At 37.3% G+C, this 72089-nt stretch overlaps 1 protein-coding gene and 1 long non-coding RNA gene across 2 annotated transcripts; both read right to left on the reverse strand.

Moving 5' to 3' along the window:
• Positions 1-10547: 10547 nt before the first annotated feature.
• On the reverse strand, positions 10548-14413 carry cnga1a (cyclic nucleotide gated channel subunit alpha 1a). The gene is made up of 6 exons (XM_066652443.1): positions 14262-14413; positions 13577-13630; positions 13290-13484; positions 13096-13200; positions 12583-12689; positions 10548-12094 (listed from the first exon to the last, which is right to left on the reverse strand). Exons 1-6 carry the CDS (start codon positions 14411-14413, stop codon positions 10548-10550), a joined length of 2160 nt encoding a protein of 719 aa, XP_066508540.1.
• Positions 14414-23232: 8819 nt separating this feature from the next.
• On the reverse strand, positions 23233-26606 carry LOC136673238 (uncharacterized). Its single transcript, XR_010795912.1, has 8 exons — positions 26316-26606; positions 26089-26157; positions 25601-25624; positions 24845-24895; positions 24707-24760; positions 24480-24551; positions 24104-24130; positions 23233-23524 (listed from the first exon to the last, which is right to left on the reverse strand). It is a non-coding gene; the product is annotated as an uncharacterized lncRNA (long non-coding RNA).
• Between the last annotated feature and the right edge of the window lie 45483 nt (positions 26607-72089).

The raw sequence follows: 72089 nt of genomic DNA on the forward strand, positions 1-72089 counted from the left end.
TAATTGATAAAGAACTTGGATCTCAAGGTTATGAGTGTAAAAGAATGTGGGGCGAAGAAGTTTAAAAAACAAAAAGATGAAGGAAAAAAACTTTCCTAATTATTTTCAGTATCACTATCAGTCTGTACTCATCTGTTCCCTGCTATTGTAGTCATTATTATGACTCAGGCCAGAAGAGAGAAAGAGAGATACTTGACTGTGGTGGTTGCTGAATGTAACAGATGTTGTGTGCTACAATCAGTGGGCATTGAGCAGATCTCACTGAACTACTTGCCGTGAAATAGAGTGTTACTCTACTTCAGTAGCTGATGACAAGATGGAATGTTAAATTGCATGATTGGCCACTGCCTCACGCTGAGAGGTGCAAGGAGGCTGTAATTGGTATTTCTGAGACAAAAGCTATCCAGATAGATGTCAATGTCAACTTGATGCTTTGTTCTTCTGCCACCAGGATCAGCATTAATCGGCCAAGCTAAATTATACATTTTATCTTTTTTCATATCTCTCTCTCTCTCTCTCTCTCTCTCTCACACACACACACACACACACACACTCAAATTTCAAACACACCTGTTTAAATAAAATATTAATTGGTCTGTTTTCTATTCTCTATTGAAAAAAATCAGATTACCAACAGCCATAAAGCCATTGTAATATTAACTGATAATAAACAGAGAGGTGACTTGTACAGGAAGACTGCAAAAATAATAAATTAACGAAAGTATTTTGAAGGTGACAATGTAAGGGTCTGCAAAAGCTTTGGCATATGGTATACAAAAAGCAAATGTCAAATTAAGCTAGGCCCCTTACTGAGAAGGTCCCAGGAGTGCTTTAATTTAATGACTGCATGTAGAACTATATCTGCTAAGCAGAGTGTTTGCAGCTATTAGACTCTAACACTTACAAATTGTGCTAGCTATAGTCATTACCATGCAGCCATCAAAATGTCATTCATAAGACACTTCCAAGACTGCCACTTACACCACAAACTGTGGCATAGTCTGTATATTTTAGTTTTCTTGGCACTAGACTTAGACACAGAGGCTAACTATACTAATGCTAACTTGTGTAAGCTCCCAGCTCATTGTAAACAGCTGTTTCTGTAGCTCAACAGTTGCACTAAATATAGCTAATGTACCCAATGAATTTTCTCTTACACCCACCTAAAAATAGCGGCAGATTTACTAAAAGAAGACCTACATGTACCTTAAATAACTTCTGCATAGTAGGGTTTACTGCACGTTTTGGTAATAACATTACACATTGTTTTACTACCTCATACAGTACCTCATTTCTTTCAGGATCAGTAAACTTTTATCTTACCTTAAATACTGATGGGCTGCAAAAAATTCATCATGGAAGGTAAAATTCTTACCAAGTTACCAAGAAATAATTACCAACTTATATATTAAATATTTACACTAGAAATCAAAATGTATCCAGACAACCTACTTTTACTTGTACACATTATTTCTAATTACTGATATCAGCTAGGCGGCACAGTGGCACAGCAGGTAGTGTCGCAGTCACACAGCTCCTGGAGGTTGTGGGTTTGATTCCTGCTCTCTCTCTCTCTCTCTCTCTCTCTCTCTCTCTCTCTCTCTGTGTTTGTGTGTGTGTTGCCCTGTGAAGGACTGGCGCCCCCTCCAGGGTGTATTCCTGCCTTGCGCCCAATGATTCCAGGTAGGCTCTGGACCCACTGTGACCCTGAACTAGATAAGCGGTTACAGATAATGAATGATATCAGCTATTTTACAGTGCTCCCATTGCTTACACAATAAATCACAGTACTGTAGGTAGAAATATGAGTGTAATGCTGGAGGTATGGTGGCAGAATACATTTGCTGATAACATATATGTGCTTGCTAACAAGCAATGATAAAACAGGATTGTTTTGAAACAGGCAAGCAATAAAAAGAATAGATGCTATGACACAGTCACAGGTGAGTTTTAAGTAAACAGGGCGGATACCAAGCCCTGGCTAGAGGGGTTTTTAATACAGGCTGTGAAGGTAAAACCATGTTACTGGCAGGACTAAGACAAGTTTCTGAAAAGTGTAATCAATAAGTCAAATATATATATATATATATATATATATATATATATATATATATATATATATATATATATATATATATATATATATATATATATATATATATATATATATGATACAATAATTGTATATACAAGTTTTCCTGTCTGAAGGGAAACCTCTACATTGTAGTAGAGTAGAGTTGTGGGAAAATACAGGTTGTAAGTCTGAATGTGGCAGGATGATCCACATCTCAGAGGCACTGGGAATAAACGATCAATCTAAGCAACTGTGTGTGGAGAATAAAAAGTAGACATCTTACTGCAGGTCTGAAGGGGTGTGACGTTTGTATAGATGGTGTGCAGAAACTATAGACAGGCCCATTTATGTTTACTAGTAGGATCTATATCAAATGTGAGCAATTCAGTGATACCTGCTGGTGTAATTCTTGGGGTTGAATGTTTGGATTTCCGAGTGAAGGTTACTAGGGTGCTATAGAGTTTTGAAGAGAAGAATAACACAGAATTAACTTTAATAATCTATTACTACAACAAAACGATTACAGAGGCTATTTTAATGACAAAAAATTAGACAAGCTGAATCTAAGGAACCACTTACACTAAAATACCACACACCAGGGTTCCTACATCAGGAAGGAATATCACAGAGAAAGAAATGATTACAGTGTTTTTTTAAAGCCAGTTGGAGATGACCCCTAAAACTATTAAAATGTCATATGGTGGGGGAGGAGGGGGGGCTTCTGATGAGACAGTCATTTTGAGCCAAGGTCTAAGAAACATGGGCTTCATTTCATTGAGCTTCATTTTGCAGGAGAATGGTTGGCTACAGGTTGAGGAGCAATACTGGAACATTATATTCAAGAAACACTTTTATATTTCAACCACCTCATTGTAGCCACCATTATAAAAGTGAAATGTTACAAACAGCAATGATTGCTGACCTCATATTTGTCTTCATAGCATAACACCACACAACATAACCAATTATTCCTGGGGCAAACAGTTGAATATTACAGTTTTTTTTTTTCAAAATTCATTTTGTAAGTATTGACTTTCCCCGCCTTAGCTATATTCCCCCAGTCTATTTTATTGCATAACTGGTGTATAACAACCACAGTGTCTGACCAGTGACTGTAGGCTGCTGTGTAATGTTGCCATGGTGATAGCAGTCAGAAACTCAGTGCTTTTGGGTTACACTGGAAGCAGTCAGAAATTAGAGGAGAGCTTGGCTTCTAAGTGGCATAGGCAATCTTATAAACATAAATGCTTCTTTAGCAGAAAGGATTTATACTATTTGGACACCATTGCCAAACCCTACTCTTTTGGATTCTAGCCAGTAAAATAGCAAATGTGTTATTTATTAAATGAATGTATGTAACAGCCTCTGTACATTCATAGTCTAATTCAGACTTTCTCTTTTACAGTGTTTTCTGGGTATAGTACTGAGTTTAGATGGCAACAACGGTGCATTTCCTGTATGTACCTTTTTCCAGTGTTAGATTCAAGTCTGTCTGCTTTTGCCTTTGTGTGGAATAAATACTTGCCAATGACATCCAGTCTCTTCACTTGGTCATTACACTCTCCTCTCTCCCTCCTGCTGCTTTACCATTTCCCTGCTTTTCACCATTGAGTGAAAACAATTGCAGGTAATACGTGACATTGGGTTCCAATGAGACCAACACTGGATAGACAAAAAAGACAATATTAAAATGCCATTGATAGACTGGAAATAGATGATGGGCAACTTACAATAAAATAGGTCTCCTGCATGAAAATACTGCTTGCAAAATTGACCTAAAAAGCTAAAAAAAACAAAAAAACAAAAACTTTATTTTTTATTTTTTATTGCGTTTATTATGTAGAAAAACACTCGCTATCTTGTTGGAGTGTTGTTGGAGTATTTAAAATAATTATTTTTAAAAAGATTAATTATATGTAGTTAAATAAATACAAAGGTATAAATAAGTAAAAGTAAAATAACTTTTCCATAAAATAGTAGATGTGATATAAGGAAGTGTGAAGAAGGTTTGTTTTCAGATTTTCTGCTGGATCTTATAGATTTGTTAAATCAACAGCACAACTGATTTAACATAATGTGGAGTGTTGATTAACTTCTAAATCTAGGTATTGGATGGTAACCTCATATAATACTGAACTGCCACGAGGAGACATTTAAAAAGATTAAACCAACACATTCGCACAGAAAATCAACATACTGTACATACATATATCTATATCTTATCCTTACATATCTACTACATAATACTACTTACTGTATAAATCTGATTTGTTTTTGTTCTAATAAATATTACAATTATGTTATGTTTGCACTGTAATACATACATACATACAATACATACATCCATACATATATTTCAGAATTCAGCAGCTGCCTATTGGCTTTTATCAGTTTGCATTTCCTATCAGGCTTTTATCAGTTTGAGTTTTTTGTTATTGAAACTGGTAATAATAAATAGATGACAGGTACAGAGATAAAACATATATTGCAAACCAGAAATCTTTCATTTTAATGTTAGTGGTTCAGAATGAGTTAGACAAAATAATACAAATATTGTTGCAAATATACACCACTGGTATAATCACTATAGGGATGTAAGAGTTTTATGAGAGTATAATGTTACTACTCTGTGATAGTGCTGGGAGAATACATGGTGGGTGCCTTTTAATCTTGACTTTTTTCTGCATGAACTATGCACGGTTGTGTTTTTAACTAGAGGTGACAGGAAAGTTGCGTCATTTGTCAGAGTGTAAAAAAAAATCCATTGGTGCACTGTGATGCATTAAAGGGGGAAATTAATTCATTTCTCCATCTTCTGTAACCACTTCCCTATCAGGATCATGGTGTGTCCAGAACTTATCTTTGGGAGCAAGCCAGGTACACATCTTAGAAGGGGTGCCAAGACATCACACATAGACACATTCACTAATAGGCAAATAGGGGCAAATTCATACCACCTGTTGCACCACAGCGCCCCCCACCTCACATAACTCAACAAGAATAAATTGGTGAAGTTGCACATTTATATGAACATGTTCATTCAGTCACATTACATTTGGAAATCTAGAACTAATAAATTGGAGAGTAGGATTTCACATATTTTTCTTTACACTAAGTAAGGTTAAGTATTGGCTTGACATTTCTGCATCTCTACTCTCAATTATACAAAGACCTTAGCAACTAAATATAATATAAAATGTTTCATTATTAAAGGAACGCTAGGTAAGCTGAGTGGCTAGTGTGTGTGTGTGTGTGTGTGTGTGTGTGTGTGTGTGTGTGTGTGTGTGTGTGTGTGTGGATTCTTGACAGTTACAACTCCTTCCAGACTCATGTTGAGTTGTCTTCATAATAGACGCAATAGGCGCAAGCACCTGTGTAATTTTTCAGTTGATTGTTTTTTTCATTATACTTTAATTACTGTTAGTAATGATGGGGAGAGTTGTACCAGACCTTGCATGGTTGTTTTGAGTCCCACATTCTCTCTATCCTTCTGGAAAAGCTCTTCAGTAAACAAAAACACTCTAAATGTGTGGTAGTTCCCTGTGGACTTCAGGCAAAGCAAGAATAAAAGGAACAGACATATTCTGTTTATAGCTCTGCAGGCAATGCTCCACGTCAAGCGCAGGTGATCAGAAAATGCTGGAGGGGAGTTCTCTCAAATGTCAAAAGGTGTGTCTCCTCAAATCTTCACATAACCACTTGGCAGGATGAATGCCCTTTTCCATACGTGGAGCTTCGCTGATGGAACAAACATCTTTCCAGGTATAGACTGAACTCTAGACTGAATGGTAAATCTGTAAAGGCACTTCAGATTGCTCAGAACGGATGCAGCCTTAAATGCAGGGATTGCTGGATGGCTGGAGCTGGCTGAAGCACTCCAGCCTTTGAATTAGATGGTCCTATTTTCCTGGAAATTGGATTAAACCGACCCCATCTATTATGTAGAACTTCAGACATAAATGTTCAGTAGAGAGTGTTCCACACCGATACAGGAATAAGGCCTAATAGAAATGACAGCAGAGGACGAGATAGAGAGGAACTTTAATCCTCCTGTCTTGACATCTTAATTGAAATGCTGTAGCCACTAATCAGGCCCAGTGTGCGTGAAATCATTTCATTCCTCATTTAATGGCATAAAACAGCCCTAAATTAATGCGCAGTATATAATCTTTATAGACTTGAATATGTGCATAGGTAAGTGTTGTACACGCATTAAAAAATTCGCCGTAGTTCTGGATGTGGATGCAAGGTTCTGGGAAAATGTCTAGAGTGGTTTGGAGTGGAGTTGAATGGATGGGTCCTTTTTGGCCTCTCTCTAGCGATGATGTTTTTGTACACTGTGTTCGTACATTTGAAGATCTGCCTTAAAGTAAGAATTCAGCTACTTTAGAGTGCACCCTTTCATTTGTGCCTTAAATACTTGGAATGAGTTCAAGTGGCAATTATCACGCAGAACAGTTCCTCCAATATCCATACCTAACTACAGCATTATAGGGTAAATGGGGCTGAATACCCTAACGTCATCGCAGAACTCCGCAAACACTTAGTGTAAAGCCCTTTTAGAAGAGTAGAAGGAAGCACAGCAGCAAAAGGGGAACAAACTACACTTGGATACCCTTGATTTTAGAAAAAAACAGTTTATAAGTGTGTGTCCCCATACTTTTGACCTGGCCATGAACGTCTTCCTGTCACACAGTGCGATCAAATGATTCTTATGAAATACCACCACCATATGCTTTTTAAACTGCAGCCAATGCTGTGTCCCATGGCAGTTCATCACAGTTCATTCACAGGAGAACACCATCTGGAACATTATAATCTCTTAGATCTAAGGTCTTCAAATCCAGACCTGGGTCCCAGGTTCCAGGCTGGGATTTTAAAATGAACACTCAGGTGCAATAGCAGTGGGAGCTAAAGTGCCATACTGACTGGCCATTTCAGAATTCCAGCCTGGAACGTGGATCCAAGGTCTGGATTTTTAAGACCTCTGTGGCGTCACTCTCCATCTCAATCTCTGAACCCCAGGGTCAGCACTTAGACTAATACGTTCCTCAGGAGTGCACTGGCAATTTGTTTTTATGTAATGTCCAATGTTTACAGGACATGATTTGGTCCCATATTATCAGTTTGTTTGTGTTATTTTGATGTCTGATCTTATTTCACTGAGTTCATGCCTTCCATTTATATTAGTTCTCTTCAAAGCAAATTGTTGAAACAGGGAATTTGGGGCTGTTAATCATGTATTCTATTTTGTGTAAAGACTCAAAACACAGAATGAATTAATATTCTGTTGGTGTTTTCAGCATCAGAAACTTTAATTTTGCTCTCAGCAATTTCACGGAGGCACACAGTGAGGAACACTGTAAAATGAAATGGCATCACTTTGCTGACGCTAAATGCAGCCTGTAGTCCGCATTTTTTATTAGAGCCATAATCAAGTTGGCTTTAGAATCCAACTGGAAATTGATCAAGCCTATTCACAAACCATCAAAAAAAAAATCATTAAACCTTGAAACATGTAATCAAGCTGCATCAGTAAAAGAAAAAAGCACACGTAGCATATAGTGTATGACTGATAAATAAAAATGTGCACATAACCAAAGCAAAAAACCAGAATTTCCCCAACAGCATCAGCTTCATTATCCTACCTTCTTTGAGAAGTGTGGAAAGCATGCACAGTAAGCTAGAGAACTTTACTCAGACTTTATTCATTAGTGAGATGAATATCCTAATCAGGCCTGTAAATTAATTATGAATAGTGCATCCAAAAACAAACACAGCTAAAGGACCATCCACACATTCAGGAGAAAATCAGCAGGAGAGTCACATTAACACAGCAAATCACCAAAGGTCTACACATTAAGGAAATGTGTTTGCTAATTATACTCACACAGCGCACCCCTGAAATTCAACCAATTGAAAGTGTGGCATATAAATCTCCGCAATTAATCACAGCCTTTTATACTAAGTGCACAATATTTCGTTGATATTGTGAGTAATTTGCCACTTGCTGTTATAGAAACATGTACAAAACTTTTTGTTGTCTCATCTACTCATTTGTAACTCAAGCTGGTTGTTTTGTAGCACCCTCTGTATGCATTTACATTAATGCAGTTATCAGTCTGCCAAATTTGCAGCCAGTTCAACCTTAATTAATGTAATTTGATACATATTTAATGTGGAACAGTATTTTGAGAAAAAAATGACTGTAGCTTGTTCCAGGCTGAAATATCATTTGCCTATGTTTTTAATTCACTTTTGAATTTCCACAGAAACTCATTTGCAACTCAAGTTGTTTAGGCTTGTTATGTTTACTTTCATGCAGTTAGCACTGTTCCAAATTTGCAATCAGTTCCTCTTTAAGTAATTTAATTTTAACAGTAATTTAAGTGTATTAAATTAAAATTGTTAACATTGCATTTCAATGACCCATTCCTCTCATTCAAATATACACATTTGTCATTGTTTATGCAATTGAAAGATTGAATGCAAGATAGTTACACTCATGTCATGTATTACATTTATGTGGGGACATTAGGGAGATGCCTCGCCCATTGCAAATATCCAGCACCCACCACGATAATGCAACGGCAGACTGTCCACACCAGAATACACACACATTTGTGTTATTTACTGGAGATAAGGAAAGGGGTTTTGTTTGAGCCAGTTTTTGGAGATCAGGCTGATTAGGAGGACATTTGTGTAAAACCCCTACTCTTTTGCTGGAAACACCCAGTGGTATTTTATAACCAAAGAGTCAGGACCTAGGTTTTTGGACCCAACAACACCTCTTCCTGCATCCAAACAAACTTTCACAGGAAGTCTCCCACCCAGTCAGAGAACTGGCCAGGCCCATATCTGCTTAGCTTTGGTGCTATGGCTGTTGACAGTGTAATAACTACTACAGTAACTCACCGCTAATATATTAGTTAATACAGTAATTAATACAGTCATTTTTACAGAAAGCGATTATAAGGTTGAAATCATTTTTTTATCTGTTGGATTTCCCAAAGCTTCCTAAAACACCTGGTCTCCGTGGCTTTAAACCAATGTATGCAAATGTATGACTACAGTTATATAAAATGAACACAATGCTGAGAAAAAGCCTGTATTAAATTTGAAACACATTAAGGCTCTTGGATGTGCCTCCAAAATGACCTCATTAGCATTCAAGTACTTCTTACTTCTTTTCTTTTCTTTTCTTTTCTTTTCTTTTCTTTTCTTTCTTTACTTTTCTGGAAAACAAACATTATTCCCGAAATCTTAATGAGGTTGTTTACAAAGCATAAAATAAATCTAAATGAATTGGTTTTCTTCCTACAGTTCCAGTCATCTGGAGCCTGAGCCTTCATAAAGATTCAAAATGCAAAGTTCGAGTGAAACTATTTTGCATTTAGATGATTCATATGTTTTCTACAGCAGTGTTCAGACAACAGACTGTCAGGAATAAAACGTCCCTCATATATTTCAATAAACCTTCATATTCTGTAATGGGACACTGCATATATAACTAAAGTAACACAAGTCAATCAGCACCTATTAACAATTACCAATTCTTAAGATTGTAATAGAACTTTTATTAACATGTCTAAAAAAACCAATAAGCTAAATATAAAAATAAATAAATAAATCATATATTACATTTCCAATTTACCAAGTAACCATTTATAGTGAATAATTAAACCATGTGTGAGCAGCAGAAAACTCTTGGATTGATCTTATTTAACTATACACACTAATACATATCATTTACTTGGTGAGTGAAGGGCATCACAAGAAATACAGTAATACAGTATACTGTATAATCAATAATGATAGATGTGTAACATATTCATATAGAGGTTAAAGAGCAAGGAGTGCATTCAAAACAGGGTCCTTACAGAACATGGCAGTCTGCTTTCAGTTTCTAAATACTGTAGAAATGAATTGAGCAAGTGTGTGAGTGAATGTGTGTGTTGCCCTGTGAAGGACTGGCGTCCCCTCCAGGGTGTATTCCCGCCTTGCGCCCGATGATTCCAGGTAGGCTCTGGACCCCCCGCGACCCTAAATTGGATAAGCGGTTACAGATAATGGATGGATGGATGGATGAATTGAGCACGGCTCCGCTTATATTTAAAGACATCTCCTCACACTGATTAGACGTTCCTAACTGCCCATTAAAGACTCTCTGCTGCAGTCTTGTGGCCTTTTGCATGTACTACTCAAAATATTAGCATGGAGGGGAACTGAGGACTAGATTCCAGCAGATATTGGCCATTTTCTTGCTCTAACTGACCTGACAGTTAATTTCTTATTTAAGTCAATTGTGCTTGAGGGAGATCACAAAACTGTGGATGAATTTTTGGATGAATGAACATTTTTCCCAGTTTCTATGACTGTCCTTTTCTGTATTGGGTTCCAACATGTAAACATGATCATATTTTGTAAGAACCACTCTATTGCACAGTTTCTCCTTCATCATAACATATTCCTTCTAATCCTCAGCATCCTTCTCCTCTTCAAATTTGTCCTTGCTCTCTGGCTTCTCCTCGCCATCTGGCTTCTCCTCACCCTCTGGCTTCTCCTCACCCTCTGGCTTCTCCTCACCCTCTGGTTTTTCCTCCCCTTCTGGCTTTTCTGTCCCTTCTGGCATCTCCTCTTCTTTTGCAGCTTCCTCCTCTTCCTCATCCTCCTCCACTTCCTCCCCAGCATACCGCTCTATTTGAGCAATGCGTTGTTTGAGGTCTGTCTCTGTTTTGTCATAGTCCGCAAGCAGCTTTCTCAGTTTGGTCTGCATTAGCATCATGGTGGAATAGATCCTGTTTACTCTCTCTTCCAGGTCCTTCTGGTCTGGCTTTAGATTGGCTGGGTCCAGGTCAATCAGACCATCCTTCATAAGGATCTGCCGACCTTTGTCTTCCAGCATGGTTTTGGCTTCAGGATACTCAGTCAAGGCTTCCATTAAATCATCTTTGGTCAAACAGAAGAGGTCGGAATACCCAATACTGCGAATGTTGGCTGTCCTGCGGTTTCCAGCTTTGCTGCCCTTGATGTTCAGGATACTGATCTCACCAAAGTAGCTGCCATCTCCTAGAACACAGAACTGTGTAACTCCATCATCAGCGACCACTGCCAACTTTCCTTCCTTGATGATGTACATCTCTCGTCCAATGTCACCTTTACGGCAGATGTAGTCACCGGGACTGAAGACTTGAGGACGCAACTTGAGAATCAACTGAATCAGCAAACCAGCCTCACAATCCGCAAAGATTCGCACCTTCTTCAGGGTGTCCAGATGCACGTTCATGCCGATTTCTGCTCGCAACTTGTCTGGAAGGTAGCGCAGAACTTCCCTCTCATCTTGTGCTTTCTTGTTGGTCCATAAGTAGTCGAACCACTTGATGACACGCTTCTCCAAGTCTTTGCTGACGTGGCGTACATGCATGTACTGCTTGATGTTATCAATGCGAGCCTGGAACTGGGCTTGTGCTGCATTCATGTTGGAGATCATGGTGGCGATGTTACCCACAATGGTGGCAAATATCAATACACCAACCAAAAAGTCAATCACATGGAAGAAAAACTCTGAATCCAGTTCAGGAGAGGGCGTCTCCCCAATGGTGGTAAGAGTTAGGGTGGACCAGTAAAGACTAAAAGAATACTTTCTCAAGAGGTCTCCAAACTCAGGCTCGTCAAGTGAGGGGTACACCCAGGGATCTGAGCCAAACCCAATGGATTTGGAGAAGGAGAAGTAGAGACATGCATTCCAGTGGATGATGATAATGATGTACATGACTAAGGTGCAGATTCGGAAGATGTTGGGGTAGTTGGTCATGGTTTGTGAAAGGTCAAAAAACTCAAACATGCGGTTAAGGCGAAGCAGCTTGTTGATGCGGATCTCAGGGTAGTCCAGTCCCAGGACAAAGTAGAGGACATCAGTGGGTAGCATGGAGATGACATCTAATCGGAACTGAAGGCTGTCTGTGTAGTGCTTCAGAAGGCGCTTCTCATCTTTCACGAGCAAGCCTTGCTCTAGGTATCCTGTTGGAAAGACATAAAAGTTATAAAACTAGAGAGTTTAATTACCAATGTTTTGAGAAACAGATGAAAAAGATTTGATATATGCTATTAATGTGTAGTAACTTCTTTGAAGCTAATATGAACTAATATGAATTATGTAGGTCTGAGAAAAATTGCTGAACTAATCTTTAAAACTTTTACCCACTGCAGTTATTGCCAGCATAAACAAAAGCATAATATATTTTATATTTATATTCTCTTAGTCACGCAGAGGAACCAGAGAAATTCCAATATAAGTGAAGGTCATAAAACATTGTAAACTTTCAATGTTTGTTCCATTCCTCTCTGTAGACACAAGGGAGTACTATGTAACTTTTGGATGAGTGTACGTAAACACTGGATTCAATAGAATTATTAAATCACAGGATCTTGTTTTGTATTTTTAGAAATTATCCCAACTATTCTGGAAATGGGGTTTATACATAAGGCAATCAGAGGTCAGTCCTTACCTGTCCTTGTCCTGAAGGCCATGTCAGCTACATAAAGCAAATCACAGAGATAGTCGAGGAAGAACCATGTCATCAGGTAGTTATGCTGCAATTCTTCAAAACAGGCTCTACATACAAAAAAAAAAAAACTTGTCCCATGTTTTGCTCCACATTACAACTGTTCTGGATTGTATAGTATAATATGTACACTTGTGTTCAGAGGTCTGGAATCCCTATTCATATTAACTTTTTTAGTGTATTCCCAGTACTCCACTGCTAAGAAAAATCTATGCTCAAAACTTTAATCACCAAACACTTTGTTTTGAAATGAAGGCATCAACCAGGAGTTTGCCCCCTTTAGTTCAATAAAAATATTTACTCCTTCTTAATACTAAAACAAATGTTAGGAGTATATAAGGACTCGTATTAATGCAGCATGGTGTTCCTTCCTAAGCAGGGAGTTGATTCCTATTCTGCCGTTTGTAAGGACAATTTTTTTTTCCACTGCAGTGGCCCACCCCATGAAAACCTTACCTTGCGATGATCATTGTCCAATTGTACATGACAGGAAGAGTGATGAGAAGCACCCACTGGTAATACAGGTTGCTCGCTGGGTTAATCACGAACACTTCCTTTGGCCTTGAGTCAAGAAAACAAATCTTTGATAGTGATGTCTCTTTCAGAAGTGAGAAAACCATTGGTTGAAATTTGCAAAGGCTGACACCTACCCTTCCTTTTTGTCTTTGTCCTTGTTTTTTTCTTTCTCCTTCTCTTTCTCTTTCTCCTTTTCCTTCTCCTTCTCCTTCTCCTTTTCCTTTTCTTTCTCCTTCTCTTTCTCCCTTTCCTTTTCTTTCTCCTTCTCTTTTTCATTCTCCTGTTCCTTTTCTTCCTTTTTCTTCTTCTTCTCTTTCTTTTCCTTTTTTCTGATGGGCAGCGAAGGAATCATTAAAATTGAATATATGCGTTCATCTAAATGCCTCAAAGGTATATATGCAGTAAACTGATATATTCTCACTCCTTTTTCTCCTTCTTCTCGCTCTTCTCCTCTGTTTCTTTCTTCTTTTCCTCCCTTAAATGTTCAATACACAGTAAATATGTTTATATATTAATAATTATGTAATATTTAGGGATTTGGGCATAAGGCTACATGACACCCATATAAGCCATTCACTGACACAGACTTACAGAAACATGTATAAACTACTAAATGTTAGGACCCCAATGGTTTTAATTTGCCATCAAAGTTGAATTCTCCAACTTTGGCGTCAAGTTAACATAACATCTTGGACAAGTGATATCACATCGTATTGCAGTAGCTTTCTTCCGGGTGGCTGGAAGTGGCCTAGCAAATTAACCAACACCAGTCTGGGCTGTTACAGCTTTGCCATTTTAAAGATTTAAGCTGTGACATAAAGCTAGCATTATGCCACTGTGATATAAAATAAGCAAAAATAAGCCATGGGTCAGCTATAATAATGTACTATGACACTTTATCAAAAAAGTAATAATAATAATAATGTCCATCTGACTTAAAAAAACCCATTGGAATAACCTTTAAAAATATTAATTTAAGTTTGACAATTGGTCAGTAATGACTGACTTATGTAGGGGTCAGTAAGTCATAAATTCTGCCATACAATAAAGTGTTAACATAAAAAATGTACGGGTTACAAAACTCAGTGTAGGATATATGTGCTTACTCTTCATTATTGTTGTTGTTGTTTACGTTGAAAAGGCGTCTTGGACTTGGAGGTGGACGATGGTCTTCATTTTCATCATCTCCTGAGTGTCCTCCTAATTCTGGATCCATTTGTGGAGGCACAGTAAGTGTTGAACCATTGACAATCATCATAGTTCCCTATCTGTTTTAGGAAATGACAAACTTCAGTCCCAAAAAACCTGAGACAGCATTTGAAATGCTCATATTATCACATTATCTGCTGTTACAGGGAAAGATAAAACATGCTCTTGTCAAAAACATTTGCAGGCCCAAATTTGAAAATAGTTTGAGAATATATATATATTCATTCATTCATTATCTGTAACCGCTTATCCAGTTCAGGGTCGCAGTGGATCCAGAGCCTCCCTGGAATCATTGGGCGCAAGGCGGGAATACGCCCTGGATATATATATATACATAAAATGTACTGATCACTGCTGTTTTATCTGCATATTTTCTATCTGTTTTGGAACTGAGGTTTGCATTCATGGGGAAAAAAAACATTAAATATTAGACATAGTTTTTAGACAACTGACTAGGCTAATTAAACTTACCAAATCTTGTTATTTTAGAAATAAATTCTTCAAACACCCAGAAGCATCAGGATTCATGTGTTCATTGTAGTCCACTCTGATTGAAGGTGGTATAATAAAGTAGGTGGAAAATGTGGAAAAAGCAGAGAATGTTAATAATGTTACTCCATTCCAGTGTTCCCTGGCACTGACTCTGAAAAGGATTGGTGACTAATAAGAGGATGAAATGGTAGCAGCAATGTCAGTTAACCCCTCCCTCCTAACACAGTGTGGGGGCTAAACATGTTAGCATATTCTATTAAGGATGGAACTAATGTTTTTAGAATTTCTTTAGTAAATCGTGAGATTATATTCCATCAATTATTTTTATATAAAAAAAGAATATTACCTAGTTTTTAATTCAGTCTTGATTTTTATGTCAAAAAAGCATGCTCTTTACAAAACTAAATATTTAATAATATTATACTTGATATAAATTAATTTATATTCTGTAACCACTTCATACAATTCGATATAATATAATAAAATATATGTTATATAGTGCTAAGCATTTTAGCATTGTCTTTACAGTGATTATGTAAATAGATTGTTTGAAAGTAGCATTTCATGATTTTACTTTCCTTATTCAACTTTTTTCATGGTATATTAATCTTTAAATCTAATTTATCCATAGGCAACTAACTTGAAAATGTACCATCCCTAGATATTTTGAGTTGCTAAATTTGTTAGCATGCTCTGAATATAATTTAACAGAGAACTTTCATGACTTCATTAATTCAGTCCCAGTAATAAACATTCATATTTAATCCATATTATCCATTAAAGGATACGGTTCCATTAGCAAATGCATCTCTTTTCTGCATTTGTGGGCAGCTAATCATTATAGCATACTCTTCCCAAAAATATAATATACAAGCAGATATTTGAAGAATAGTGCAAATGTCATAATTTTCCTCTGATGTGTATAGGTTCATTATCCAATTAACAACTTTATTTACTGACATCTTTGATAGCATAGTCCCTTCAGAAATGAATATAAATGGATATAAGGTATTTTAGACTGAATATAATTTTTTGTGTTACAGTTAATATATGTTAAATCATAAACATATTGTAGAGTTTTAGGGGATCAAGAACACTAGCATCATTGTGATAAATCATTAGTGGCACAAGCTTTGCTAACAGTTTTTCTTTCCATGATTTGTCAGTAATGTTCTACTGAATTTGTTCTCTCTATCAGAGTAGTTGAGGATGTACTCCAACAGAGAGGCAGTTGTTGTGTCAGCACTCTGCTCCAGATCTCTCTCTGATCCTATTATAGCAAGCCGTCTCACTCGCTAACAGCTACAGCTACTCTACAGCTTCTGTGAAAGTCAATCAGAAGGTTAATGTAGTTGTGAGGCCTGTGTTGTTTTGTTCAAATTAGTGATTGTATTTTGTTCAAATTTGTGATTGACTGTAGCCAGTAGCTACATTAACATCAGCGAGGTCAGATATGGATTGTAGATTACTTTAGATTTTAACTTCTGGCTCACAAACAGCACTCCAACTTACTACAAAAGTACTTGGTGGTGTTTAACACAACAGACATGCTCCACACTCCAATGCTGATTGGATTTTTACCCATCTGACCAATGCTTATCATTGAGCATAATGAATATGGTTGTGTGCAGCTGCTCCAGAAAATTCCACTTATTTTATGTTTTCTATGGCAAATATAATGTAAAGTGTAGGCAAAGGCAGTGACATGGTTAATAGCGGCTAAAGGGTTTCCTTTAGATCAAATGTGTTTAGATAAGATAATAATACGTTTAGACAAGATAATAATAGAACTCTGAGTTTGGTCACTAAACATGATCACCACAATCTAAAAAGCACTGGTTGTAATTAAGGAGGCCACTAATTGCAGGATGAAGACAGATATTTTATTCAAGAAAAACAAGGGAGGAAAATCATACATAGAAATTACTGAATAACCAATCTTGAGGCTACTGCGCAGACGCAGAGGTTCAGTTCTCACATTGAAGCTCACACAAATGAACCTTCGGCCAAGAAACTATTTTCTTCAACCCCACCATACCAGTGTACTCAGAGGTGCAAATTTGTTCTGACAAGTGGGGGGCAACAATATTGAGAGGCTACAGCCTTACAGTGCTATCATCACATAAAAGCTGTAGATCTTTATGTGAACTTATGTAAACAAAGTATGCAGAGGTAATATATTCTCATGACGTATGAATGTTGTCAGAGATGTAATGGTAGATATAATGTGCGATCCATCCATAGACAAACTTGTAAAACATCAACATTAGTTTGCAAGAAGGAGTATATTCAAGTTCTAGCCAATCACATAAGTACTTTCAAAAGACTAACCCTGCCCCCTGTGCAATTATGTTAAGGTTTGGCAGCAGTGGTGTGGCAGATTGGTTGAATATGCTGAGGGAGGGGGTGGAGCCAAGGTCTCTTGACCTATAGCAGAGTTGAGACTGTAGAGTCTAACACTACATTTGCATCCGGTTCTACTAGGTTGTTGTCAAGCTCCACGGCAACTTCTGCCACCTGGGGGACGATGGAAGGGTCAGCAGCAGAAACAGGAACCTCAGTGCCTGCCTCTACAGCTACTGAGGGGTCAACAGTGACTGGAGGGTCAACCGTGACAGCGTCAACCTCGGGGGTAGGGTCAGCAGTAGGGGTTTCAGGCCCTGCCTCAGCAGTTGGTTCCGGTTCCTCTGCCTCTGCTCCTTCAGCTGCTTCGGCTCCTTCTTCTTCTTCAGCTTCTTCTGCTTCTTCCTCTGCCTCGTCTGAGTTTAGGGGGGCTGCGCGGGCCAGAGGTACAGCGGGGGCTCCAGGTGCAAATTGGTGACCAACATATGGGTAGAAAGGAGCCAATTGGGGCTGGGATACAATAACAAGGTGTAAGAGAATTTTACTCAAAATTAAAAATTCATTCAAAAGACAGTGTCAGCTGGTTCTACAATCTTTATTTGAAGGTAGCGGATTCATAATAAAGGCATAAGGGTTTATTAACAGCTTATGTCATTATTCACAAGGCAACATTACTTTCTAATATGGTGGAAATGAGTTGCTCTGTGGTTTCCTTGGAGATCTGTTATTCTGTATGTTTACCCTTGAACCAAAGTTGCATGCTATTGAAGAGGATGAAAATCATATGTTGTATATAATGCTTGAAACCAAACTCCAAGACGGTAGAGTTCCAAGAAGAAAGTTGATGACCATTGGTCACGGTGAAGCTCTCACCTGCTCTTCCTCATCAGAACCATCTTCTTTAGGGGGCACCACTGGGTAGTTGATCAAGAAACCCTGGAAGTCATTAATATATAGGTCAATAAGGATTACCGTTCTATTTGATTATATAAACATATGTGAATACCCATTTTTTGGTACTTTTTGTAGTCTTACAGTTTGTGTGGACATGCATTTGACACTCTCACAACTGAGCTATGTTCAAATAAAAAAAAGGAAATGTTAAGAGTCTCATACTGGTAAGGCATGGTGTTTTTTTATCCTGCCAGTAAATGGGATCAAACAGGCAACATGTCTGTCCTAAACACACTTCACTAATATTTAGGCTATGACTGCCCCCATTTGACCAGGAGCTCAATTACAAAACTATATTACACATCGTATTGATCTGTATATTCACTATGATCACTGATTGTTGGACATGACTTCACATTTCATGTCTTGATTCATTTTTACAGTGGTTTGTTCTTATGTAACATAGAGTAAATCTTGCCCATCCATTGCATTAGGTTACCTGGTGTGGAGCTTGTGCTTGCTGTGGTTGGGTCTGGGCCTGAGCTTGGTTCTGGAAGAAAGACAAGAAATGTTTTTTTAGATCTTTTAGTGGTCCTTTCAGGCCTTTCTCACTGATCCCACAATGTGTAGATACTTTATGAGAAATCTGTTTGAGCCTCACCGCCCCTCATACTTCAAACAGCCGTGATGGCATCTTTGATCTCTTTGGTTCCTTAGTTCTTTAAGAGTAGGAGGACATTTTAGAGGGCCTGCACAAGGTAGACCCATTTAACTGTTAAGCCTACCTTATGTACACTGATGCTGGTCATAAGATCAAATCTTTAATAATAATATAATAATACAAATAATAATAATAACACAGCCTTAAAATGTTTTCATTGTTTTTATGAAAAGATGTTATACTGTGTCATTAAAACTGATTTTATAAAGCAGTCTACATGTAACTGTAACTACTTATAAGAAACTATACAGTCGTATAGTAATTATTATAAGGTTCCATCTATTATAAAAGATTATGAATGCAGGATTCATAGGAAGTAACACCATGATAACAACAATTACATATAATATACACCTAGTAGCCATAACATAAAAAATAATCTCCATTGTTGTATAAACAGTGTCCATTTTATCAGCTTTATTACAGACTGTAGTCCATCTGCTGCCCTACATACTTTATCCTCATTTACTCTGTTCTTCAAGGGACAATTTGACAACCACAGAGCAGGTATGATTTAGGGTGGTGGACCAGTGCTGCAGTGACACTAACTTTTACCACATACTAACACAGTACCAACATGTCAGTGTCAATGCAGCACTAAGAATGATCCACCACCCATATCATACCTGCTCTTTGATGGTATTGTAGTGCTGCTGACCAAGAACAAGGTGAAAGTGTGCTGACTAAATATACAGAGCAACAGATTGACGACAATCTGTAATTCTAGAATTACAAAGAGCACCTTCATGGTCAGTGGAGCAAATTTACATGAAAAAGTTTACAAAACTGAGAACAGTTTAAATGTTATGGCTGATTGTTGTATATTGACAGAATAAAAAAAAAAATAGAAGGCACCTGGACTGGAGCAGGGGCTGCAAGGCCCTGTAAAAAAAGGTGGGGGTTGGGGAGAGGTGTTGGGATAGAAATGGATTATTAAATCTGCTTTAGTATTTTTGTGGACAACAATCAGTAATGAAGCTATTAGACTGAACATTCTACCAGCCAAAATACTGGCAGTTCTACTGACCAGGTGGCCATACATTCGGTACAGCTCCATCAGCTGCAGGGCAGTGTGAGCATGGGCCGCTCTCTGCTGCCACACCAGCGAAACCCAGGACATAAACAGTTAAAACAGAATTAATGGTAATGTACAGTAGGCTATATGTCTAATTTTGACATGAGAATGGGATCAGATTTACCTCCTGGCTGCCACTTTCAGGTACCTAAAAAAGAGAATGAAATATGTGATGAGGCAAAATTTAAAAGAAAATGTATATATATACTTATGTAGAGCCATCTGCACATTCTTTTTTATTTGAGATAATGAATATATAATGAATGACTTACTGGGGCGGCTAGGGTGTAGCCCACCAAACACATCAAGAACACCACAGCTTGCATTTTGAGCCTTGAAAATGATGCAGAAATGCCCACTCAACATGATGACAATGTAAGACAATGTTCATAAAGCTATAAATAATCTAGTTATGACAGTTTGTTTAATTTTTTTTTTTCATTTTTGTAACATACACACACACACACACACACACACACATATATATATATATATATATATATATATATATATATATTTTTCCCCTTTATTAAATTAAGGGCAGATTTGCATATTTAGAATACTTTCATAACAAATGGCATAAATCAGTTATTAAGTTCTGACAGAGTTTGTAATGCATTACGAGACCCTATAAAAAATTTACATAGCCATATGAGCATTGCACTAAAACAAAATCCTACCATTTCAATTCAATTCATTTGCAACAACATGTACTGTGAAAAACATTCTTTAATTCATGTTAGGACAACACTTTGACTACTTTAAGCCTCTCAGTTAACAGTATAGTCTCACTAACCTATTTTAGCATATTCCCAGCTAGCCACTAGAGGTTTGCACCCATTAGCAGCAGTGATTTCAGCTTCTAAGTTTCTGGCTAAATACAAATATATTGGTCACAAACTGGTAAAACCAACAATGATAGGAGCTTGTACTTACATTTGTAGAGTCTCTTGGAGAAAGAGTTTAGCACTGCTCGTCACAGATGGAATATATAGTCTAGAAGCACTGGAAAGAGCCAATCAGAGGATAGTGCACTTCAAAAAGAGTCAGAATTGATAATGGCCTATTATGTATAATTATACACTTTGAAATTGTGCTTTGTGTGCAGTTCTTAAAATAAGACGAAGGGGTAAAATACGGAACGCTGTGTCTAACCACTTGAGATGAATCTGGAGACTGGAGACGAGGGGAAATTTGTCTGTGCTTGATATGTCTTTTGGAAAATGCAGCCTCTTTGCTTGAAAGTGGTTTTGGGGATTGCCTTTTACATTACAAGGGAAAACTGCTTAAAACTGATTATAACAAAGATTTCAATAGAGGTGTCAAGGCTCAAACTTCAAGAACCAGATGACTGTAATCTCTTGACTTGTAGATTTGTCGGGAGCTAGACATTGTGATAAATCATTGGTTTTCCACTGTTGTGGTTACACTGACAAGTTAAAGGGTTTAATTTCTGCTCCTCAGGGCTTGGCTCCTTTTGGGGATCGATCAGTCTGAAGCTGTAGGGCATGTTTAATTTTCATTCTGAGACACTGCTGCTTTGTCTGCTGATCTACTGTCTGATAAAATGGGTCTTTTTACAGTAACATATGTCACCAAGCCTCATTGCACATATTAAAGATTATGAAGTCAAGAAAAATGGATGAGTATATTTTAATATCCTTGAACAAAGCTGCAAATAAGGCCACAGAAATGTGGAAGCCTTATATAGACCATTATTTTATAGAACTATGTTTGTAAATCTCCATGTTCCTACATTCATTGTCCACTGGCTGTATATGTGCATAGTTTTATAGTTAGTTATCCCTCTGCTCCACCCCTGTTCTTCAAAGGCATGGAAGTCCACGGGACCACCACAAAGCAGGTATTATTTGTGGTTTATAGTGGTATATTATAGTTGTTATTTTGATTGGTGGACTATTCTCAGGGCAACAGTGACACTGGAGGGTTTTAAAACTTCAGAAACACTGCTGTGTCTGATCCACTTGCACCAGCAAAACACACACAAACACACTATGACTGTGTCCGTGACAATGCAGCACTGTGAATGATACACCAACCAAATCATACCTGCTTTGTGGTGGTCTGTGGTGTTCCTCACAATTTGAAGAACAGGGTGTAAGTGGGTTAAAACATAATGTAGAGTACAATATGGACTACAGTCTTCAGTATAATTAGTGCTTCTGTATGTTTAATGGATCTGGGAGAATGGAGAGTAAGTGTATAAACAAGGAGGTGGTTGTGATCTTATGGCAGACAAATGTACTACCTTAATAATGTACCATTTGCCGTTAAAGCTTTATTTCATCCAAACAAGCAATGGGAGTAGATTGGAGACTAAAATGAAAAGGCATGGACTCCTGATGGGCCTGCACTCTATGTAAGAAGCAGTACAAAATTAGACAGACTTGTTTTATGACATGTTCTCCATATGTCCCCTTTAAGGTCTTCTCAAGGCTATAGTTACAATCTCCACAATTTTCCCAAAGTTAATCTCAACACAGGATTAAACTGTGGTGATTGGAGACCCTCTTTGAAGCAGAGTTATTAGCACTAATCTTTAATTCTATAATCAGAATCTTTTGATACGATGGTGGCAGATTGTAAGTGTCTATTCATCAAAGGCTAAGGATTGACCAACCGTATGGCTAAATACAAAATTTCTGGAGTGTGTCTGCAATAGGCATAATTTTTAAGAGAAACAGTGGGTAGAACTGCTTTTTTACATATTATTTCAAGTCCAACTCAGAAGTTATAAAGAATCAAACTGCTTTGTAGTCGCTGAATTAACCAGCTCTCTTAAGAGCAGGTCCCCAACATAGAGTAGCCATTTAAAAAAGAGGTTTAGTAAAGAATCATTTTCACATCCAGGACAGTAGATGTCAGTATAATGGTAGTGTCATAATAAATACTGAATACTGCATTTTTATATTATAGCCTTTGAAGTTAACTACATATATTGAAGAATATATATATATTCTTGTTAATTTCTGCTAAAAAGGTAATGAGTAATACTTAACAGCTGTTTTAACTATAAGTTATATAAGTTGTATACAAATAAAGATTGGTCTCTCATTTTTGGACAGTATAGTAGATACTCATATGGAAGACAATAAAATAATGAATTGGAATACACTATTTTCTCTTCCTGTATTTGCACCTAGAACCAAACCCTTTTCTTTACCCAAAATGTACAACTGTAATTTCAACATAAAGTATAATATCCCAACACAATGTTTTCATTGTTCAGTGCAGTAATTATAAGGAGAAGACAAAACCAAGATAGTAAGCTTCTAGTTAAATTTATTTTAGTCAAACAATATTCACATTGAACTTTTGAGGAGTACTGCCATTCATATTCAACATCCAGATTCCACTGTAAATAAAATAACTGTGTACTTTAATCACTTTTGGTGTGCCTTTTCTCTTTTCAGACTACGAGAGAGTGGGCAATTTGAATTCAGACCCATAAGAAAACAAGCCACTCTACAGAACTAGCATTATTTAAACAGCTTCCTTCATTTAAGGCAGCATACTAAGTCTAACTGTCATTGGATATTAAGGAAAACAGATCCATGCACTGTTTGATGACATCAATGACCCTTGGACCTTCAGTGAGAAGATGGGAATAATTTCTGAAAAAAAGAAAAAAATATATATTATATCAAAATGTATAACATGAATATATATAAATAACAGGGTAAGATTTTACTGTATGTCATTGTTCACAAAGCTACATGGGAGCAACCAGTCATTTCTCCAATGATTTTTCTTCACATAATAAAACAGCCATTATACTGACAGCTATAGGCCTTGAGATGTCAGAGGTTGAGTAGTAAACCTGTTTTACATCTGTGGACCATAAGCTGGCTCATTCAGGGACTACATTTCAGCCTGAAACCTGGTTTGAGAGATTGTTTTGGTTGTAAAATAAAAATAACTGATTTCTCCATGAAGTGTCAGTTGTCATAATAGTTGCTGTGGTTGATTTCAAGACTAGAAACTGTTAAAGATGTTGCAAAAAAAGGCCCTTGCAGATGGCTTTATAGCTTTATGTCACTTATTATGAAAGGCTTATGCAGGTGTCCCCTAGCCTAATGAATGATGACCCGTGAGGTCATTTATCACATCATTTTAAATGTTCTAATCTTATAATTAAATGTATCACACATTGACAGTAATCAATTGAAAATGTATAAAAAACAGAAACTTACCTTCAGTCATTATGCGTGTGTAGGGGTCTAAATGAAGACAAATATCAGATATAAATTTTTCATATTTTTGGATTTGAATGACATATGAATTTGAACTCTTTATTTAGCCCTACGCTTTAAAATGCATTTATCATATATCTCCAATACCAAAATACAAATGTAATTCTACATGTGAATGCAAAATATGATTAAATTTATACTTTCTTTGTGGAATTTTAAAAGAGCAAGGGAAGGGAATGCTAATGAGTATGAATGTTTTTGATGTTCTTTTGGAATTTGGGTGACAGCCAATACTGACAATATTGACTGACAACATTCTACCTCCATCTAAGAGTCCACAAAACAACTTACTTTTATCAGAGCAACATTCACATACCTGGCCTGTCTGGAGTGGCTGGTCATGCATAATTTGTGGATGAGCCTCATTAGGATTCATAGGATTCATAGCCTGGTAGAGAGAGAGAGAGAGAGAGAGAGAGAGAGAGAGAGAGAGAGAGAGAGAGAGAGAGAGAGAGAGAGAGAGAGCAGCAATAAGATATTATATCCATTTGTTTCATATAAAATATAGCATCCTTACTTCATATTAAAATATGGCGTTCTCACTCTAGGGTGCTGCTGCTGGGGGACAGTTTGTTGTGGGCTGTCGAAGCTTACGATCTGTGGAAAGAAACTCAAAATGTCAAATAATTCACTGGCCAGCTAAAAGTTTTAAAGTGTGAAATGTAAGAACATGTAACTTACCCCTGGGAGTGCAGGCATTTGTGGCATATAGGGATGAGGTGGCACCACCTGCTATTATGAAAGGGAAAACATGTGTTATACAGTATAGCACAAATACAACACATGATTCCCAAACAACTCAAGCAAGAACTGTGACCACAAGAAAAAAAGGGCGTTGGTTCATGGGAGCAATGACATCACCAGTTCCTCTCTTCTCTTCACTATACTCAAAGTTTGTGGTAAGAGATCCCACAGTATCCAAAATACAACATATAGTGTTACTATAACATAGCAGTGTAAAAACTTTTACTTTTGTTACTCTGAAAAAGCAACATATTTAACACTGAAAACATTGTTTAGATTTATTTATTTATTTATTCAGTTATTTGAGGTTTCTGTTTCTTTTTCTATGAAATATTCACACTTTGTTACTAATAAATCAATGTGTGAATGACCAAAATAGCTTGACCATAAAATTAATAATAATACTGTATACATTTTTTTATGGTACTGAAAATGTAATTAGTATTTGATATTGTATATTATTATACAATGAATTAACTCGATACTTCAGATTTAAACCAAGTTTCATATTAGTATTCTTTTGATTACATTCATTTTCTCTTTCTGGAACCCTTCTAGACCTTTTGGATTCTCTGTGTTTGTGTGAATTTGTGAGCGTGAGGGTAACTGCTTTTTTATAGTTAAATTGCTACTCATGAAAAAAGAACACCTTTGGTGTCAAATTAAGTCCAACATATAAAAGAAAAGTATTACCTTTGTGAAGTCATAGGGGTAGAACTTGAATGAAGAAAATAAAACAGGCAGTTAGTGAGGGACCTACTGTAAGCCAGTTTTAGAAAGACATGACTAGCTTTTATCCCTCTAATTAACTATAATAATACACTAGCCTGGGGATGTTTTAAATGGACATATTGAAGTTGCTCTGGCAGTAATTTACAGTATATAATTAAATATCATAGCTCACTGTTGACTTATGGTTCAGTAAAACAGCAGTGACGTTAAAAGTAATAATAACATTCATGGAAATTCCTCATTTTACATTGCTAGTCACTATTTGCTAGCTGCTAGCTGCTAACATGGGAATGGCTAATTTCACACAGTACAGAGAGATGTAACTGCATTTAAGTCTAAAATTGTTCAGTTCAAATCCAAACTACATTTCTGCTATATGTTCATGAAAATTATTAATAAATGTATGCAGCATATGTATTAATACAAAAAAGTTTTAAGTGTTTACTTACAATTTCCACACTCTTTCTGCCTGGAGCCTTGGGGAGAGAGTATTTGATGAAGCCTTGTGTTGGAAAAGCCTACAAATGTGGGGGAACAAACAGAACCTGTAACCACTGGAGGGGAAATTCGCCTGTTCTGATTTTTTTACCATTATAAATATACAAATACAGCCAAGCAGTCTCTTAATATTTTAAAACTTAGGAGCTGAACTGAAGGCCTGAAATATCAGATTTACCTCATAATTAGGAAGTGACAGTGGAATCACCCAATTACATTTTGTGTTCCAAAGGGTAGTATAAATTTTATCAGCAAAAATATCACCGTAGGCCTTCTGAAATTTGTAGATAGATGTCTATAGATATGATTCTTAATCTAAGGTAGCTGCTCTATGCAAAGGTTTATTGAGGGAGCCACTATATAACTGGTAATGGTTCTGACAAACTTCTAGAATTCCACAGTCGTGTTCACTTTATAATTTGTGACAAAGTTCTGAGATTTATAGTCTAGATTTGCTCTGTCATGGTTCCCCACTGTGTACTGTATGCATGCTGGAAAAAGAATTGCACTGTCAACATATGGAGAAAAAATATCTCACTGGTCCAGCGCCAGGGCCCCCTACTGGACTTCCAGAGAATCGTGGAGGAAGCAGCTAAAAATATGAAAAGAAAGTCATACAGGAAAATCAGCCTCCAGGGAGAAAGAATGAGGTAAACGCATATGAGTGACATAACATTGAATGACAGTAAATAGGACTTACAATCTCCATGCTGACTGGAGCGTTGAAAGCAGGCTGGATATCCAGTGGAAGATAGAAGAAGTTAAACTTGACCACTCTACACTTATGTGTGTTTTTCCTATATACTTTTAGATTTATTCACAGCACTAGGAGATTCAGACCAAAGGAACCACATGGTTGCTTGACTTAAAATATTCCAACTCTCTATTTGTAAACCTATATTTAAACCTAAAACATTTAAAACATTGTCTCATCCTTAAATACACACACACACACACACACATATATATATACTTACCTGAGCAGAGGGGAATGATGGGTTCCCATAGTGTGGCAAGTAGTTGAGGTATGGTGAAACCTGCATACATTTCTTATATTACTTTTACAAATTGTAAGTATTTTAGCAATAAAGTTGTATATGTTCTGAGTACAGACTGCATTACATATTAGTTTCACAAAAGTTACTACATGATCCTAAAGATAAATAGCCTTAAATTTAAGTGGTTAAAATGATAATATATCATATTGCCTACATTTGGAGGTTTTGTCTTTATTATTTACCTGAAACCTTGTACCCAGACCAATCTGGCCATATCCATGTCCACATTTTTTACTTTTAAATAATGATTCTGTGTGCATGTTTCCTATTACAGTGTAAACGTTGCTAGATGCTGCCTTAACTTTTTGATGCACGTAAATGTAAATGTTAATATAAAATAAAATTTTCATGTACCGGAGCAGCAGACACCACTGAGATGAAGGAAAGGCAGAGAATGGAGCTCCACATGTCTGTAGATGTCAGCTGCCAACTGCAGAGAAGATGAGATCCTGGAAAATTGAACACATTTCAAACAACCATATGAGATACATTAAATTGTGCATACAGCAACTTTTCTGTTAAATAAAAGAAGTTAGTGATATTCTCTTTCTCACCTCAGTAGCTGTGATGAACGATGGTGGGTGAAAGTCAGTGAGAGTGCCCGAGTTTTTATTCAGTCCCAGTTTCAGGTTGTTGGCCAATAGCCTCCCACATCCCAGCTAAGTGATGACCTCACGCACAGGTGAGCATTGTAATTTAGCAAATGACCTGAAGCCAGACGCAGCGTGTGTAATATCAGGGCAGTTATGATTATGATGATAATACAGCAGGGAACTGCAGACATCGGTGTCTTCTGCTGACCCCAAGTGCAAATGATTCAGGTTATATTTTGCAGTTAGTCTGACTTGACCATATTTCATATGACACTATTTTTATAATATGCTATTCATTTTGTGTACTAGTCCTGGACATTTACTACCTTTATCTATCTATCTATCTACATAGATAGATAGATAGATAGATAGATAGATAGATAGATAGAAAGACAGACAGACAGATATTGGGGAATGTTATATGGATACATGGACAGATGCACAGACAGAATGTCCCAAGTGCTAGCTAGAATATAATATAATACAGAGAACTGTGGCTTTATTCACTAGACCAACAACACTCACAGTACAGATTTAATGACTTTATATGAGACAGAATCCAATTAATAAGATGGAAAAAAAGTGTTTGTATTTTCCATTTCTAACACTGCATTGCCAGTGTAATTTCAATCTGTTATGACTGCACCTCATGCTGTAGCTGACCATGTATATATATAGAACAACTCAGAAACAAATCTGAAACAAGCGAAACACAATGCCAAAATATTAACAACAAACACCAGACACTGGATAAAAAGTTTATTCTCAATATAATGAAGTAAAAGAAAATCACCGCAATGTAGTTTAACAAACTGAATGGCTGTCATGCATTAAGCCAAAGAACCATCCATAAATCTGTGTATGCCTTTAATGCCTCCAGACACTATCAGCATTTTTTTTTTTAGATTTTAGATCCAGTAGTCAGGTAACCTGTTCCTGAAAAAGAGGAATGTAAGAGTTAGTAATCTTTGATAAACCTCCAAAATACGCTATATAGTTATATAGTTTTATTTTACATTTATTATAATTTATATAATCTATAAAAATGTATATAAAATTTAAAATATTTAATACAACATAAAATAAATATACTTTATGTATTATTCCCATTGTATGTTCCCAGAGATGAATAATCTGAATGTATTATATATTGACAATACTGAATGAACTGTGAGATAAAAAGTGTCGGGCGGAATTGTAATTACATTCCTAAGTAACGCTAGGGCACAATTACGCCTACTTTCGCTATGGCTTCATTAAATGTTGGTTAGATAAGTGAAGCTTGTGGTCCTGGTGGCTGAGGTGATTCACCTGTTCTAGTCATCGTGTTCATCATCATCATCATCGCTCCTGCGAGCAGGAGCCTAAAACAGCAAAAACAAACATTAAATTACTACCTATAACCTTCCCTGATAATGTGCTACAGAGGTAGTGGAGATAAGAACACATACATGGGCAACAGGCACTAGAGCAGCAACTGGAGCGACAGGTGCAACAGGGGCAACAGGGGCCAAAGGGTCAACATGGGCAACATGGGCATAACCATATGGGTAAAGCTGAAAAGAAAATGACCACAGATGAATATAGGTAGATATGTGCATTATTCAGATATCACAACATACATTCTAAACAATCCCGATGAGTTATTTCCATTTCAGCATATAGGAGCGCTCTATACAAAATTGACCTTTCACAAACTGAGCTGAAAATGGTCCTAAAAATTTGCATTAAACCTGCCTAGGGACTGGGATTTATATTCAAAAACAATTACTTTGGAATTGGTTAAAGTTATTTGGACCCCAAAACAAATCATTCAGCGTCATTCATCATTCAGAATCAGTACCAACACAAGTGGACACTTCAATATGAATAATCTTTCTTTAAGAAGAAAAAGTGAATGAGCAAGTGTCTGCAACCTTTTTAATATATACTGTAGGTAATAAGATTTGGCAGCCATACATACATCAACCTAGACACAAACTGCTGGCTTTTACAGGAAATTATTAATTATGGGAATTAGCCATGAACTGTTGTTTTTGTGAATACAGAATGCTTTAGATGCAATGGCTAGAATTTGACCTGGAATGAAACACTAAACTGTGCTTCTCCTCAAAACAGTGCAACCTGTGATATAAGGCAGTGCACATTGTTTGAGTTAAAGTCACACTTATAGAAGTATATTCCAATGGATTTTTATAGATATTTGGAAATTAAGTGTGCATAAAACACAACTTTTGTAAAATGTTGTTTAAAGGTTTGTTTAAAAGTTTGCAAACTCACAACTTCAGCACTATCTCTGCCTTCAGTTTTCAGAACCCCGTGTTGGACGTAGCCATGTGCAGGAAGTGCCTGAAAACACACACACAGAAATTGGGGGAGAACCAGTTATTTCTTGCCAAAATATCAAAACAAAGCATGCACTGCATCTCAAAAAATATTTACAGCTCCAGTATGGTTCTGTGCTGCCAGAGGCTTTAAAACAAAAATCATATTTGTGACTTACATAATCAATACCTACAGAAATACTGCACACTAACAACAGCTTTTAGATCTCCCCAACGTGCTGTTAAATTGTGATGGTGGGCAATAGGTGCATAAAGTGCAGCCATGCTACTTACAATCCCCAAATCAGAAGGAACAGCAGCAGCTGGGACCACTGGGGCAACATTAACCGCCTAAAATAGAAGAATAGCATTTGAATCTTATATTAAGCTTAATACAAATCCTTTATACAGTGCTAATCCAACTATCCATGTTATTCAATGGAGAGTTTTCAGTTTTCATATAATTACCCCTTAAACCTTCAGTATTAGAGACTAAATATTTAGACATTGTCTGCAATTGCTGCTCTGATATTATTACTGGCTTTTACCAAATGATTGGCAAAGTTAGCACTGATTCGAAGCTAAGCAGTTAATAATTCTAATAGTAACTTATTAGTAATTCACATAGCAGATAAATGAATTAACTCTTGCTGATTAACTCAAGCTAGATTTCACTGTTAGCTAGGCTATCTTTAGTGTAGGATGAAAATACATCATATAAATGAATTACTGACCTGTGGAACCACATGGACTGGCCTGTACTGTAGCCTATAGTACAGACTTTGCTGTAAAAGAAAGGACAAAGACAACAATTAGCATGTTTTAAAAAATACGAGTCAAACCTATTGATTTCTACTAGCTAAAATAACAAATGGACATTAGTATCAGTAACTTACTGGTGCACAGAGGGCCATTCCAACAATACAAGCCAGGAAAATGAGGGTCTTCATGTTGAAGATGAAGTGTCTAAAGAGAAAGCAATAGATATTTCAACAAAATCTAAAAATATTAAAATGGTTCTATTTATGTGTTAAAATAATACAGTAACCATTCCAGAATTTTATCAAAACGCAACATACAAGATTTCAAAAATGTGAAATAAAAACATACTCGACTCACAAATATATAAAGGTGCCGAGTAAGAGCAGTGTTCTACCAATGGAAGACAATCCGATATATATATGCTTGATGCACAAAGGACTGGCATGGTGTGACAGGACTTGGTAAGTTTCCAAGTCCCTTATAAAAACCAAAAAATGTGCTTTGGCAGCAATATCATATGTTTTTGCGTGATTTTTATAGACCAGTTTGGAATGGGGGATGTATAATTAGAGTGATAAATGTATGGAAGGTTGTTGGGTTCATATTGGCTCTGAAATAGGCATGATTGGACACGTTTTGTGTGCAAACCAAAATCTGCTGAGGAAAGATTCCCAGCCACTAGTGGCAAAAGCAACATACTGGTTCCTCGATACAGATTTCGGTGGTGGACATTTTTAGATATTTAAGGCCGTTTTGAGAGAAAAGATGACAGGTTCTCACAGATAAAACTGTGCACAGTCACTGAGTTAGATAGAGAGAGAAAATGTTTCTTTCAAGTTGAAAATTTGCCAGAATTACCTTTAGAAATTACAAATGTTTATGGGTGGTAGTGTGTATAAGAATAAACAATTTGCCTTGCTTGTTAAAACAATGACAATAAAGAAAAATGGTCTCAAGAAAAGTGTTTTAAAATGGTTCTGAATATAAATAATTACAAAATAAATTAAGGAGTAAAATAATAAGAAGAACAATTAAAACAAGAACAACAAGTTGCTTTACAAGTGAAAATGCTTCATAGAAAGAGTCGGATTTCAGGTGGTTGGTAATCTGTATGATTATTATGATTCCAAATGATGCAGTCACAAAAGTTTGTGGGTGATGTTTCCTGCCACAAAAAACACTAACTATAATTAAGTTTACCTTGTTGATCTCTGTGCGAGCTAGAAAATACAGGTACGCTTTACCGACAGGCAGGAAACGGAGGTAAATATGGGGAAGAGGGTAATTGTCCAAAACAAGCTCAGAATGACTTAAAATATCTTTATCCACTGCTGCAAATGCTGTAGGCATGAAGCACCTGATAAAACTATGGGCAAAATAACATAATACACACCCCTGCATGTAATCTACAAAGTGATATGTATGTATATCCATATAATTTTCATTTCAAGTGCAAGTGCACTGCATTCTAAAAAGTCAGCAAACACCCCTTGTGATAATTGTGAATTCACCCATTTTATGGTGAATCCATATTGGACACATATATCATTGTATAATCTCCATAGAAATGCATAAAATATGTGATGCTACACATATGCGAGACATGTGACCACATAGCAGTCCCCAGCACTGGGCTTTGGACCCATGAAAATAATGATGGCCCTCCATCCCATACCTTTGGAATGAGTCGGAGTTGCATTTGTGATCTAGAACTAATCATCCAACATCAGTAACTATACTCAATTTTGAGCTTGTGGTTGCAGATATGTTCCAAAATCTTGTCTTAAAATGGAGAGACTCTTGAAAATAGAAGAAATGTTGAACATTCAGGTGCTAACAAACCCTTGGATAAATATATAGTGGACTTTAGGCCTTTGGCAGAAGCATTAGAAGTTCATAGGGCTTATCATCAGTAGATATCAGCATTGACTGATGCAGGTTTTGGTGGGATTCCCAGCTTGATAACTGCATATGTAGAAAGGACCTTGTTCAGGTCAGTAGAAGTGATGCTGGGAAGGGGCTGAGGGGGACTTCTGGATAATAAAAATGGGTCTCATGACCACCAGGCACAGGTCTAGGTGGGTGTTATTTCTTCTTTTGGCTGTGCAATAACGACCATTTCTGGATTAAGCAACTCTGCATTATGTAAAAATATTATCCATTGAGTGGCAAACCTGGAACACCAGCAAATAATATTGATCAAGCAGTGAAGTGAATGGCAGGCAGTCCTGACTTGAGGGCCTGGTCAAAGAGTTGGGTCAATGGAACAACAAGCCCAGCACAGGCTGGAAGCAATATCATTCCCAGACTGAGAGAGACTTTTTTTTCTACACGTGTTCTCTGGTCAAAAAATTTAAAAATCATGGATACACAGCAAATTCACCGGTGTTAAATCAACACCATTAGTGTAAAAATGTAAACTTGTCAACACTGTCAGTGTTAATTTAAAACTAATGGTGTTGATTTAACACTGGTGAATTTGCTGTGTATAGCTGTTGTAAACATGGCTAATCGTCTTGTGTATAGGCAATAAATGCTTTTCAGTACATTTTATCAGGTTAGATAAGCAATCACACATTTTCTCCAGTAATCATCTTCACACACTGACACTTAGTGGCCTGGATGCATCAGAGATTCTGTGCTAAACCTGTTTTGAACACAGTTGGCCTAATGTGGGGGATGCACACTGTGGAGTATAAAATTAATTTTAGTTAGTTTTAATTTTAGTTTTAGTTCTTCATGTGAATTGCACTGAATTGCGAATATCAGTTGCCAGCACTAAATAACATTAATGGTAAGTGGTTGCTGTTAAGGCTGATTTAGCTGCTGCTGAGAGCTGCATTTTTTGTTTTTTTCTTGAAACATTCTGCAAAGGCTCCACTGGCCAAGGGAGCTTCCCAGTAGAAAGTGTTGTTCCCAAATTTAGCAGGAACATACAACAATATCCCAGTACACAATAGCATGGCATAGGAAGGCTAAATGTGGAGGTAGGGTGAAAGAGTATGTGTTAAACCCAATAAACTTGAGTATATTATAGAGCATGCCCATCAAGATAATTATAGCTGCCACAGGTGTCCCCCCACCATAAAGTACATATAGTTATATAGAAAAAAATATGCCTGCACTCCTGAGAGAAATGTGAACTCAGGCTGAAATAAGAGAGGAGATACTATACCCTCATGATTATATATATATATATATATATATATATATATATATAAGCAGCTTATACAACTGTGGGTAAAAACGGCATATCACACACCCCTGCATTTAAGTTCCTCTTCAGGCATACCCATATAATTTTCATAAACAAAGTACACTACGTTTCCAAAGGTTTGCAAGCCCTCCTTATAATTAGTGAATTCAGTGTTTATATATATATATATATTTATATATATTTAGGTGAATCAATTTTGGATAATATCAGCTCGATTAATATCCCTTAAATAGAAATATTGGATAGGCAGGTGCCCACAAATGCTTGGATATATATCGTGGACATTAGCATTTTGGTAGAAACATTGGGAGAGTAAACTCATCAGTAGATATCAGCAATGACAGTTGAAGGTTCTGGTGGGATACCCTGCTCATTATCTGCATATGTAGAAATGAATTTCTGCAAATACATGGATTTTATGAACACAAGGCAAAATTCCAGGTGAATTTAACTTAAACTGTTGGCTGAGCAACAAGACATTGCTATATTATACCAACTCTATGTTGTTTAAAATGTTGTCCAAGACTGTAACACCAGCAAATAACTGATCAAGCAGTGAAGGGGACAACAGGTATTCCTGACTTGAAGGCCAGGTCAAAGTATTGGGAAAAACACTGCTAAAAAATGCTGCTGTTCAATATCTAACAATTCCACTTGCCACTGGGTAATGGGATACATAAACTAATAGAGTCTACAAAAAATGATAGTATTTTATGTAGACTCCATTATTATTCCCAGGCCTTCATTTGTAATGCTAACTGCAATTTCTAGCACTGACTAATGTTAAATGGTACTGGTGGTAGGAACGGCTTATTTAACTGCTGATGTGATCTGCTGTTTTTTTCTTGAATTGGTGACTGTGCTATTATATTATGCAGTGCCTCCACTGCCAGAGGGTGATTCCCACCAGAAACTGGTGTGCCTAAATTAGAAGGAACATGACGCAGGTCACAGAATACAATGGTATTGCATAAGAAAGCTAACTGGGGAGACAGGGTCTAAGAGTTTGTGTTGAAACCAATAAACGTGAGTATGTTTTAGGTCATGCCCATTTTGTCAATGCCCAGAAAATTATAGATGCCACAGGTGTCCCCCCGCCCCCACCACCACCACAAACCAAGTGCCTGTAGTTATATATTTATATTTATATATATAATTTATATATAAAGTATATATATATTTTGTCAGCCCTTCTGAGAGTCACCTTCTTAAATGTCACCTAAAGCTGATGTAAGGCAGGTGCTTCAATCTCCAAAGGGCTATATACATTGGCTTCATAAAGCTACAGCTGATGAAAGATTTGCCCTAAACATGTTTTCAGGAGAAGTTCTGTCATCTCCACCTATAAATGTTGCATTGTACACAGTCAGAACTATGCATGCAGGTGATAACTCATATAGCCTTTGGGCAATGTACAAAAAATATATACTTACCGTAAGATTTGTAGAAGGGGATTCATACATTGGGAAATATAAAAAGTCAAGTCAAGAGAGTTTTATTTTCAATTCTGCATATGTACAGGACATACAAAGGACTGAAATTACATTACTCTCCTCTCCAAAATGCAGTAACATTTAACAAAAAATTCAACTAAGCTAAGTATATAAATATATGAAAGTGAAAAAACAGAAGACAAGTGCAGGACATAGAATACCAGCAGCTCACTGATAGACATACATGAGACAATGGGACACTAACTGAAGACAATAACCTGATTTGGAGGTAGGATACTGGATGAACAAGTAGTGGATGTAAAACAGTAGTGCAAGAACTGAGAAATGAAGAACAATGTGTTTAGTTTAACAGTACTGTTGTTTGTTCTTTACATTTCAGATTCAAAGCTTTAATCAAATACAAGATAACACATTTAAGAGATATTAATTCATTCATTCATTATCTGTAACAGCTTATCCAATTCAGGGTCGTGGTGGGTCCAGAGCCTACCTGGAATCATTGGGCGCTAGGCAGGAATACACCCTGGAGGGGGCGCCAGTCCTTCACAGGGCAACACACACAGTCACACATTCACTCACACCTACAGACACTTTGGAGTCGCCAATCCACCTACCAACATGTGTTTTTGGACTGTTGGAGGAAACCCATGCAGACACGGGGATAACACACCAAACACCTCACAGATAGTCAACCGGAGCGGGAATCGAACCCACAACCTCCAGGTCCCTGGAGCTGTGTGACTGCGACACTGTGCCACCCCATTTAAGAGATATTTCAGAAGAAAAATCTGCTTGAACAAGGTAGGGGAAAATAGACGGAAATTTTGTAAAACAAAAATATTTTAATTTCCTAAACTGCAGTTAAAATTTTAGAAACTGGGATTGCTAAGAAACTTGGACATACTGACAGACCAGCAAATCAGTCCCTATTGTTAAAAGACAAAATCACACATCTGCAAAAATCCTTACACAGTGACAAATATGGGTAAACTCCAGGGGTCTAGAAGCCTTAACTGAGAATAAAAATAGAACTTGCTTATAGTTTCTCTTTGAAATGGACTGGCCACAACACTGCTCAGATGTCAACATTACTGAGGGGTTTGTGATTATTTGGATTGTGAGAAGCAGAATATTCAATTAACTTCTAAGACTTAAATTTGGAGGATTTTCTTAAGATAATTTTGAAACAGATGGAAGCATTAAAGATCTGTTGCTTTTCTAATTTTGACATGCTAATCAACAGCTTTTGTAGATAAGCTATAAGATACAATGGTTCACATTGCACAATCTTTTAATGTAAAGTAAACCTCAATTTAAATATTTGTTACCTGGGGCAGCTGAGACAGGCAGTTATTGGCTCAAGTTTAGAGTCAGAGATAGACCTGTGCTAGTGTTTGAGAGGAATGCTGAGCCTGGGTTATTGTAAGAAAGCTGGATTTGGCTGACTCAGCTCCTTGAGGCTCAGGCTTTGTGGCCTGTTCTGGAAAAACTCTCTGGATAAACATGACAACTCAAGCATATGACTCTGATAAAGAAGCATCAGAAAGGAATTGAAGACAGAAAAAATAACCAAATAAGTATAACCACAATCATAAGTATATGAAATTAAAAATATTTTTTTCAAATGTGGGTAGAGGGCATTCATAAACACATAAGTACTATAAGCATTATGGCAAAGACATAATAATAATTCAGGCTTAATTATGAAATAATTAAAATGATCATGAGACTTACAGGCACCTGAAGGCATCAGCAATAAAATATGCAAATTCAGCATCAACCCATGTTTTGAAACCTTATAAAATCATTAAAACATGCACATAAAACACATAATTGACCATGGACATTAAAAAAAGAATTCCACTGATTGGTCAAACTTCCATAATGACACGGTTAAGTTAAAAATGCATTAATACAGATTTGTCATGTATTTGACATGAAGTGCACCTTTCTAGAGTAACTAACCCAGTCAGGATTTTTCAGTGGTTGTGAATGGAGCCAGAAATCTCAAGATATTATGTCTTTACAAGCTACCACAGATAAAGTAATGACATAAAGCTTGACCTGAGACATTGTTTACAAAATGCCTTTAATTTTAGCATGCTGTATGGCAAAAAAGTTCCCAATCAAACTTATGTTTTTTTGTTTTTTTTTTTGCATTATTTGTTTACCATAATCTACTCTTCACCACATTTTATCAACATTCATTCATTGCATGTAACCACTTATCCAATTCAGGGTTGCGGTGGGTCTGGAGCCTACCTGGAATCACTGGGTGCAAGGCGGGAACACACCCCGAAGGGGGCGCCAGTCCTTAACAAGGCGACACATTTACATGCTTTATTCACGCACACTCACACCTACGGACACATCTGAGTCGCCAATCCACCTACCAACGTGAGTTTTTGGATCGTGGGAGGAAACCGGAGCACCCATGTGGAAACGGGGAGAACACACCAAACTTCTCACAGACAGTCACCCAGAGAATCCACAACCTCCAGGTCCCTGGAGCTGTGTGACTGCAACACTACCTGCCGTGCCACTGTGCCGCCCCATATTATCAACATACTCAGCAAATTTCAGTAACTGAATAATGCATAAAATCTGTGAAAATCAACTTTACCACATTCAGTTTTCCCAAAGTCAAAAATATCAGACAAATATTCAACTGTCTAAATAATGAACTTTGAAGATTTCTTAGCAGGATGGATAAAAGTGATGGAAGAGCCATACTTAAAAGTAAGGTCTACAATTGTGGGGAAACTCCTGGTTCTCTCTGGTTGTTTGTATTCAGCGTCTTTTAGGTGGAATAGTGTGTTTGAGGAGAAAAAAAAAGTTTTTTGTAACTGTCTGAAGTTCAACTGATTTGTAAATTTGTATTCACAGTTTGAATTACCACAGAAACTCATTTGTAACTCTAGTTGTTTAGTTTTGTAGGACTTTGGGTAATGCAGTTTATTGACTTGAAGATAAAAAATTATTTACTGTCTGCAACCCACCATAAAACAAACTTCTCAATGGAAAACAACATGCTGTTCAGGAGGTGAGGCAGCCAAAGATGGATCTCAGGAGCCTCGGTTCAATAACTTGAATGAGAAAAATTATCATGATGGCCAGGAAGTGTCCAAATAAATATTACTTGTGCAATGGGAATACATTGATCTGAGTAACAGAACAAAAGTCCTGATGTAGAAACCTTGGAAACTGAATGGTTTGTGAGTTTGAAGTAATTCCATGGTGTGAGGCATAGTGCTTATTGTCATTTTTAACAAGTCTGTGCTGAAGATAAAATATGTCTTAAATAATACATTCCTAACTGTACCAATAAATTCAAAGATGCCAGTCAGCACACCTTAGTGGGACCCACAGGGATTGAACATGAGCTTGCTGGGTTCATGATTACCATGGTGGCTTTGAGAATGGGCTATTAGTGTGAACTGGATGGGCTACTTCTATAGGGTAAATGTAGGCAGATAAATAATTCTCTAAATATGAGGCCCACATAGATGTGGCCTTCCTATTTAGACCACATGTTTAACCCCTCCTGTTCCAGTCACAAACTTTGGTCTGGGCTGCCAGTATGGGCTTCATATGTGTCTGTTGACTGGGACTGTGGGGATGTTCAGTTTGCCAAAAATTCAATCATATCTTCAAGCCTAATAATTAACTGTAGTACAGAGACCATTTAAAATAAACTGAACTTAGAGCAACACTAGGTTGTATTTTTTCCCTAAAACAACAGCTTAATCATTGTGATGCTCCACTGAGCTGTAATAGGGAGAATGGGGTCTTTGCTCCTGCTATTCCAGACTCAGCAGTGCAAAAAACTATGTAAGATTTAGAGGAGAGTAGGAAACAACCACCCCATCCCTTGATTTCAGGACAGTGCTAAATTAAAGTTTTAAACTGTAGGGTGAACCCAGGAGCAAAATCTATAAATCTTGCATAGTGTTTCTTTAAACTTTGCCACAAACCTGCACACACACATATAAGTTTTCTCTCTTTCAAATGTAATGTTACACCTTAGCGCTACCTCATTCTTATGCCTTTACAGAAAATAATCTTGCATCATTTAAGGTGGAACGGCTTGTTGATTTAGAAACACTGTGTCTCTCTCTCATTTAATTACTACTATTAAATGTTTAGATGAGTCACAATTATGTCTGTTCTGGCAAAAACACAGTTATTTCCACTACTTTGGCAGCAGAAATATTTTTGTTACCAAAGGAACACAAGCCTGAAGAATTGCTTGCCACCAAACACCTGGCTGTGGAATACAGACTCCCTGAACAATAGACTGTATGTAAATGAGAGCCAGTTTCCACCAAAACCACTTATAGAACACCATACCAATGAGTGCATGTTAAATGGCAGTGTATCCTTTGCCTCACTATGTAGAACAGTAGTACATCACTGAGGCCACAAAATACACTCACTGGAATTTAAAGTGTTTTTCATGTTCAATCTGCATTCATGTAATTTTCAAGTTCAGTTTGTGTAAATGATACATTCAGACAATGGAAATAATGTTTGAAATTATTAAAAGAAAAGAAATTGTCTCTCAGGGAAAAATATTAATTTGTGGTTTGACAACAATTAAAATAATAGCCTTGACAAAATGACAAAGATGAAGACAACACAAAGACAATGCAATGTTATAAAAATAAAAGACAAAGTGTGTGAGTACTATGTGCACAAGATATAGCATTCACTTGATCCAAATTTCCAGCAACACAATTGGACTGAAAAAAAAAAATCAATCTGTCCCAGTGTGTCAACATACCCATTTGGAGCATGTAGCAAGAGAAGAAGTTGAAACCTTTTAATTTAAAGTGCAGTCTTCTGTTGAGGTGCACTAGGTAATTTCATGGGCATGGCTGATGCTATTATTGTAGTTCACTGTAGCCACCAGAGATTGAGCATCCTGATTCCAGACCAGTGCTCTAGTGCATTATTCAAGGCAAACTCCAGCAGCCAAGAAGTGGAACCACAACAACAAATATGTTTGCTTTATTCTAAAACACGTTTTCAGGCTTTGAAAGATTTGAAATAAAATTGCCTAGTGGTCCTTTAAAGTGTGCTTCTGCAATAGCTGTAATAAAGACACTTGCAGATTCCCTATACTCTGACTGCTAGCTTTATAAAGGCAGCTGAGAAGATTGTTATTCTTTAGATTCAAAATGCAAACCAGGTATGCTAATGAAGGCGAATGTGAAAATGCACTTTATAAAAGACTTAGAATCAAAAGCTTAGAGCACACTTGAAACCAAAGTGTAGGCCTGTCTACACAAGATTAGTTCACCAGGAAATGTAAAGAATCACATATGCTATAAAATGTCTAATAAATGCAAATAAATATATTGAATGCAGGAATTTTAGATGTTCAGGATGTTTGCACTGATGATTCTGTTTACCTTCTAAACTCCCAGAGCTACTGCTCTTGTTTTTGAGTTTGAATTGACCCTTTATAAGAAAACCATCCCACTGGCCTGCAGCTCTTACCCAATAGGAATATCACTCAGTTCAGACTACATCTCAGTTTTGGGAAGGGCAGTTAACCGCTAAAGATTACTCAAGTGTGCCTGTCCCACCCAGAATCGTCTGGAAATCTCTAAATTACATACCCACACCCTGCTACTGCACACATATTTAAACTATGTCTTATAAAGCAGCACTATATGATATACTGCTTTAAACCAAGGAACACCTGCAATTAATGTTATTTCAATGAAACAACGCAAGCTACTTTAAAAGTAGCTTCACACTAAGACCTTTTTTTTCATTGACTGCTGAACCGTATTTCTTGGTGAAAAATAAATAAATAAATGAATAAATAAAAACCATCTACTAAACTTGCTTAAAATTAGAAAATATATCACTGTCAGAACATACAACATAGAGCATACATATTTCCAACTCTGCAATGCCCCTCAGGTTAATCTGTGCTGTAAATGTGTACATCATATCTCCGTACTGAAGTACAGTGACATGGCAGTGTTTGTAAATGATTGAGCCAGTCTTTCTGGCCCCTGTTCCCAGCATCTTGTATTAGAGGATGTAAATGTAGGAATTTGGTGCATAATTTTGGTCCAGTTGGCTCTAACATGCAGTTTCTCCTTCTCCTGCAGCAGTCTGTAGTGCACCTCCCAAAGTGCAGAATCACTGTTTAGAATCTCTGACACATCCAGGTGTCAGTATAATGACTGTTTCATAGGTGCAGAAACATCATTGAATGAAATGTCTGCTACTTTAATGTTAATTCATTGAAAAAACAATAGCCTTAGAATATGTTACAAAATCATCCAGAATATCCATTTTAATGCTCATAGATATTTTATTAGTTTTGGGAAATTACAGTTACAAGCAACACTATCATTTACAGGGAACATTTGGTGAGTGTATGTTGATTGTATTAAAGCATGTTTAATATTATTAATGGGAGCTTATATTCAGTGTAGTTCAGGGCCACTCACAAAGCAATATACAATACTGTCACTTGGCAGGAAACTTTATGGGAATTAGTGTGAATTTGGGATGTGACGGTAAACATTACTATTGTTCATCAAATTAATTCAATATATTACGTCTGTGTAATTTGTTAAAATTAGCTAAATTATTTACACATTTTCACAGCTGTTAGGTGTAAATTCATTAAAATAAATAGAACATAATTACCAAAAAATTTATTGCTCAGATTATATGATTATAAACAGGTTTCCTTTGCAGGTGCAGTTTAGCAAACTGAACTTGTTAGCTAATTTCCTTGTGACTGGAAAGCAAGAATAGTCCTTGACTTATTACAAAACATCCCATTCCTAATTTTAAGTATTGATAATTGTGTTGATTGCCATGGTTTTAGTTGTAGATTACAATTTTATGCAGTTCAGGGGCATTACATTTCATTATTGATCTGTGATAGCACAAAAGTCAATCATAGTATGAGTGCAATAAATGTCAAAGCCTATTATCTCCTTGTGTGACATTTTGCATCATTCTACCTAGCATCTCCACGGTTTGTGACAGGAGGTCTAGGTGTAGGAGCTGGGCCTGGAGCTGGGCTTGGAGTTGGACCTGGAGCTGGGCCTGGAGTTGGAACTGGATTTGGGCTTGGAGTTGGACCTGGAGTTGTACCTGGAGTTGGGCCTGGAGATGGGCCTGGGGATGGGCTTGGAGCTGGGCCTGGAGCTTGGCCTGGAGTTGTACCTGGGGTTGGGCCTGGAGTTGTACCTGTAGTTGGGCCTGGAGTTGGGCCTGGAGTTGTACCTGGAGTTGGGCCTGGAGTTGGGCCTGGAGTTGTACCTGGAGCTGGGCCTGGAGTTGGGCCTGGAGTTGGAGTTGGAGTTGGAGCTGGATTCAAATGATAAAGCACAGTAACCCATGGCACCCAACATCCTGAGTGAGTGGGGTAATAATACCCAGGGTAGGGAGCTGGACATGGAGCTGGAGCTGGAGCTGGAGCTGGAGCTGGATTCCAAGGCGAAAGAATATTAATCCATGGCTTCCAAAAGTTTGATTCAGTGTGGTAATAATACCCAGGGTAGTGAGTCATGTAAAACTTCTAGAGAAAAAGACTGAGGTGAATAAGTCATTGTAAAGTATAAAGATCACAATAAATGTTGCTAACTAATGTATATTTAAAATTTGGGGTAAATACATTTTTTGATTGATGGACTGAATTGTGTGTCCTAGCCTGCATAGTGTCTGGGGACAGGCATCTCCCCTACACCCCCTTGCATCAAACAGTTTTGTCCACATTTTTTAGTAAAATAAAAAAAAAAATTCCCAAGAAAGATGAGCCCAAATGTGAACGCAAATACCTCACATTAAATAAACGCCTGTGGTTATAAAGCGCTTCAATACCACCACAACTGTCAGTGGTAAAGACTGCACAAAATAACATGGTGCCTTATCTGCAATTCTGAGGTAACCTCTAAACATTCTTGTTTGCATAGCCTACCACACTATTGCAATAGTATACTTATTTGAAAATGTAATGAATGTTTATTATTGGGCTATTACATAATTAGGCTTCTAGCCTAACTTAGTAGGCTCGATGTCATAGGTTCAAAAGGAAAAGCAGTCAAAGTATTAGCAAAGCTAACTTTTGAAACTCACGGCACTCTGTCACAGAGGGTGATCCCACCAAATGTAGCCTAATGTCATTGAGGGGACTGTTATTGAGGGGAGCCCATGGGCACAGTTTGTGCAAAGGGCCCAGAATTTGGTACTACGCCCCTGTATACTGATCACACAGCATTTTTTCCAGCTAATGTTATAACACATTTACATTTATTTTCTGAGTTTAAATGAGCGATCATTTTGCGAACACAAAGTAGCAACCAATATCGATAAAACTGATCATTTGTTTTATAATGAAAATAAGAATTACTGGAGAAAATTACTGATTGTTCCTTTAAAATATGTTAAAAATAGAGCATAGAATATAAAATGTGCCAAAACCTCTGCACACAGCTGTTAGTTATTAGACATCAATGAGGTAATGATTATTAGGTATGATTATTTTTAAGAGACTTGGGGTCAAGCTTACCTCATGACTACCAAATTGTTTCCAGCGATGAGCAGAAACCTAAAATTAGTAATAAATGCTCATTAGTGTTTATAATATATATTTATATTTACCTGTTAAGTACCTGATAATAAATACATGGAAGTAATAAACTGGTGATTACTCACTGCTGCTGGCAGTCTCAGACCAAGGACTGAGAGCAGAAGGATAGAGATCATAGTGGGATAATGCATCATTCACCTAAATGATAACGGAATGTAACATTAGAACATTACATAGCATTCTGTTACTGTGTCAGAAGAATACCCATTCTAAGTATTTACAGTTTATGAGAACTATTCTTTTTAACTTAAACATATATATTGTGTTTCCATTTTTCAACATTTGGGCTTTATTTACAGAATTAATAAATTGCAGTTGCCCTGATTAATTTAATGTTTAATTCAGCAATAAGAAAAAAAAACTGATGTAAAATGGAAAAAAAAAAGTAATGTTGTGTTGAAGTTCACAGTGTGAAATTTTCTCTACTTTGTACAGACCTTGAAAATGGTACTCGCCCTGATAAATTCCATGATATTTATCTAAGAAAGAGTCTAAGGATCAACAGATCATTGCTCAAATATGAGGATCTGTAAACCTGAACCAGTTTTTCTGTATCATACATAGGCTCCAGCACCAATGGTTAAACAACATGTATTCTATTGGTTTTCTAAGCTGAAATACCTGAGCTTACTGTAATACATAGTCACTAAATACTTACTGAAATTAACATATTAGTGAACAAATATTCCAATATATTAAAACTGGTAATGAGATGCCATATTTAATCTCGTTCTATATAGATCAATTGTTTGATTATTCCAACTGAGCAAAACAACACAATACACCATTTCACAAGTCAAATCTGCATATTAATAACATATGTAATTTCTATTTGCAGTAACCATACACAGCCACACAGTGTCATCAATGGACAAGCAAAGGCTAAATACATGGGTAATGCAAGGTTATGAAAATACAGAATTCAAGGTAAACAGAACTTGTATTAAAGCCTACAGTCCTACATCAAACCTGGTGTTCTCTATATTAAAGAAGAAATAAGATATTAATTGAGTCTCAGGACTTACATGAATATCCACGGCTACTGTACGAAATGTAGAGGAGCTGAATCTATTTGGAAAATGAAATAGATGGAAAGATGCCGTTGGGTTATCTGGCTGTTTTGCAGGTGCACCACCCTCAGAAAGGACAATCAAAACTAAAATATGACACAACATTGTATCTGGCTCTTAATTATCTGGGAAACAATTGCTTAAGATGGCGTCATGATTAATGATGTTATTGTTATTTCACAAGGCAAGAGAAGAATGTCAGTGGATTAGTGTCCATTGCTGCAATTCTTACACCGCCTTAAGTTAAGAGCTTTCTCACCTACGCAGAAAGTAACAAAAGTCTGAAATGAGCTGAAGATCTTTTGTCCATTCACTCTAACTTCAGTTTTATGTTAACACTGGTGCTAACCAGCGCTGGACAAGTACACAAACCATGTACTTGAGTAAAAGTACAGATACTCAAGGTGAGATATTACTCCAGTAAAATTAGAAGTCTTTGTTGTAGATCTTCACTTGAGTAAAAGTACAAAAGCATTTACTTTCAAATGTACTGAAGTGCCGAAAGTAAAAGTACCATGACGTATTATGGCTCTAATGTCATATTGTAATTATGGTAACAAGACACATGCTTCACAAAATGTAGGTGAAAAGACTCTAGTGTCACTCTTGGTTCCTCAGTCTTTTAACAGAATGTCATTAATTTGTCTGGCACTGATGAACACAGCAGAAATGGCCAAAGATTAAATACAATGAATTATGTTATATCAACTATTACACACACCCAAGGTGCTGCTCCTCTAAACCAACAGAGGGTGTAGTCTCCTGAGTATTAAGCATAATTTATGCTTCTGTGTTGAACCGATTACGTAGGCAGCATGGCCTGATGAGCACCTCTCCAGAAATGTAACTCATATGCAGAACATGACTCTGATTGGTCTGCAGTCGGACGAACATATTCAAGTTGCTCAAGTCAAGAAATACAGAAATATTAACTCCTCTACACTACACTCCCTAAATAGTGCACTGTAAGAATTCATAAAAGTAATGCCACTGCACTGTGTACTATATAGGGTTTAAGATGATGTTTGAAATTCAGCCCTAGTGGTTTGATGCTGTAATTGCAGAGCTACGCAGGCACCAACACACAAGTAAACTTTCACAATGGCACAGGACACTCTTTTTACTCATTTAGGAACACTAGGCAAGATGTTTTTTCTGCTCCTGTAGCTCCCCCTAGTGTGATTAACTATTAAAGCACTGTACTGAAATTGGAAGGAAGGGGTAGGAAAGGGTTGGTTTCCTACCCTCCTCCAAAATGTACATAGTGTGGTTTCTGCAGTGCTGAGTCCTGAGTAGTGACAGAGTATCTATTCTCCCCATTACAGGTAAGTGTATAATCACAAATTATTTTGAAGCTGTAATTTTAAGGTAAAAATAATACATAGTGTTCCTTTAAGTTCTCTGTTTTGTCTCCATAGTTGCAGAGTATAATTTGAGCTACTTCTGCAATTCTGAGAAATTAAACAGGATGCTGTTTTATGTTTCTGAATTTTTGTCAGATATTTTTGGGTTTTGGAATATTCCTTCAGGTTTTGACCTCACTTTAAGAAATTTCCAACTGAGCCTCACCCTCAGTGAGTGATTACTTACACTCTCAAATTCATAGTACAGTTGATATAAACAAAGTCGACCTTTGGTGACTGTCCAGGGTGGGGTCAGGCCCGTTTCTGTCAGCGAATGCTATTGTGGTCTGTGCACCTTTCATTAATTGATTTCGTTAATGAGTTATTTTTCATTCCTGCTTGTGGATAATTATGGGCTGGGCTTCTGATTTTAGCCACAATTAATACATCTCTAAAATATCAATAATAATAATAATAATAATAATCAAAAACAGAATTAATGACTGTTTCAATTCAGTAGAGTAACGCTTCTTTACATTACTAAAGATTGCAACAACAAATAAAATATGTGACGTAATGTTCAAATACCTGCACATTTCACACAAACAACACACAATTGGGAAGATTATTGCTTTATTAAAGGCAAAACCCAGAGGGTTGAGACTTGAGGTGCAGGATGAAGGTGTTCTTTCTTTACTGTTTAAAAGTCTCGGATACTCATTACATCATATTCTACATAATCACAAAACAATTCTGTTCCTTACTGTCATGTAACTTAGCTTAGATTATATTACAAAATAAATGTCACCCACTCCATTCACAACTCTACAATCACTCTCCCCATTACATCTAACAAATACTCCCACCACACAAACATCACGCTAGAATAATTTGTATCGTATTTACCAACGAAATAAATCATAAAAGGACATTATAAGAAGGTATTTCCAGGCTGTTCGTTGTTATGCTTGACTGGAAATCGTATCCGCTTGTTAAGTCGTGACGTAACAACGTTTTGAAACGTCACGTCTGGGTCCAAACCGTTGCTCACTCAGTATTGCCAATTTAGTTATTTTGCTGCTAGATTTAGTGACATTTCAAATCTTATAGTGAATTATTATGAAGAAAAAATAAACGAGCAGGACCAAATCTTGCTACCTCCTTTACCAACCTTAGCTACTTTATATTAGACAATTGAAAGTACAACTTGTCAGAACACCCGAACTGAAGGTGAGCAGGAGACCTCTCTCTCTGCGGTTCCTGTATTTCCGGAGACAGAGCAGTTGGAGACGCAGCTATCTCTCCGCAGTACTTCGGCTCCCAGAGATGGAGCTGCAGCAGCTCTCTCTCCCAGAGATCAGAATGAGCTGCTAATGTGCAAACAGTGCTGCCAAAGAGTCATTTGCTTTAATTTTACGTTTAATGTATACTTTAAATAAACCCTGAACCAAGATAACATAGTTGATTGAGATATTCAGCTTTATTCAAACCATAAACACATGCCTTAGGAATTTATGAAATGAGATCAAAGACGTGACTGTACCTGGAAATCACAAAATATCTATTGTACCTCTGGTAGAGCCAAGGTGCTAGACTAGTACTGTCTGTATGTGTATTAGCTCATTAATGTTGTAGAATTAGAATGAAAGAACAGAAGACATGGTCAGATAAATGATGCCCACCCAACACCTCTAACGTGTCGTGTGTGTGTGTGTGTGTGTGTGTGTGTATTTGTGGCCAGCCAGTCAGCCATGGATCTTCGATTGTTCTTCAATAAAAAACGGTTCGAGTGAGAGAGAAATGTGAATATGATGTGACTTCATTGCCCACAGTAGGGTGACCAGATGTCTTAAAAAATATTAAATAGTAACTTGTAAGAAACCTGGGTGTCATGGTTGATGACCAGCTGACCTTCGTAGATCACGTTACCGCTGTAGCTCGATCGTGCCGCTTCTCCCTATTCAACATAAGGAAGATTAGGCCATACCTAACTCAACATGCAACACAGCTCCTTGTTCAGACGTTAGTAATCTCCCGTCTTGACTATTGCAATGCCCTCCTGACAGGTCTTCCTGCCTGTGCTGTGAGATCGCTACAGATGATCCAGCATGCCTGGATCTTCAACCAGCCTAAAAGAGCACATGTCACACCCCTATTAGTTGAGCTGCATTGGCTACCCTTAGCTGCTCGCATCAAATTTAAATCACTAATGATGGCCTTCAGAGTATTCACTGGTTCTGCTCCCATCTACCTCAATAGACTCTTAAAACCATATGTTATTGCCCGCCCTCTCTGTTCCTCAAAGGAGCGCCAACTAACACGGCCAACCCCCCGCACAGGTCAGTCGAGGCTATTCTCATCTCTGGTACCACGCTGGTGGAACAGGCTTCCAAGCACTATCAGAGCAACAGAAGCCCTCTCCGCATTCAAGAAATCCTTGAAGACCCAACTCTTCTGAGACTATATCTTGCACTGAAAGTCTTTCTTTAATGCACTTATTACTTCCTGGCATATTGCACTCAGTGTAAGGTATTTTGTATAAATTGTGCTGTAGTTTGAATGTTAGATCCTCTTTTGTAAGTCGCTTTGGATAAAAGCGTCTGCCAATTGCATAAATGTAAATGTAAATGTAACATAGGTGCAGAAACATCATTGGATGAAATGTCTGCTATTTTAATGTTAATTCATTGAAAAAACAACAGCCTTAGAATATGTTACAACATCATCCAGAATATCCATTTTAATGCTCATAGACATTTTATTAGTTTTGGGAAATTACAGTTACAAGCAACATTATCATTTACAGGAAACATATGGTGAGTGTATGTTGATTGTATTAAAGCCTGTTTAATATTATTAATGGGAGCTTATATTCAGTGTAGTTCAGGGTCATTCACAAAGCAATATACAATACTGTCACTTCAGTTAACAAACTGAACTTGTTAGCTAATTTCCTTGTCACTGGAAAGCAAGAATAGTCCTTGACTTATTATAACCCAAAACATTCCTAGTTGCAATTATTATAAGTTGTGTTGATTGCCATGGTTTTAATTGTAGATTACAATTTTATGCAGTACAAGGGCATTACATATCATTATTGATCTGTGATAGCACTAAAGTCAATTGTACTATGAGTGCAATAAATTTCAAAGCCTAGGATCTCCTTGTGTGGCACTTTACATCTTTCTACCTATTATCTCCACGGTTGGTGACAGGTGGAGGTCCAGGTGTAGGAGCTGGACCTGGCCCTGGGCCTGGAGCTGGACCTGGAGCTGGACCTGGAGCTGGACCTGGAGCTGGACCTGGAGCTGGATTCAAACGCCAAAGCATAGTAATCCATGGCAGCCAAGAGTTTGAGTCAATGGGGTAATAATACCTAGGGTAGTAAGTCACGGAGGACCTCTAGAAAAAAACAGACGAAGAAATCATTTTAAAATATATAGTCTCAGATATTTACACATCTCCACTGGTCACACAGCATTTTTTCCACCTAATGTTAAAACACATTTGTATTTATTTTAAATGTTTAAATGAGCGATAATTTTTTGCGATCACATAGCACCAACTAATATTGGTGAAACTGATCATTTCATAATATATATATATATATATATATATATATATATATATATATATATATATATATATATATATATATAATACATTGGAGATGAAAAAAACTCAAGATTGTTTTATAATGCAAATAAAAATTACTGGAGAAAATAACTCATTGCTCCTTTAAAATATTGTGAAAATAGAGCATAGAATATAAAACATGCCAAAACCTCTGCACACAGCTGTTAGTTATTAGAAATCAATGAGGTAATGATGGGTTTCTTTTTAAGAAACTTGAGGTCAAGCTTACCTCATCACTTTCAAATGATTTCCAGCGATGAGCAGAAACCTAAAATAAGTAATAGATGCTCATTAGTGTTTATAATATATTTTTATCTTTAACTGTTAAGTACCTGATGATAAATACATGGAAGTAATAAACTGGTGATTACTCACTGCTGCTGGCAGTCTCAGACCAAGGACTGAGAGCAGAAGGATAGAGATCATAGTGGGATAATGCATCATTCACCTAAATGATAACGGAATGTAACATTAGAACATTACATAGCATTCTGTTACTGTGTCAGAAGAATACCCATTCTAAGTATTTACAGTTTATGAGAACTATTCTTTTTAACTTAATCATATATATTGTGTTTCCATTTTTTAACATTTGGGCTTTATTTACAGAATTAATAAATTGCAGTTGCCCTGATTAATTTAATGTTTAATAGAAAAAAACTGATCTAAAATGGCAAAAAAAAAAAAAAAAAATAATGTTGTGTTAACTTCCATTTAAAGTTCAGTGTGACATTTTCTCTACTTTGTACAGACCTTGAAAATGACACTCGCCCTGATAAATTCCATGATATTTATCTAAGAAACAGTCTAAGGATCAACAGATCATTGCTCAAATATGAGGATCTGTAAACCTGAACCAGTTTTTCTGTATCATACATAGGCTCCAGCACCAATGGTTAAACAACATGTATTCTATTGGTTTTCTAAGCTGAAATACCTGAACTTACTGTAATACATAGTCACTAAATACTTACTGAAATTACATACTAGTGAACAAATATTCCAATATATAAAACTGGTAATGAGATGCCATATTTCATCTCGTTCTATATAGATCAGTTGTTTGATTATTCCAACTGAGCAAAACAACACAATACACCATTTCACAGGTCAAATCTGCATATTAATAACATATGTAATTTCTATTTGCAGTAACCATACACAGCCACACAGTGTCATTAATGGACAAGCAAAGGCTAAATACATGGGTAATGTAAGGTTATGAGAATACAGAAAGCAATGTAAATGTAAATAAAACTTGTATTAAAGCCTCAGTCCAACCAGTGTTACAAAGAATGGATAAAGCTTGGTAAAATATGATAAAATTGCTTGTACTATTAAGATGACCTTCATCAAACCTGGTGTGCTCTATATTAAAATAGAAATAAGATATTAATTTAGTCTCAGGACTTACATGAATATCCACAGCTACTGTACGAAATGTAGAGGAGCTGAATCTATTTGGAAAATGAAATAGATCGAAAGGCGCCTTGGCTGTTTTGCAGGTGCACCACCCTCAGAAAGGATAATTGGCCTATAGTATACCACTAAAATATGTCACAACATTGTATCTGGCTCTTAATTACCTGTGAAACAATTGCTTAAGATGTTGTCATCACTAATGATGTTATTGTCATTTCACAAGGCAAGAGAAGAATGTCAGTGGATTAGTGTCCATTGCTGCAATTCTTACACCGCCTTAAGTTAAGAGCTTTCTCACCTACGCAGAAAGTAACAAATGTCTGAAATGAGCTGAAGATCTTTTGTCCATTCACTCTAACTTCAGTTTTATGTTAACACTGGTGCTAACCAGCGCTGGACAAAGTACACAAATCATGTACTTGAGTAAAAGTACAGATTCTCAAGGTGAGATATTACTCCAGTAAAATTAGAAGTCTTTGTTGTAGATCTTCACTTGAGTAAAAGTACAAAAGCATTTACTTTCAAATGTACTGAAGTGCCGAAAGTAAAAGTACCATGACGTATTATGGCTCTAATGTCATATTGTAATTATGGTAACAAGACACATGCTTCACAAAATGTAGGTGAAAAGACTCTAATGTCACTCTTGGTTCCTCAGTCTTTTAACAGAATGTCATTAATTTGTCTGGCACTGATGAACACAGCAGAAATGGCCAAAGATTAAATGATGTTAACGAATTATGTTATATCAACTATTACACACATCCAAGGTGCCGCTCCTCTAAACCAACAGAGGGTGTAGTCTCCTGAGTATTAAGAGCAATTTATGCTTCTGTGTTGAACCTATGGCCTGATGCGCACCTCTCCAGAAATGTAACTCATCTACCCAGTAACCGCATCTACGCAGACCATGACTCTGATTGGTCTGCAGTCGGACGAACATGATTCAAGTTGCTCAAGTCAAGAAATCCAGAAATATTAACTCCTCTACACTACACTCCCTAAATAGTGCACTTTAAAGATTTGTAAAAGTAATACCACTACACCACTACATTGTGTACTATATAGGGTTTAAGATGATGTTTGAAATTCAGACCTAGTGGTTTGGCGGTGTAATTGCAGAGCTACGCAGACGCCAACACACAAGTATAAACTTTTACAATGGCACAGGACAGTTGTGAATAACAGTTTTTACTCATTTAGGAACACTAGGCAAGACATTTTTTGCTCCTGGGGCTTCCCCTAGTGTGATTAACTATTACAGCACTGTACTGAAATTGGTAGGAAGGGGAAGGAAATGGTTGGTTTCCTACCCTCCTTCAAAAGTTACATAGTGTGGTTTCTGCAGTGCTGAGCCTTGAGTATCAATGACAGAGGCTCGTTTCTCCGTATTACAGGTCAGTGAAGCATCAAAAATAATTTTGAAGCTGTAATTTTAAGGTAAAAATATTACATAGTGTTCCTTTAAGTTCTCTGTTTTGTCTCCATAGTTGCACAGTATAATTTGAGCTACTTCTGCAATTCTGAGAAACCTGTTTCTTAAAGAGGCTGCAGTTTTATTTTTTATTGTTTTTGTCATAGAGCTACATTTGAGTCCATGTGTACGTATTATAGCTATATCAGTCAAACAGGCAGACTGTCATTATTACAAGGATATGAGCCATTATAATCTGAAATGTATGACCAAGGAAGTAAACCCAAAAGAAAAAGTTATTCCAAACTTGAGATACACTATCAAACGGAAAAAAAGCCTGTTTGTGTTCTCGCTAAATTCTTCAGTAAAGTCATTGGCATTGCTCCTTTAAATTCACAAACAATTAATTCAGTCATGAATAAAGAAGGAATAAGAAGCCACAGGCACCCCTTGCACACTGGCTACGTGTAAGTCAAAAACTGCAATATAACTTCAAGAAAGCTTTGGTTTTTTTTTTTGTCCTAATGTCTTGTGTAGACTGGACCAATGCTTTATATGAATTCATATATATGAAGAAATGCTTAATAAACCTTTTTGTTCATTTTGCAGGTGGAGAATACAGAGACTCCCTAAATTTTGGATTTTTACTTCATTTTAATGTGTTGATGATAATAAAAATAAATTTTTTTTATTTTATTTTTATTTCATTACCCTTACACTGATTTTGCCTTAGTATGTCATTATCATAGTAGTTGAGTTTTATCATTATTGAATTAGACCAGCATAGCAGATCAGAGTAAATATGGGAATGTTTGAGCCCTCTTAAGGGGGATTAACATAACTACATACTGGTGGTTTCAGTAATCCTATATGGACCTAATCTTAAAGACAACCTATGACAGCAATTTTCTACACAAAGGCTCCACCTTCTGTCCCATCTGTTATCATAGGTTTTACATTGGTCTTTAAGATTAGGTCCATAGAGGATTACTGAAACCACCATGATGTGTTATAAAACTAATCTTAACTGATTCATGAATCTCTTCACCTTCCTCTAACTTATCAGAAACAATAGGGTATATTTCATACTGGCAAGTACAAGTTTTGTACATTTTTTAATGTAATCAACAACATAAATATGCCTGTGACTGATATAATATAGTCTAAAATGTACATACAGGCAAGTATTTTCACACTAATCCTGAAATCGTGGAAATTCTTTTTTTTTTTACATATGTGTAACCACATACACAGGTCGATGTGTTGCAGAAATATTGTAAATCAATGCATTTATTGAAGACTAATGACGGCTTCCTGGAACTATTTGGAGTCTGCATGAGTCATGTGACCACCAAGCATTTTGGACTTCCGTTGGCGTCTCTCCCTCTATAGGGATCTGGGTGGGAAAAGACGTTTACGTGTCAGATGAGCGCCGGGTGAAAGATCATGTATGGACAGTGTGACGGTCAGTTTAGAAGGATCTCTGGGGAGGTTGCATCTTATCATGCGTATAATGCCTCCATTAAATAAGAGGTAAACAAAATGTCTAAAATAAAATAAGTATAGCTCAGATCACGAAAGCACACTTTCCTAAGTGCATTAGTTCTCTAATTGAATAGTAAATCAGTTTACAGAGTACTGTCACTTTAAGAATCCTAAGTAGACTACAACTCTGTAAGAATGCTTTTTTTTGTTTTGGAGTATCTGAGATTAAGTATTTGATTGGATATTTTAAGCATCAATCAAGTTTCTCCAGTTCTGATTGGGGAGAGGGGAGAGAGAGAGAAAGCACAGGGAAGAGAAGAGGCAATGTGTGAGTGAGAAAACAATGTAAAGTGAGCAGTAGTGTTTATAAACCAAATGAGAGGTTTTACAATGTGTCTGTTTACTGTTGTGAAGAAGAGTCCGGCCTAAACCTGACCAATCAGTGATCTCCAAGGGATCCCAGAGCCATGCTGTCCATACATAGCCCCAATTAGCCATGCAACTTAAACACACCTAGTTTGGCAATACAGAGTATAAGCACAAAAGTTGAGTAATGGGACGTGGTTTTCTATACATGCACCTTACATATGTTATGAGGATAAGGAAGAGCAGCAGGGTGTGTAGAACATTGTTGTTGTTGTAATACATGGAGAGGAATTAGTGCCAGATTAAAAAGTAATCATTACAATAGGACAATGTGAAATATACACGCCATTGTTTCTCCAAACTAACATGAAGAATATGTGCCAAAATTAAAAGCAAAACCACTATTAAATTGTTTTCACGTTGCTTGAACTGTTTACTGGAAAACAATACATCAGGATTTGCATTTTAAAAACTACATGATGAATTTGTGAAAAACAAATATTCATTACATCGATTTAATGTTGCTGTGTATCTTACCAGAAAAAAACACTATGTGTCGACTTACATTTAAAGAATAAGGTTCCTGAACCAGATCTGTCCCTTCTAAAGTTTATACCTTTATTTTGAAGAAAGCTACTTTTTTTCCTGTTTACCTTTGTATGTATTTGTGATTTGTGTATTCGTTTCCTGTAAATTCATCCCATTCAGGGTCACAGTGGCTCTGGAGCCAACCCAGAATCACATTTTGGTTTTGTGAATATGAAGCACTTGCATGCATGTGCCTTTTTAATTGGAAATCTTTCTTATATTTAACTTGGCACAGAATTTTGTACTTTTGAGGATTAATTCATGAATTCATTGTCTGTAATCACTTACCTAGTCATGGTGGGTCAAGAGCAGAAGTTGGGAACACACCCTGGAGGGGGCACCAGTCCTTAACAGGGTGACACACACACGGCTATGGGCACTGATTAGCCGATTCACCTACTGTGGAAAGAAACCATAGCACCTGAAAGAAACCCAAATGAACACAGGGAGAACACACCAGACTCCTCACAGTCAGTCACCCACCACCAAGGACCCTGGAGTCCCCACAGTAACATTACAACAACAGTTATTGTAGTCAACATTTTCAATAATAAAAGGATAATATCCCCTAGCACAAAGATACAAATAAACTGAATTACCTTTTTTTTATTGTTCTACATTCCTGTTGAGTCCAGTCCAGTAAATCCCTAATGAGAAGTTGAGCCTAGGGTACATGGTTACTTATGCTAATTGGCAGTTAGTTTTTGAAGTGTGCGAGATGTCCCATGTGTAGTAGCACAATCTACATAAATATTAATCTTAAGAATGATTATTTTCCAACTCCTGATGAATTGTTTGTTAATGTAATAGGGGTGTGTCTATGTCAGTACATACAACACCAAAATTATGATTTTGATATGATACCTGCCTAAATATCTCAATACCGATACTGAAACGATACCATGGCAAAAACCTAAAACATCAGGAAAAGTAATGTTTCTGGGTCCAATCGTGCCTTTGACCCTATGCCATACATTCATAAGAGTTGTTTACTGTTCGAATAAAGCCAAATGCCTCAATCAAGTATGTGATCTCAGTCCAGAAAAAGGAATAAATTCAACATAAAGGAAAGCAAACATGCCTTTGGCAGCATTTTTTGCACAATCGCAGCTCATTCTGATCTGTGTGAGCTGCTTTGTGGACCGACGGTGCTACTCTGTCTCTGGAGCAGACAAACCACTTTGAGGGAGCTGTGCCTCCCAGAGCTTTATCTCTGGGAGCAGAAAAGCTGCAGGGTGAGCTTTCTCTCACGCTCATAGTCAGTCCGTGTTCTAGTTGTGCTACCAGCGATTGTCTTCTATAAAAAGTAGCTAAGGTTGGTACAGAAAGTCACTAGTGCTAGTCAGGTATTTTGTCTTTTAAATAACTCACTAGAAGGTCTGAAAAGTCACTAAAAATAATCCCAAAAATCTTTATGTCCTCCTGACAACTGTCAACAATATGGCCAAGGAATCTCACCTGCAGTGGCATGAGATGACATTTCTTGGGTGCCAGCTTAAGGTTGTTCACCCTCAACCTCTCAAACACAATGTGGAGTCAACTTTGGGCTACAGTCTCAGACAGGGCAATTGTCCGGGTAGCAGAGAAACTTTGAGAAGTTTAGAGTATAGAAGTAGTAAGCTGTTTTAGATATCTAGGCACAATTTTTGACAGCTGTTTGGATTTTGAGGAAAATTGTGAGATTATTTATAAAAAAGCTCTTCAGCATTTTTATCTTATAAATTACTGTGTGAGTTTGACGTCAGTTCAGATATAGTGTAATTAGCATATCGTTCTCTGGTTGAAAGTGTAATGTGCCACAGTCTGGTTTAGGAGCCTTAGCTGTAGGGGAAAAGGAAAGCTTATGAGAATAGTGAAAATAGGTAGCAAATTGGTAGGAAAAATGGATTTACAACATCCAATGAACTCACAATTTGAACACCTGTCATTAGGCAGAAATATTACTAGAAATATTTATAGGGAATCATTTTTACCTAATGCTGTGGAGATGATGAATTCTTGCAATTTTTTTTTTTTGTATATGGGTGTGGATGTTATGTTATTAGTGTTGTTATGCCATGAGTGATCGAAAATTAATTTCCACATTGTGGACAATACATTTATTGTATTATATTCTATTCTATCATGCTAACTTCATGACATGACTCTTTTTAAGCATTCTTCTGCCACATCCACATTTTTATTAAATCAGATCCAGTATTCCATAGCATCCTCCCCTGGATTTGGAAGTGCATTTTAGAAGTCAGCCAAAGGCATATTAGAATAGGCCATATCAAAAATATTTTAGGATGTGAAAGATCACTGAAGGATTCTTAAAGTAATCAATTAACCTGCCATGCCCGTTAGCTTTGCAATGTTTTCTTGAGAATGTTCAAGTAATGGAGTGGTTCGTTTTCTTAGGTACAATAACATATAATAATAACACATAATAATAAAGATATTTTCCCACTCATTAACTGAATTTTTGTCTGAAATGTCACCTTTAAATACTGGAGGCTCTTTTGTGTCTGGCTGCATTATAAGCTTAACATTAGACAGTGTTACTTCTGAATTATGTCACACATCTTCACTGTGTCTGCTACTGCCACTGCTCCTACCATCAAACTGTGATAGATTCTCCTAATTTCTTCTAAGTGTTGAGTCTCATGATTGTCCTTCGGCATCTTTTGCACTTGACATTTTCAATTAATTTGCCCCAGGACAGTTAAACATACTTTTTGTTTTGTATTATTATTTTATTTTAGAGAAATAATGTTCATTTGAGATTATTATTCAACAAGTGAAACATGGTACTCAAATTTCAATAAGCCTTTATTGCATAATTGCATAAGTAATGTAACATGCAGTATGTACCATTAATGTATTATTGGGTTTATTTGTGGGTTTATTTTCCAGCTGCTGGAGCTGGGAAGAGTCGGGCGATAAGGAAGGGCAGCAGGCTATTTACAACGTTGTTGTTGTTGTTGTTGTAATAGTAGGGGTAGAAAGAAGGCATTCCATATCCTCCTCCTCCATAGAACTGAAAATACACAGATATTTAGTCACATTACCATACAAAAAAGTTAACAGTACAGAAAATGAACAGTAACATTAAAACTAAAAGTATTGTAGTCAACATTTTCAATAATACAAGGCTAATTTCCCCCTCCATAGCATAAGATACAAATATTCTGAATGTTATTAATATTTTTTTTTATATTTATTATTATTCTACATATTGGTTGAGTGCAGTATTAAATCCCTAATAAGAAGTTGATCATAGAGTACATGTTGCTGATGCTATCTAGTTAAAACAATTGGCAGTTAGTGTTCTGATGTTCTAAAGAGTAATGATATTGTGTTAGTGCTTGCATTCACCTTTCTCTGCCTGGTAGAATTGTATAGAGGATGTATAGAGACAAAATTTTATAGAGTCAGATCTACTGGGTTGAACTGGTTAAAATTGATACTAACCTCGCCACTTGAAGAGCGTTTTTGTCTTTCATTCTCATCCACCTGTGAAGGCAGCAGAGAAAATTTTCAGACCACTGAGGGTATCTTATGTATTTTCAGGACAACCCTGTGAACTACCACCTCCAGCACTGCAGAACTACCTCCAGCAGTGCTTAATTATTATCTCTGAACATGACAGTGCCCGGGCGGCACGGTGGCGCAGCAGGTAGTGTCGCAGTCACACAGCTCCAGGGGCCTGGAGGTTGTGGGTTCGATTCCAGCTCCGGGTGACTGTCTGTGAGGAGTTGGTGTGTTCTCCCCGTGTCCGCGTGGGTTTCCTCCGGGTGCTCCGGTTTCCTCCCACAGTCCAAAAACACACGTTGCAGGTGGATTGGTGACTCGAAAGTGTCCGTAGGTGTGAGTGTGTGAGTGAATGTGTGTGTGTCTGTGTTACCCTGTGAAGGACTGGCGTCCCCTCCAGGGTGTATTCCCGCCTTGCGCCCGATGATTCCAGGTAGGCTCTGGACCCCCCGCGACCCTAAATTGGATAAGCGGTTACAGATAATGGATGGATGGATGGATGACAGTGCACCACTCACAGTTTCACTATGCAGCTGTAGATGGATTTGATGATATTCTGTCATTCCAGAGAATCAAATATCTATGGAACTGTTTGAACACTGATACTCCCTTTCCAAAATGGGTGCATCTTAAAGTGGCTGAATGCCATTACATTTGAACATATATATGATGTTGTACGCTTGTATCTGTAAATGTTAGGGTGAGTACTCACAGGGAAAGCACAGCAGAGTCCAATAATGCAGAGCCCAACCAACAGAACGGCCTTCATGATTTTCCTGGGAATTCCTGGCTTGAAAAAAGGAATGTCATCATAAAAACTCTCATCCATATTTTCTCATCCATAAGATACCATAATATTTTCAACCACATCTTACTTTGGAAGCAAACAGGCTGAAGAGTCACAGTTCTCGGTCTTCACACCGCTACAATAGGATCTTGGCTTATAAAGAGCGGTCGGGTCCACAGTCAACCAATCATCATCGCACATGCCCCAGTGACACATTTGATGGATGTTTGGACAGCTTTCTGCAACAGTGCTTTAAATTTAGAACAACAGTTAGGAAACATAGAGTGGTTCAAGTTCACCTGCTTATCAAGGTGTAAGGTGTAGAGTTAAGAATGGGTAGGACAGATAGCCACAAACAAGGCATTGTGAAACATCTGTGGAAGTCAGATGTCGCACCTGACGGATGTGAGCTTAAATATTTGCTGCCCACGTCGTGGGATTCTGGAATGGTTGCATTGGAGTAGAAATATATTTATTATAAATACACTATTGAACCTAGTATCAAACTAGATATTTGTTTTCTGATACAATTTGCATAATAACCTACAGCAAGCCTTTAGTGAAGCTTCCATATTCAGAGACTTCCAATCACATTTTCAAAAAAATAAATATATTCAAACATATTCAGTGATGTTAAGAACTGGGTTCATTTTTGGGGGAAGTCTGTTTCCTTATATAGTAATAACAGAAAGTTTTTTTTTAATTAATTTACTTTTTTGTTGACTATTAATTTTATCACTCATCCATTCACACACTTATGGTATTATAATTAATTATATAATATGATGAATTATGTCTTGTGCCTGTATGAGTGGATCACTGCTGCACTGAGAATAGTCCACCAACCAAAAATATCCAGCCAACAGTGTCCTGTGGGCAGTGTCCTGGGTCCAATGGTAAAAGGCTAGACAGGGAGCAATACAAATTGTGCACAAATTGCAGGGTGAAATGGGGATGAGAAAGAATGCAGAGAATCAGATGGACTACATTCTGTAATTTAAAAATACACTGCTCCTGTATGAGGGCGGCACGGTGGTGCAGCAGGTAGTGTCGCAGTCACACAGCTCCAGGGGCCTGGAGGTTGTGGGTTTGATTCCCGCTCTGGGTGACTGTCTGTGAGGAGTTGGTGAGTTCTCACCGTCCGTAGGTGTGGATGTGTGAGTGAATGTGTGTCTGTGTTGCCCTGTGAAGGACTGGTGCCCCCTCCAGGGTGTATTCCCGCCTTGCGCCCAATGATTCCAGGTAGACCCTGAATTGGATAAGTGGTTACAGATAATGAATGAATGAATGAATTAATTAATACTCCTCTATGTGGAGCTGATAAAATGAATAATGTGCACAACCATGGCCTAATGGTTAGAGAAGGGGGCTTAGAACAGAAAGGCTGTTGGTTTGATTCCCACGATTGGGTGTGGAAAATTGGGTGTGGTGGGAGTGAAAGAACAGAAAAATAAATGTTTAAATCTCTTTGTCTTAAAAACATTATTGTAATACTACTAAAGTGTCAAAATATGTTCACATGAGAAATTTTCCATCATGATATTTAGACTGCGTGTGGTAGAGGAAAGAAGTCTCCAGAAAAAGAGCATGTGTTCTGTTGTAAGACAGAATATTTATTGGTATTTTTTAAATAAAGTTTATTGGTGCTTTTACACTTCATAGGATAGGCTGGGCTCGCTTTGCCCTGGTCACTTTTTCACTAGCACAACTCCTCCATGAATTGCAGTCGGTGACATCGCCAAACCGAGTCTCTAAAGAAAACCACAGGCTTTGAAAACCACAACAACACCAGCAGTAACATTAGACATTATTTACTCATTGTGTATTCACATTTTTTTTTTTAGTTTTGGATTGAACACAGCTCTGGGAACCAGTCCTCACATATCAGTTTTCTTTGTTGAATGTTCAGCTTTCACTGGAAATTTGGGACCATCTTCCAATTGTAGAAATCAACCAGAAACCAGAAACACGTTGTATAGCCTCTTTTGGAAGCAGGCTTTATTTATGTTTATCCTTTTCCTCTTATCAACTTATCAACAAACATAAGTTGGGTTTATGACCGTGAATTGTCATCATTGTAGGTTCAGCTGCCTCATTCTGTAGCTAGATGTGGCCTAGCTAATCACGTCTTCATAAATGAACAGAGTTGACAAACTGAGTCATTTGGTAGTCATCATATTTATTTATATTTTAGTTCAAGAAAATATAAAGCACGTCAGATATAGGAAGAAGTGTGATGTGTCATTGCAGTAATCCGTTTATTTTCCTCCACCTGCAGCCGGGGCAGGTGCAGGTGCAGGGGCAGGAGCCGGGGCAGGTGCAGGGGCAGGAGCAGGGGCAGCAGCAGCTGGAGAGTTGGCCAGTAAAAGCAGGATTGGCAGCAGAGCATTCAGAAGAGCATTGTTGTTGGGAGCAGGCATAGGGTAGGGGTAGAATGGTTGTGGATACTGTTGTCCGAATCCTCCACGGTAGTACTTTAAACAAAGAGACTTTAACAGTTAGGACTAGAAAAATGTGACAGTGTTTTTGGACACTGAAACACTGATTTAGAGAATAAAGTCAGAATATAAGTTTAGTATTAAAATTAAGACATCATTATCAGTGAATAAAATCACAAAAAATATGAGGACATAAAATTCACAATTTCTGGAGAATAAAACATTATAATACTTCAAGTATAAAATTGTAAACCTGAGGTAAATTTTATTCTGATAACTTCAACAATACATTAGCAAATTATTGACACTTGTATCCTTGTTATTTTGCAGCTGTATCACCCAGGAATGTGGGTCAAATTCTAGATATAAAAATTCTCAAACATTGCTGATTTCATTTTTGAAACATTTTTTTTCATTTTTGTTATAAAACAGTGTCCCTAAAAATCCAGAATATAAAATTAATATAATGCCTTGCTTTTGTATGAGCTTTAGAGTACTAACCTTGCGGCTTGAAGAGCGTTTCTCTCTTTCCTGTTCATCATCAGACTGTAAAAAAACATTAACATTAAGTGCAATGGCTATAAAATATCGCCCGAAAATGATACACATCTCTACAAATTCACATCTAAGCAGTACTTACGGGAATGGCACAAGTCAGTGCAATAATGCACACAGCAATAACGACAATTTTCATGGTGTTTTCCTGTTGTTTCTGCTAAAAACAAGGAGAAGGACATTACAATTTGTCATGTTGTGTATCTATTTCTTCATGCCTTAAAGACAAAAAGGGCACCAGATTTCAACTCTTATTCACTATCTTACCTTCAAAGCTTATAGAAAGGAAGGAACTTTTCAGTCTCAAGTCCTAGATGCTGCAGTGCTGTTAGATGACACTTTTTAAAGAAGCGTCCGGCCTGAACCTGACCAATCAGTGACCTCCAAGGGATCCCAGAGTCATGCTGTGCAAACATAGCCCCAAAATATCCATGCAACTTAAACACACCCAGTTTGGCAATACAGAGTATAAGCACACAAGTTGAGTAATGGGACATAGTTTTCTATACATGCACATAACATATGTTATGAGGATAAGGAAGGGCAGCAGGGTGTGTAGAATGTTGTTGTTGTTGTTGTAATAGTAGGGGCAGGAGGAAGGTATTCCATATCCTCCTCCCATGTAATGAAAATATATGGATATTCAGTTACATTACCATCAAACGTATTTACCAGTAGAGAACATGCATAAATACACAGTAAAATTAATACTACACATATTGTAATCAACATTTTCAACAATATAAGGCTCATATTTCCCTACATAGCACAAAGATACAAACATATGGAATGTTGTAGATCAAGATTTCATATTTTTATTTATCATCATCACCATCACCATCATCATCATCCATTTCAGGGTTGCAGTGGCAAATATGCGAGTAAAGAATCCCAGGCGTCTCTGTCCCCCGCAACTTCCACCAGCTCCTCCTGGAGAATCCCCAGGAATTCCCAGGGCAGCTGGGAGATAAAATCTCTCCAGCGTGTCCTTTAACAGATGCCTGAACCACCTCAGTTGGCTCCTTTCAACATGAAGGAGCAGTGACTCTACTCCGAGCTCCTCCTAATCACTGAGCTCCTCACATGGTCATAGAGACTTCGCCCCACAACCCGTCAGAGAAAACATGTTTCAGCCGTTTGTATGCGGGATCTCGTTATTTCGGTCATTACCCAGAGCTCATGACCATAGGTGAGAGTGGATAACCAAAGGTGTTGATTGACTGCTAAATTGAGACCTTTGCTTTATGGCTCCTCTCTTCACCACAGCAGTCCAATACAGTGACCACATTTCTCCAGACGCTGCACTTAACCTAAGGTCAACAAGAGAGGTGAACCTAAGGTGAACAAGAGATACTTGAACTCTTTCACTTGGGGCAGGTAATGAAGGGAGCATGCCACCTTTAATGGGAGATAACCATATACTTTTATCCATCCATCCATCCATCCATTATCTGTAACCGCTTATCCAATTTAGGGTCGCGGGGGGTCCAGAGCCTACCTGGAATCATTGGGAGCAAGGCGGGAATACACCCTGGAGGGGACGCAAGTTCTTCACAGGGCAACACAGACACACACACATTCACTCACACCTACGGACACTTTCGAGTCGCCAATCCACCTGCAACGTGTGTTTTTGGAATGTGGGAGGAATCCCACGCAGACACGGGGAGAACACACCAACTCCTCACAAACAGTCACCCAGAGAGGGAATCGAACCCACAACCTCCAGGCCCCTGGAGCTGTGTGACTGCGACACTACCTGCTGCGCCACCGTGCCGCCCATATCAAATCAAATCAAATTTATTTATATAGCGCTTTTCACAACTGATGTTGTCACAAAGCAGCTTCACAGAATTCCAGTAAGACAAAGATTTGACATGAAATGTAAAAACAAATGTAAAACCCTCAAGTGAGCAAGCCAGGGGCGACAGTGGCAAGGAAAAACTCCCCCAGCTGAGGAAGAAACCTTGGGAGGAACCAAGGCTCACAAGGGGTGACCCATCCTCCTCTGGTCAATCTACTGGTGATGATAGTTAGTTTTAATGTTCTATATATTTATTGAGTCCAGTGTTTTAAATCCCTTATAAAATGTTGAACATAGAGTATGTGGTTGCTGATGGTATACAGTTAACACAATTTGCAGTTAGTGTTCTTTTCCAAGTATGATAATATTGTGTTAGGTCTAACATTTACCTTTCTCTGCATAGTAAATTTGTGTGGAGGAAAAGACAATAATAGTCATAACAGAGGTTTTTCTTCCTGCTAAATTATTCACTCATTAAGAATTACACATCCATTCACACTCTTACGATTTAATAATTTATTATATAGTTTTTTTTTTTATTATTATTATATTATGCCAATAGTTAAAGGAAAACATGTGCAGAAATTGATTTGTGAGCACATACCATCTGTACTGGAGAGACCAGTTTATGTAGATGGTACAGTCTAGCATTAAATGATATAGAGGAAGTTGTGGGTCTATAGGCCGAACTGGTGATGGCTATTGATAGCACTGATACATCATGTTTGCAAAGGAAGCTGAAACCGTGGTGTCTGCAGTTTGGCCTAATGCCTTGCATTGGATGGCCGCTGACAGTTTTTAATTTTCCAATCACATAAGTAGCCCTTACAAAAAGAACCTTACTGAAGAGTGTTATTAGTATACTTTTCGTGATATACTAAACACATTTATACATAAGTATACTTGGATAATACTGACAAGTATACAGTAAAGCCTTAAGTGTACTTGACCTATACTTGTGTATAATATTTTCCTGTGTATATACTTAAGGAATGTATGATCAGGAAGTATTGCATTTTACATAAAGTTTAAATATACTTGGCTTGGACTGTAGTTTGGTGTGCAATAGCTTACATGGATGGAACTGAACTTGGTCTTTTATGTACACCTTGTTATTGACCAACACAGAAACAGATTACATTTGGCTAATTTTATTGAAAATATTCTTCCATGACACCAGGCTAACAGGTGGATTCATACTGACTAATATAGTTCATTACCACATACATACAGCATTTAAATCACATCACAAACCATCAAGTCAAACAACAAAGTCTCTTTAAGTAATACATAAATCACAGGTTACAACAGTGGAGTCTAGATACAAAACCTACTAGACTGGTACATGGAAAAATTGGAAGATTGAGTTTTGTTCAAATTACAAGTATGAAGTTTGTAAACTTTGCATATTTGTTTTATGTTTGTCTTCTGAACATAATTAAACATTAGCAAGTTATTTTAAACTTGAGGGATTTAAAGTTATACTAATCTAAATAATGTTATGAAGAATAAAATGAGTGATGGTTTTATAACCAGAAATGGGTGTTCCCTCCTCCTTTGGCAAGGCTTCAGCACAGAGAAACGGTTGCTGTTGACTTTTTATATGTGCCATTATTTCCCTCGCTTGTGCGGAAAAACAAAGTGGATTTGGAGGACTCTGCATGGTGAGTGTAACTACAAACTATCAAATATCAGTCATAGAGGTAGTACGATTTCACGCATTGTTTTTCACAAGTATTGTGTTTGCAGGGAATATCGAGGATGCTAGCACTTCATTAGCTTCACTAATCACACTGGGAAAATGTAATACATAAAGTTATGCATTAAAATAATATTTGCATGGGATTTACTACACTTTTCTGTTTAAATTCACATTAGTTGCTTAAATCGTAATAGTAAACAAGCTAAGGGAAGAGCTAAGCTATACGTAGTTTGACTTTGGGCTAGCGTGTGTTAAAACAGATATTTAATATCCAAAACAATGTATTTTGAAACTAAATTACATTGTCCACTAATTTGTTTTAATTTAAATTTTATTTTCACAAAATGAAACCTGATGATAATAAAGCATAAAAATAATTAATAGTGAGGAAATTCACAGCATTCTTGTTATTAAACATTGAGAGCATTTTTTTTTTAAATCAGAAAAGCCTAGCTACTGCTACTTCACAGGGTGTAATCTTAGTGTATTATGAATATGGCGGAATATCAGTGTAAAATCCTGAAAACTGTCATAAAACATTTAAATCAAACTTTGTATTTTGATCAAATGCTTTTCATTTTATTTATTTTTTCCATTCTTAAGTAGATTTTAGACTAGAGTAACACTTGGATAAGCTGTTAAATGTACATATACACTACATTTTAAAATGTTATAAATATACTCTAATTAGTTGGTAATAGTCGCGGTCACATAGCTCCGGGGACTTAGAGCTTGTGGGTTTGATTCCCGCTCCAGGTGACTGTGAGGAGTTGGTGTGTTCTCCCCGTGTCCATGAGGGTTTCCTCCGGGCGCTCCGGTTTCCTCCCACAGTCCAAAAACACACGTTGGTAGGTGGATTGGCGGATCAAAAGTGTCCGTAGGTGTGAGTGTGTGAGTGAATGTGTGAGTGTGTGTGTTGCCCTGACTGACGCCCCCTCCAGGGTGTATTCCTGCCTTGCGCCGAATGATTCCAGGTAGGCTCTGGACCCACCGTGACCCTGAACTGGATATGGGTAAGCAGTTACAGGCAATGAATGAATGAATGAATATTTGTTGAGTCCAGTCCAGTAAATCCCTAATAAGAAGTTGAGCCTAGGGTACATGGTTGCTGATGCTATCCAGTTAACACCATTGGCAGTTAGTTAGTTCTGAATTGTGTGAGACGTCCCATGTGTAGAAGCACAAGCTACAAAAATATTAATCTTGAGAATTATTGTTTTCCAATTCCTGATGAATTGTTTGTTATCTATTCTGAAATTAATTTAAACATTAAAGAGAAAGTGAGGAAATAATTTATGGTCCCAAATGGCCCTCAGAGATGAAGGGGTGAAATCTCTGATTTCTTCACTGATTTCAGCCTGTAGAGAGACACGTAATTAATCTCCTTATTACAAACTCTCAAATATACAACATGTTCTAAGGTTTGTGGACACCACCTGTAATTAATGGTCTATCAGGTACTTGAGGTTGCACTTGTTGTAATCTGTTTAGAAAAGCATTAACTAATAGAATGTGGCTCTCCAGAGCAAATGCACATGGGCCAAAGCAGTTATGCATGTTCCAGCAACTAACATGAAGCCTTTCCAGAAGAGTAGAAGCTGTAACTGCCTGTTAATACCCCTCATTTCTGAATTTGGGAGTCCTCCTCTCTCCCCTCCTCAACATTCAGCATTGTGCAAGGAAATATGGGAATCTGTTAGTAGTTGATATATCATATTAGCAATTAGTCTTGTCCTCCAAGAGTGTTGAGTCTCACAATTTTCCTTTAGCATCTTTTGCACTTGACAATTTTGATTGATTTGCCCCAGGACAGTTAAATGCACATTTGTTTTGTATTATTATTTTATTTTAAATAAATTGTTCATTTGAGATTATTAAGTCCATCTCCAACAAATAAGACACGGTACTCAAACTTGCATTTCAATAAGCCTTTATTGCATAATTGCATAAATAATATAAAATGCATTATGTGCCATTAAGATATTATTGGGTTTATTTGTGGGTTTATTTTCCAGCTGCAGGAGCCGGGAAGAGTCGGGCGATAAGGAAGGGCAGCAGGCTATTTAAATCATTGTTGTTGTAATAGTAGGGGTAGAAAGAAGGCATTCCATATCCTCCTCCTCCATAGAACTGAAAATACACAGATATTTAGTCACATTACCACACGAAAAGTTAACAGTACAGAAAATTAACTGATTCACAGTAACATTAAAACTAAAAGTATTGTAGTCAACATTTTCAATAATACAAGGCTAATTTCCCCCTCCATAGCATAAGATACAAATATTCTGAATGTTATTAATAAAGATTTTTTTTAAATGTATTATTATTCTACATATTGGCTGAGTGCAGTATTAAATTCCTAATAAGAAGTTGATCATAGAGCACATGTTGCTGATGCTATCTAGTTAAAACTATTGGCAGTTAGTGTTCTGATGTTCTAAAGAGTAATGATATTGTGTTAGTGCTTGCATTCACCTTTCTCTACCTGGTAGAATTGTATAGAGGATGTATAGAGACAGAATTTTATAGAGTCAGATCTACTGGGTTGAACTGGTTAAAATTGATACTAACCTCGCCACTTGAAGAGCGCTTTTGTCGTTCATTCTCATCCACCTGTGAAGGCAGCAGCTAAGATTTTCAGACCACTCAGGGTATCTTATGTATTTTCAGGACAACCCTGTGAACTACCACCTCCAGCACTGCAGAACTACCTCCAGCCGTGCTTAATTATTATCTCTGAACATGACAGTGCACCACTCACAGTTTCACTATGCAGGAATTGGCTGTAGATGGATTTGATGATATTCTGTCACTCCAGAGAACCCAATTCAGCTCAGTACCTGGGGGCTTTTTAACCCTCAAACTGACTTTAAGATGCTTTATGGCCTCCCCAAAGAGTCTCGTTACATTTCACAGTTTTCTATGGAGCTGTTTGAACACTGATGCTTGCTTTCCAAAATGGGTGCACCTTAAAGTGGCTGAATGCCATTACAAGTTTTGAACATATATATGATGTTGTACGCTTGTATCTGTAAATGTTAGGGTGAGTACTCACAGGGAAAGCACAGCAGAGTCCAATAATGCAGAGCCCAACCAAAAGAATGGCCTTCATGATTTTCCTGGGAATTCCTGGCTTGAAAAAAGGAATGTCATCATAAAAACTCTCATCTATATTTTCTCATCCATAAGATACCATAATATTTTCAACCATATCTTACTTTGGAAGCAAACAGGCTGAAGAGTCACAGTTCTCTGTCTTCACGCAGCTGCAGTAGGATCTTGGCTTATAAAGAGCGGTTGGGTCCACAGTCAACCAATCATCATCGCACATGCCCCAGTGACACTGGATGACATGGATGTTTGGACAGCTTTCTGCAACAGTGCTTTAATTTTAGAACAACAGTTAAGAAACACAGAGCGGTTCAAGTTCACTTGCTTATCATCAACTGCAAGTTGTAAGCTTAAGAGTTAAGAATGGGTAGGACAGATAGCCACAAACAAGGCATTGTGAAACATCTGTGGAATTCAGATGTCGCACCTGAGGGATGTGAGCTTAAATATTTGCTGTCCACGCTGTGGGATTCTGGAATGGTTGCATTGGAGTAGAAATTTTTTCATTGTAAATACACTATTGAACTGTTTAGATGTTTGTTTCCTGAAACAATATGCATAATAACATACAGCAAGCCTTTAGGGAAGTTTCCATATTCAGAGACATCCTTTCACATTTTCAAAAAAATAAGATGTTCAAATGTATTCAGTGATTGAGGTCTGGGCTCATTTTTTTCTGACTGTTATATTCATCACTCATCCATTCACAACCTTATGGTATTATAATTAATTATATAACATGAAGAAACATGTCTTGTGCTGGTACAAGTGCATCACCAAAAATATCCAGCCAACAGTGACCTGTGGGCTGCGTCCTGTGCCCACTGGTGAAAGACTAGAGGGCGACAAACACCAACAGTGCAGCAACAGATGAGCTACTGTCTGTGACTTTACATCTACAAGGTGGACTAATGAGGTGAGAGTGTCCAACAGAGAGGAAAAGAGTGGACACAGAGCTGCTGTGTCTAATCCACTCATACCGGTGTAACACACACTAACACAGCACCAATACGTCAGCGTTTCTGCAGAAAAAAAAAATAAAAACAGGCAGGCAAAACAACACATTTGAATACCTTTCCCATCAATACCTACATTTGATATTTATAATATAAAAGCCCTGATATACAATAGTCTATCATATAGGTTTACATGTATAAAATATTGATAATCTTAAAGATATGTGAATATAATTTCACGTACTATGAATACACTTGCAAGACTCTCATGGCTTTCTTAAATAGTCTTGGGCCCCTCAAGCATAGTCCAGATAGAACCGAACTTCTATTTTAATGTTTTGTCTTGTTGAAAACTATAGTTTAAGAAGGGCTAAAGTTGAACTCCAGCAAAATTCAACACCACAGCCAGAGCAATGAAGGAGATACAGACCTTCAAAGTGATAACAAAAGAGTCCAGACCAGCGACGAAGACGGCCACATGCACCCTCAGAATGACCTTCTGGGATGAGGCCCAGGAGAGACCTGCATGGACGTATCTCTCACAAGGCGGCAGATCAGCGATGACAGAGAATCATCACAGAGACCTTCAGCACGACACCAGCTCCGGCTGAGTGGTCGTCGTGGCTGAAAAGGAATGCCCGCGACTGCAATGTTACTTGGCCCACGGTGGAAAGCCCGCGCCGGAAAGCACAGCGCGTCAGCGACATGATCCCAGTATCTCCAGTCTCCAGTATCTCCCGGGATACTAAGGTCACATGGTTTCATTTCTTTCATTGCTCAGGATTTAGGTTTAGAATTTGGGGTAATTATCATAGAGAAATTTCCTTATATGTCAATCTCCCTGTTTCCTCATGTATCGCTGTAATCAATTTCATTATATGAATGTATAATCAATATTCATTATTTGATATTATTATTAATAAACCAGTTGTGTGATAAAACCAATCCTTGGTTATTTGTGTGTGCACTTTTCTTGTACGGAATTATTCCTTCTAGTTCAGATTCAATTTCAGAGTCAAGAACCTACGGCGGGTCAATGAGCATAATTCATTAATAGTAATTAATTCTAGCTAATCCTGCTATATAATATGTAAAGTCATCTAACATGATGACCTACTTGTCTAAGCTAAAATTGGACAGGTAAAGACACTACATATTATTTAATGACTCCCAAACATGGAGTTTAACAAAATGAATTAAATCATTATTTTTTAATCAAATAATAATTAATTATCATTGACTGCGCTATGTAGTGGTTATGCCATTTCCACTGTTTTGTAGTGGTTATGCCATTTCCACTATTTCCACTACAGTAGCATCTTCCAATTGTATAAATCAACTAGAACTCTGTATATAGCCTCTTTTGGAAGCAGGCTTTATTTATGTTTACCCTCTCCCTCTTATCCCCTTATCAATAAACATAAGTTGGGTTGATGACCGTGAATTATCATCATTGTAGGTTTTATCAGTAGCCTCATGAGGTTTCCTCATTCTGTAGCTAGCTGTGGCCTAGCTAATCATGTCTTCATAAATGAACAGAGTTGACAAACTGAGTCATTTGGTAGTCATCGTATTTATTTATATTTTAGTTCAAGATTATATAAAGCAAGTCAGATATAGGAAGAAGTGTGATGTGTCATTGCAGTCATCAGTTTATTTTCCTCCACCTGCAGCTGGGGCAGGTGCAGGGGCAGGAGCTGGGGCAGGGGCAGGGGCAGGTGC

This window comes from Hoplias malabaricus, chromosome 2, assembly GCF_029633855.1.
Source record: "Hoplias malabaricus isolate fHopMal1 chromosome 2, fHopMal1.hap1, whole genome shotgun sequence".
In the NCBI taxonomy this organism is placed as follows: domain Eukaryota; kingdom Metazoa; phylum Chordata; class Actinopteri; order Characiformes; family Erythrinidae; genus Hoplias; species Hoplias malabaricus.

Coding starts and splice junctions, on each gene's coding strand:
- cnga1a (XM_066652443.1), bottom strand. CDS start 14,413: ATGATGATTGTCAATGGTTCAACACTTACTGTGCCTCCACAAATGGAT. Junction 13,485..13,576: donor GAGAAGAAGGAGAAAAAGGA/GTGAGAATATAT, acceptor GCTGCCCATCAG/AAAAAAGGAAAAGAAAGAGA. Junction 13,201..13,289: donor GACAAAGACAAAAAGGAAGG/GTAGGTGTCAGC, acceptor TCTTGACTCAAG/GCCAAAGGAAGTGTTCGTGA.